The sequence below is a fragment of the Furipterus horrens genome, unplaced genomic scaffold, assembly GCF_987537825.1.
Source record: "Furipterus horrens unplaced genomic scaffold, mFurHor1.1.pri manual_scaffold_4, whole genome shotgun sequence".
Taxonomy (NCBI): domain Eukaryota; kingdom Metazoa; phylum Chordata; class Mammalia; order Chiroptera; family Furipteridae; genus Furipterus; species Furipterus horrens.
In genome coordinates this window covers 134,370,202-134,442,290 of record NW_028327174.1, presented here as the reverse complement: position 1 = coordinate 134,442,290, position 72,089 = coordinate 134,370,202, and the positions used below count along the sequence as shown (strand labels likewise).

Sequence of the window (72,089 nt, the reverse complement as noted above, 5' to 3'; positions counted from 1 at the left end):
TGGCAGCCAAGTTGATGGAAGCTGAGTCCTCTTTCTCTTGCCCTCAACGCGGATTCTCTGCTGGTCTTCAGACAAATAACCTGAACAATCAATGGATTCTTAGCTGATACGAAGTTTTGAACCAAGGAGTACAGAAGACACTTCACAATGGGTGGTAAGGACATTTTATAAATTGAAAGGGAAATACTCCATGTGTGGCACCTGTAGCAGCAGAGATTGGTCAGAAATTACAGCTTTGTGGCTCCCTCCTGTCCCAGGGCAGGGGGCCCAAGTCCTGAGCAGGCAGCCAACAGACCCAGGCCAGGAGTGACTTGGGAGAATGTGTGAGTTGGGGAAATCCAGGGTGCACTTACACAGTGAGCAGCATGTCCATAGCTGCAATTCCAAATGCCAGCCAGGCAAGTCCCAGAGAGAGAGAGAGGGGGACTCTATCTGTACCTGGAATGGGCAGAGGCAGGCTGCGGTCAGCCATGCCCATGAGAGATTTCAGGCTTTTTGGAGAGGTGGTGTGCATGGAAAGCTGGACAGCGACTTGGTGCTGCAGTGGGTGTAGCGCAGAGATTTTTTTAAAAGGGGAGGTGAAGTGTTCTCGGCAGGGACCTTGTGAGCAGCTGCCCTGTCAGCAAAGGGACAAGACTGAAAGCGCAGTTTGCTCCCACTGAATACAGCTGGACAGAGAGATTAGAAAATTGCACAGCAAAGGGACTTCTGGGCCCCAGCCCAGTGTGGATAACAAGCTGGAGGCTACACAAAATGTAGAGTTGGGGACTGTCTACTATGAGGGCAGTGGGCTGGGAATTAGATGGGCAAGAGTTGAGCACCTGAGATTATTTATAGCCAAGCAGAATCCCCTTCCCCAGCAGAATTCAAACCTCTGGGAAGGGATTACAAGTGGTGTATCCAATAGGGAAACTCAGTAGAACAGGCAGGACAGACTCCAGAACCCCCTGCTGGGTGCATATCCACAGGAGAAAGAGAGGAAGAAAATCTCCAAAGGGACCCTCTTTGAACTTCTCTCAGGGAGACAAAATACACTGGTTCCTAGGGCCCTATTCCACTGAGGCCAGCAAGGTAGGGAGGTCAGAAATCAGAGCAGCAAAAGGTATTCACCACCCTGCCCAGCCTCGGCTCACACATGCAGCTGCCAACAGCACCAAGCAGGAAAGAGCTGGCCCTCTTACACAGATTGGCCTCTCCCTTGAAAGGGACAGCTAATTCATCAGAAACTATACGTTATTGGAAATAAGCTGGGGCAGAACAAGATGGGTGGTGTAGGGGCAGGGGAATGCACCTACAATTTTCTCAGAAGACTGAACAGCGCCTCCCAAGGGAGATCCATGGGGGCCCACCTTCCAGGTCACAACAGAAACTCCCTCTAGAGACAGGTGAAGGTGGTAGGGGCGGTGCTGCTAGAATTTGGATGACCTACTCCTGGACCCTGAACTGATAAAGAGCCAGAGGAGGATCCAGAAGAAGCAGACAGGAGGCAAACACCGAACTCTGTTGAGATGAATTCCACCTCGTTCTTCTCCATTATTTTTTTTCTCTCACACAGTCCTTTAACATTTCTTCATTTTCTTCAATTGTATTGGAATGAATTCACTATTTTTTCTTTTATGTTTCATTCTTTTTATTTAGATTTTTATATACTTTTAAATTTTATTTCAAATGTCACATTGTACCCTTCCCTCATCTTGCTCCATTGTGCCTTCTCCCTGCCCTCTCTTATTTTTGTTGTAAATTTTACTTTCCTCTCTCTATGCCTTGTTCCTATTCCTTACTCTTTCTATTTCTCCTCCACATATCCTCTCAAAATCATCCTTCTTTCCTTTAGTCAGCTCACATTCTTTTTCTCTTCCTTACAATATTCTTATTTTCTTTCCACCTTTATTAATTGTGGCTTGTTTGGTGTGGATATTGTGGTTATTGCTGTTCTTCTTCAAATGTATTTCTACTCATTCACTATATTTTTTTATTTCAATTATCATAGGTTACTCTCCCCCTGTCTTACTCCATTTTGCCTTCTTCCTGCCTTTGCTTATTTGAATTTGGAATTATATATTTCCCGTTCTTGGCCTGGATTCTATTCCTTACTCTTATTATTTCTCCTCCCTCTAGCCTCTCAAAATCATTTTTTCTTTACTGTAGTCATCTCTTTTTTTCTTTCTTATAATATTTTTATTTTTTCTCCACCTTTATTAATCTTTGCCCATCTGCCATTGTTTTTGACCCTGTTGCAATTTTTCTTCAATTTTGTTCCTCTTAGTTCACTATTTATTTTACTTATTTTATCTAATTTTAAACCTCCTATTATACTCTTCCCAGTTATTATTCCATTTTGCCATTACCCTTCCCTTTTTAACTTATCTTTTAAATTTTATTTTCTCCATTTCTTTTCCTTGTTTCTATTCCCTACTCTTATTATTTCTCCTCCCTCTTCCCTCTCAAAATAATTTTTCTCTCCTTTAGTCATCTCTTATTCTTTTTTCCTGTCTTATAATATTCTTAATCCCTTTCCACCTTTATTAATCTTTGCTCATTTGCTGTTGATGTTGCTGCTGTGGTAGGGGGTTATTTTTGCTGGTGTGGGTTTGGTTTTCTGGGTAGTATTGCATTATTAACCAGTATCTATACAACAGCATACAAGACGTGGTGGTGGTTGTGAGTCCCAGTCAGCTGGCTGGATGGGAGAACCCATCAATGAATGAGCCATTAGTAATCAAAGCCCAAGTACAACAAGAGAGCCCACATAAACTGAATAAAGGGCATCACTAGAGCACCCATATCAAGAGCTCAAAGAGACTGCACCACTGATTCCAACAGAACTCCTACTATAGAAGTCTACCCCAAGGAGGCAGGCAGGCAAAGCAGAGCAACCTGAGATGCAGAAACAAACAAAAAGAGTCACATAAAATGGGAGACAAAGAAATAACTCCCAATTGAAAAGAGGAGCGGAATCCCCAGAAAAAAGATCTACATGAAATTGAGGCAAGCAATCTATCAGAAGTAGAATTCAAAATAAAGCTTATAAGGATGCTAAAGGAACTCATGAGAACTACAAGGAACTTTATTGGAGCTACAAGAAACTTAGTGGGAACTACAGCAGCATGAAAAAGCACATAGAATCCATGAATAAGAACCAGGAAAAAATGAAGAATACAATATCTGAAATGAAGAATACACTAGAAGGAATTAAAAGCAGGCTAGATGAAGGAGAGGACCAAATCAGCAAGCTGGAAGACAGTTAGAAAAAAATACCCAGTCAGAGGAACAAAAGAAAAAATGATGAAGAAACAATGGGGATAGTGTAAAGGAGCTTCAGTACAACATTAAACTTAACAACATTCACATCATAGGAATGTCAGAAGGAGAAGAAAAGGAGCAAGTGGTAGAAAACCCATTTGAAGAAATAATGACAGAAAACTTCCCTAATTTGCGGAGGGAAAAAGTCCCCCAAGTTCAGGAAGCACATAGAGGGTCCCAATGAAGATAAACCCAAAGACCCACTCCAAGCCACATCATAATTAAAATGGCAAAATTTAAAGACAAAGAGAGAATATTGAAGGCAGCAAGGGAGAAATAGCTAGTAATATACAAAGGATCTCCAATAAGGCTATCAGATGATTTCCCAACATAAACACTATGAGCCAGAAGGGATTGGCATGAAGTAGTCCAAGTAATGGAAAACAAGGACCTGCAACCAAGACTACTCTATTGAGCAAGGCTCTCATTTAAAATATAAGATGTAATAAAGAACTTCCCAGACAAAAGAAGGCAAAAAGAGTACATCTCCACCAAGCCAGCACTGCAAGAGATGTTAAAGGGACTGCTCTAAGAAGGAGAAAGAGAAGAGAAGAGAAGAGAAGAGAAGAGAAGAGAAGAGAAGAGGAGAGGAGAGAGAGAGAGAGAGAGAGAGAGAGAGAGAGAGACATAGGTATGGAAAAAATGACAATTAATAATATCCTTAAACTTAAATGGATTAAAAGACATAAAGTAGATGAGTAGATACAAAAATATGATCTGCATATATGCTGTTTACAAGAGACATACCTCAGAACAAAATATCCATGCAGATTGAAAGTGACAGGATGGAAAAAAATTATTGCAAGCAAACGGACATGAAAAAAAGAAAAAAAAAAAAAGCTGGGGTAGCAATACTTAAATCAGACAAAATAAACTTCAAAACAAAGGCCATAAAAAGGACAAGAAGGTCACAACATAATACTTAAGGGAGTAGTCCCACAAGAGGATATAACCCTTGTAAACATATATGCATCCAACACAGGAGTACCTAAATAAGTAAGGAAAAACTTGGAGGACTTCAAGAAAGATATAAATAGCAACACAGTCATCCTAGGGGATTTTAACACCTCACTGTCAACATTGGATAGATCTTCTAAAAAAAGAATCAATAAGGATAGATCAAATCAACTTAATTGATATATACAGAACCTTTTACCCCAAAGAAGCAAAATATACATTTTTTTCAAACACACATCGAACATTTTCAGATAGACCACATGGTAGCACACAAAACAAGCTTCAATAAATTCAAGAAAATTTAAATTGTATCAAGCATGTGTTTATATCACAATGGATTGAAACTAGAAACCAACCTCAAGGAAAACACTAAAAAATAATCATATAAGTAGAGACTGAATAACATGTTATTAAATAATGAATGGGTTGACAATGAGATAAAGGAAGAAATCAAAACATATCTGGAAAGAAATGAAAATGAACACTCAACAACCATAATCTATGGGACACAGTGGAGGCAGTCCTGAGAGGGAAGTTCATAGCAATACAGGCCTCCCAAAAGAAGATTGAAAACTCAAATAAATAACCCAAACCTACATCTACAAGAACTAGAGGAACAACAACAAAGACCAGAGCAAGTAGAATGAAGGAAATCAAGCCGCAGAGCAGAATTAAGTGACATAGAGAAAACAAGCAATTCAAAGGATCAACAAATCCAGAAGCTGGTTCTTTGAAAAAATAAACAAAACTGACAAACCTTTAACCATATTCATCAAGAAAAAAAGAGAGAGGATCCAAATAAATCAGAAATGAAAGAGGAGAAGTTATAACCAATACCACAGAAATACAAAGGATTATAAGAAATTACTATGAACAACTATATGCCAAGAACTTGGACAACCTGGGTGGAATGGACAAATTTCTAGAAACATACAACCTTCCAAAATGGAATCAAGAAAAAGTAGAAAGGCTGAATAGACTTATAACAACTAGTATAATTGAACCAGTAATCAAACTCCACGCACACAAAAGAACTGGCCTGAGTGCTTCACAGGTGAATTTCACCAAACATTTAAAGAAGAACTAACTTCTATCCTTTTCAAACTATTCCAGAAGAGTCAAGAGGGAAGATTCTCAAACTCTTTTTATGAGACCAGTATTATCCTGACTCTAAAATCAGGTAAAGATGCAACAAAGAAAGAAAACTACAGGCCAATATCTCTGATGAACATAGATGTTAAAATCCTCAACAAATTTGAATTCACCAATACATTAAAAAGATCATGCACCATGATCAAGTGGGATTCATCCCAGGGATGCAAGGATTGTACAATATCCACAAATCAATAAACATAATTCAGTATTCCCTCACTCATTGCAGGTATTATGTTCTAGGCCCCCCACCCCACAAAGTAGGAACCTTAAATTTATTTTACACTCTTAAACATAACTTTAACAACATACATATTCAGTACCGCAAAATCCCATGATATAGCAAAAAATCTGCAATAAATAATTAAATATAATATTTAAAAAAATCCCATGATACCGTGAGGCTGCAATAAGTGAACCACGATATAGAGAGGGACTACTGTACAGCAGATAAACAAAATGAAGGACAAAAATCACATGAATATATCAACAGATGCTAAGAAAGCATTTGATAAAATCCTGCACCCATTTATGATACAAACACTCAGTAAAGTGGGAAAAGAGCATACATCAACATAATAAGGAACATTTATGAAAAACCTACAGCCAAAATCATGTTCAATGGACAAAAACTAAAAGCTTTCCCCTTAAGATCAGGAACAAGACAAGGGTGTCTGCTTTCACCACTCCTATACAATATAGTACTGGAAGTTCTAGCCACAGTGACCAGACAAGAAAAAGAAACAAAAGACATTCAAAATGGAAAGAAGAAAGTAAAACTGTCATTATTTGCAGATGACATGAAAGTATACATAAAATTCCTATAGTATCCACCACAAAACTATTTGACTTAATAAGTGAATTTGGCAAAATAGTGGAATACAAGGTCAATATTCAGAAATCAAAGACATTTCTGAACACCAACAATGAAGTATCAGAAAGAGAAACTAGGAAAAAATCCCATTTACTATAACAACAAGAAAAATAAAGTACCTAGGAATAAATTTAACCTAGGAGGTAAATGACGTGTACACAGAAAACTATAGAATACTGAAAAAAGAAATTAAGGAAGATACAAATAAATGGAAACACATATTGTGTTCATGGATTGGAAAAATTAACATTATTAAAATGTCTATACTACCCAGAGCAATCTATAGATTCAATGCAATTCCTATTAAAATACATATGGCATATTTCACAGATCAGGAACAAATATTTCAAATATTTATATGGAACTAAAAATGACCCTGAATAACTTCAGCAATCTTGAGAAAGAACAACAAAGTAGGAGGGATCACGATACCTGATATCAAACTATACTACAATGTCACTGTAATCAAAAGAGTCTGGTACTGGCATAAGAACAGACATATAGACAAATGGAACAGGATAGAAAGCCCAGAAATCAACTCATGTCTCTATGGTCAATTAATATTTTACAAAAGAAGCATGAGCATACAATGCAGTAAAAATAGCCTCTTCAATAAATGGTGTTGGGAGAACTGGACTGGCACATGCCAAAAAGAAAGAAAGAAAAGAAGAAAGAGAAAGAAAGAAAAAAGAAAGAAAGAGACAAACAAACAAACTAGACCACCAATTACCACCATACACCAGAAGAAACTCAAAATGGATAGAAGACTTAAATATAAGCCATGACACCATAAAAGTCCTAGAGGAAAACATAGATATCCCACATAGCACTAATTTTGCTGATATATCTCTTAGAACAAAAGAAATAAAGAGAAAAAAAAATGAGACTACATCATATTAAAAAGCTTCTGCATGGCTAAAGAAACCATCATCAAAGTGAAAATGGAACTGACTGTATGGAGAACATATCTGCCAATGATAAATCAGACAATGGTTTGATCTCCGAAGTGTATAAAGAACTTATATGACTCAACGCCAGGAAGACAAACAATCCAATTAAAAAATGGGCAAAGGGCCTGAATAGACATTTCTCTAAGAATGACATACAGAGGGCTCCTAGACATGAAAAGATGGTCAACATCACTAGCTATCAGAGAGATGCAAATTAAAACCACAATGAGATACCACCTCACATCCATTAGAATGGCCATCATTAATAAATCAAGAAACAAGTATTGGTGAGGATGTGGAGAAAAGGGAACCTTAATGCATGCACTGGTGGTGGGAATGCAGACTGGTGCAGCCACTGTGGAAAACAGTATGGAATGTCCTCAAAAATCTAAATATGGAACTGCCTTCTGACCCAGCGATTTCATTGCTGGGAATATACCCTAAGTATTCTGAATCACCAGCTCAAAAGAACTTATGTCCTTCTATGTTCATAGCAGCAGATGAATGGATCAAAAAACTGTGATACATTTACACAATGGAGTACTATGCAGCAGAAAGAAAGAAGTCCTACCTTTTGTGACAGCATGAATGGAACTGGAGAACATTATACTAAGAGAAATAAGCCAGTGGTGAAAGACAAATACCATATGATCTCATCTATAAGAGGAAACTAATGAGAGAAATAAACTAATGAACAAAATAGAAGCACAGGCATGGAAACATGGATCAGATTGGAAGTGACTAGAGGGGAGGGAGGAGGGGGATAATGGTGGAAAGAAGTGGAAGGGACTACACAAAGAGCATGTATGAATGACCCGTGGACATAGACAACAGTGTCAGGATTGACTGTGGGAACAGGGTGGGTGAGGGGTGGGATGGGTGAGGAGGGCAAAGGGGGAAGATCGGGACAACTGCAATAGAGTAACAATAAAAAAAGAGAAAAAGAAAGTAACTGTGACTGCCTTTGGGCTTTCTTGCCTTTCTCTTCCTGTTAGGTGCTCTCCACTGCCTCCAGCAGCCTTCAGCCAATGGCTGAGGGGCATGGATAAATGATTTAACTTCCTAACCTTTGAGGTAATTCTATGATACAGTCTACTCTGTTTTTCACAGTTTCTTAGTGAGATTGAACCCCAGTTTCCTGCAGCAGTGACCTGCTGAATAATACTCCTATTGTCAGCTTCCTTCTCTTCTTTTGCTTATTTTGCTTTCACATTTCTCTGCAAGTAATATCTCAAAAAAACCCATAAACCTTGTGTCAAGGTCTTCTGGGGGCAACCCAACCTAAGATATCGACTATCTAAATCTGAATAAATAGTTCTTATGATGTCATTCAATTTATAAGTCTATTTCTATAGACTGAAAGTGAGAACTAAATGTCTTTTTTTTTAGACAATTCTTCATAGGCAGTGCTAAGTAACTCATGTTACATCCCATCAGGAATCAAATAATGCCTGGTTGTCTCACTTTTAGTGTATCGGGAAATTGAGATGGTGAAAGTGTATTATTCCTGCTCAGCCCTATGACTAATGGTTTTAATATTCGTTGATGACCATTACTTCAATAACTTATTTTATTAGGACTGTAAAATGGTGGTTTTATTAATTTTTTTTATTTGGGAAAGAAAGTTTTAGGCAGAGGGATCAGCATGTGCAAAGACAGAGAAGTGAGGCCAAATATAATATAATTAAGGAAATAAAGTATAATTATTTTGCAATGTGTGCTGGAGAAACAGTGAAAGATGAATTTGGAAAGGTGGGCAAGACTTTTTTATAATAATAAACTATTTTTTAACTATTTAGTGTTAAAGTTTTTCCCTAAAATTAAGAGGGAGACACTGAATGATTTTAAATGTGTCCATCATCATAACATATTTTGATTATCACTCTGTTAATATTGTGAAACATAGATTGGTAATTGCTGAGTGTAGTTAGATATTGACATGGTCAAAAATAGTAGGGAGGAGAAAGTTATATTATTGTAAGAATGAAATTTGAGTAAATATAAAATTTTGAAAAAGGATTTTCCTAAATGAAAGTATGTATTATTAGTTATTGCTACCACTGCTATAGCAGTCTGTCACTCTGAAGACAAACATTAAATTATAGAGCTACTTTTCCTTATATTTAATTTGAATATATACATATTAAAAGCATAGGTTTTAGTTATGATAATAATTTTCAGGTTCTATAAAGTTTCATGCACAGGTAAAGAAGGAAATGCTTTCAAAAGAGAGAGAAATATTTTTCCTAATCTAAAATGACTTTTTTCTCTGCAGCCCCAGAGAAGTTTATTTTAACTTTAGTTCACAAATGCTTTTACAGTGTTAAGCTAAAGCAATGGAGACAGCTTTATTAATTGGAATTTTTTATTACAGTCATGCTTTCTTTGCTAGGTAAGCAAAGAGCTTATATTTTAAAAAATTCATTAAAACGTCAGTTTGAATCAATCAGAGAAATCATTTAAAAATTCTTTTAATCCTAAAAATAGTGTGAAAAAAACCTTCACATTCATTTTTTTTGTGCCAACGAGTAAGAGCTTAGTCGAGCAATTTTATGAGTAAGAGCCCAGATTGTATACACTGGCCGAAAAACTACTGGCTGGTTCAGGTTAATGCAAATGTTTTCATCATCACTTGAAATTAAAGAGCCAAGCCAAATTAAAAAAAAAAAAAAAAAAAAAGCTTACATAAAAGAAGAGTGTCTTCTGCTGATTGTTTTTAAAACTTGTCCTTTATAGGATAAAAACATAAAAATGCAATTTTTACAGGAGCTTTCACAGACTTGAAATTCTCACTCTTGTTTAGCTTAAGTTAGTAGTTCTTAATTTTGGGGCTGTGGATTATCTCGAGGGGCTGGTGACAGATATAGATCCTCTCCCCAGAAAAATGCGCATATTTACAAATATTTTACACAATATTTTGGAGCATTCTTGACATACTTCCTCCTCTGAAGACCACAGATTTTAGGTAATGAACTGTTGCTTTTGGTGTTCAGTTACCAGAGACAGTCATGTGAAGGACAATTAAAAAAAATCCTCACCTGAGGTTATGTTTATTGATTTTCAGAGAGAGGGAAGGAGGGAGGGAGAGAAAGAGAGAGAGAAACATCGATAGGTTGCTTCCCTCACGTGCCCTGGCCAGGGATTGAACTGGCAACCTAGGTTATGTGCCCTGACCGGAAACTGAACCTGCAACATTTTGGTGTACAGTACGACACTTCTAACAACTGAACCATCCGGCCAGGGCAAGGACAATTCAGTTTTTAATCTTGAGTTTGAGCCTTGACAGCACATAAAAAACTATGTTACACTTCTGACTGAAAGTGGTCTGAATGTCAAGGGACGGTGTGGTCAGTACATTGGTTTTCAAACTGGGATAGATTCACTTACACTTAATTTCCTTAGTCATTTTGAGGAAACAAGCAGTCTTTTAATTCAAAATTAGTTTGACAAAATCTAATAAACGGGGGAAAAAAAAAACAGATTCTCTAGGGAGTTGGGTATTGACATTAGAATGATGCTCAAGAAGCATATAGCCATGGGGTATATTTCTGTGAATGTCCTTCTAACTCCCAGTTGGATAATAAGCACATGGAATCTCCACTTGAACAACACAAGGGATTTGGATCACAGAAGGGAGAACTATATTTACTCTTAGGTGTTCTTTTCTGTTTCTAAGGGCATGTTCTCTAATTCAGGAATTTGGTTTCTAGTTTTTGCCTTGAAATAGATTCAGACATTGAATTTCTTGATTTTACTCATTTTTCAAATTAAAAGCATTTCTTTTCTTCATCAGGCACAATCAGCAAGTTTCTTTTACTGAATCAGCAAGTTGAGGTCCCTCTAGCTGCCACCACCCTCTAGGCAGAATTCCAGAGGCAAAGGTTTGGTGATAAAGGAAAGGAGTCTTTATTCAAAAGCAGTCAGTTAAGTCTATCAACTCACAGCTTTAATTACTTAAACCTATCAATTAAGGCTAAACTCTAACACCTGGATTCTCCTATCTTTTCCCTTATTAGTTTCTACAGGGTTAGTTTACAAACCAAAACAACATAACATACACAAAGGCTATAGAATTCCAGAAGAATGGCAGGCTTCTGCCTCAAAGCCTGTTCCCTCTAGAACACCTGAAAAACAAACCTGCCACCCTCTGCCAAGCCTGGAGTTCCTTCCCATGCAACTGTCCGTTGGAAAACGCAGGCAGCTACAGCACAATCATCCAGACATCCTCAAGGAAGAAGAGCCTGAGAGCCAGCTTGACAGTGAGACTCAGAGCCAGAGCCTGAGCCTGAGAAAGAGCCAGCTCAGGAGATAGAAAAGCTGGTGAGCCAAAGAGTCAGCCCTCTTTGTTTCCATTGGCTCTGGTGGCATTCAGGTTCTCAGTCAGTCCCTTCCTAGACTGCTTTCCATTCCCTCCGGCAAACTCCTCCTATGGTCCCTCCTACTTCTCCCCAGTGATCTTAATCAGATCTCTCCCTATCAAGCAACATCTGAAGTTTGGTTCAGCACAATTTAGGGTGAGTACTTTCCTAAGATGACTTAGGTGTTTGGGAACTTTACACTATTTTAAAGTAAGCATATGTGGGGTTTGGTTTCACCCCATTGTTGGCTGAGGGTGTGCTTGTGGGTTGACAAGAGTGGGGATTCCAGATCCCAGTCACAAAATGAGGATCCTGGCATCATGAGGGGTGAAATGATGAGTTTTCCAAGGCACATAGCTAATAAAGTAGCAGAACTGAGATTAGAACTCAAGTTCCCTGCCTCCCAAATTTCTGATCAGGATTGTTAGAATGAGTCTATGGAAGCAAACTCCCAGTGACTTCTTAAAGCAAATCATTGGACTACTAGTTGTGGTAAAATTAAGATCTGGAGTGGGTTATCAAGGGGTCCTAGATTGCCTGCATGGCCACATGAATATACTCACAGTCTTGGAACAGAGGGAAGAATATGCAAATGGGCAACTGAAGAAAAAGGATGGGGATGCATTTATCTAAGAAAACAATGTGCTGCACGTAGCACATGGAAGAAAAGGATGTGAAGACACCAAGAGTACAATACTTTCCATACTTGGATATGCTTTTTATGAGACGTTTTGGTTCTTTTTTAATAATTTGTCATATTTTATAATAGTTGGTGATTTTTCACTGACATGTAAGATAAATGTATAAAGTGTGAATTTAATTATAAAAAATTATTTCATATTTAAGTTCCAGTCATTTTCTTTCACCTTTATATCAATGTGCAGAATGCAAAAAAAATTTACAAAAAGAAAATCTTTGTTCCTCCCTGAACAATTTTTAACTTAAGTTTCAAGCAATGTCATTTAGATTGATTGCTTACCTTCCTCTTCTGACTAAAATGATGCAAATGATGATAATTAAAACATTGTAGAGATGTCAAGAAAGCAAATATATGTGGTTTTCTAGGAAGGTACCCCTAATAGCAGCCAATTTACTTCCCCACATTGATATGGCATTTATAATTCATAAAGGGCTTTCATATTAATGATATGTATTTTGAATAAAGATCAAGCATTACTATGTCACACTCATGGGTGTGGAGAGAGAGGCTTACAAATTGTTGATATGTATAGCTAGTAAATGAGAGCTGAGATTCCATCTTGGGCCTCTTGGCCTTTATTTAAATGCTTAAGTTCTCAAATGTATTAAAATTTGTATTTTGCTTCTCTATATTTATATTGGTAAATTGTATGTTTTATGCACGTAACTATTTAACAGTACTTATAAATGTGATTTATTATCACCTTAGGTCCATTTCTGGCCATATTTTAGTCCTCTAAGTCTATAGTTAACCACCTAACCCTTGGATAGATTTGAAGCCAGAACTAGTTTGAATTCTTCCAAATCAGATTTCTCACACAAAAAAGCCATTCTTTGTTTTTTTATGATCATTATATAAATTACTGCTTCTGTTTGATATCACTTTCAGAAGAACAATTCATCATGAAGGGTCATTTCACATCAATCTTACAAAAGAATAACCTTAATTTCATATGACCTAGTTGTATAAAGGGTTGTAGTTATACACACACATGCACACATACACACCATTGCCAAGAACAATAGAGAGAATGCCTCTTGCTCATACGTGGTGTCATTTCTACGGTCCTGGTACCTCACAGAGTGCATGGCACTGGATATAATTGAATATTTCAAAACATCACAACATAGATATTATAGAAGTTAAATTTGAATCAAGAAACCATTTCCCACAGTTCCTTTTATAGAAATATTGGCCTCCATAAAGGAGAAAAGTCCTAAACTGGAAAAGTATTAAAACTATAGCACTCAAAAACATACTTAATCCTAGTATTATGCATGAAACAGGGCTAGAAAACAGTAAAAGAGAGTTCACTAAACACACAAATATGCTATGCACTCAACTAAACTTCTCAATACATATGGCTATCAAAGTGCGTCATTTCCAATTTGTATATTTTTGCTTCTAAATGTTGACTGACTGCCTTTAGATTAAGTATGTTTTTTCTGCTATATGTTAAAATACAAAAACAACAACAAAAAACCCTGCAATGCTGACAGTGGAAAATGCATGCCTCCATGGTCTTAATAATTCAAGCAATTTTCTTTTAATTTCATGTAGGATAGAGCTGCACCCTTCCTTTATATCATTAAGCACCAATTGCCCAATTACAGTGGTTTGGGATACTATTAAACTTGTGCCTGAGGCTTTTCTGCAAATCCAGCTTTAAAGCAAATGATCCCAGGAGTCAAAATTATTTACTAAACACAGTACAAAGATTCTTCTAGAAAGACTTAAGGCCTATTACACGTGCTAGATCCTTATATTACAAAATGCTTGAGTACTTAGTGAGGCTGTTGCTTGTTCTCATGAGTCCTTTTTTTAAAAAAAAATTATTTTATTGATTTAAGGGGGAGAGAGAGAGAGAGAGAGAGAGAGAGAGAGAGAGAGAGAGAGAGAGAGAGAATGAACATTGACTTGCTGTTACACTCATCCGTGCCTTCATTGATTGCTTCTTGTATGTGCCCTGACTGGGGATAGAACCTGCAACCTTGATTTATTGGGACAATGCTCCAACTGAGATACCTGGCCAGCATGAGTCCTTTCTTTCTTTCTCTTTCTTTCTTTCTTTCTCTCTCTCTCTCTCTCTCTCTCTCTCTCTCTCTCTCTCTCTCTTTCTTTCTTTCTTTCTTTCTTTCATTCTTACCAAAATATAAAAAGAATATTATGTATTTTGGGTAGAGCAGACTTATGCAGATATTCTTAATCTGAAAGCAGTTCCCTTTAATTTAGGTCATTTTGGAGAGGGATGAGTTGTTCTGTATTAGGGCATTACTTATAAATACAGAATGAGTATTATATATTATGTATTCTATATACATAGTCTGTATAGTGTGTACTCATATGTATATAAATATGTATACACATACAAAGTACGTATATACATATGGTCATCTAAAGATGGGGTCCATCTCCATCATTTGGAACTATATTCATATAACACTTGAAAAGTGGACAGTCCTTTACCGTGGGTAATTCATTCAGTTCATCACTCGTGGTCTTTATAGTTAATAGAAATTATGGTGTCCTTCCCTGTATTGACAATACATAATGATATTTACATCACATACCACCTTTATAGGTGTCCTATAAAGTCCTTTTATGCCTTTTTATGATCTATTTGAATTTTTATATTCAAGCTATACACATAATTATGTACTTCAAATGTAACATAAAAATATTATTGACTTTTGTTATATCAACAGTTTCTCTTTTGGGGTATTTTTAAAGCCTGTATATATATATATATATATATATATATATATATATATATATATATATACCAGAGAAGGAAAACTCTGATTCCAAAAAACCTCCGCTGCCTTGCGGCATACCTCTTCAGGGGAAAGGCTAAGGGAGTAAACCCCGACAGAAAATCCGGAGCTGGAGTCCCTAAGGCGGTTTGACGTTGTAGTCAACACCGGCAACTCCTGCGGCGCACCTGAAGCCAAGCTGTATTGACTCTGTCTTTCCCCTTGGATCCTTCAGCTGCGAAGAGAGGGGGGGTCTGCTGCATGGGCAACAGCTGGCCCTCCATATCACCCTGCCCAGGCTTTGTAGCTTCACTGGAGAGGACACTCCAGCGTCATCGCAAGATGTCGACTCAACACGGGAGGAGACAGATACCGGTTATAAGCTCATCCGATTGGCGAAGGAAACGAGCGCCAGGGGTCTCCTCTGACGGTGGGAGAGGTCATCGCACCTCACTGGACAGCTACCGCCCGCCTCAAGCTGGGCAGCCCCCAGCCAATTAGGTGCCGTCTCGCCATGGCTCACCTGCCCCACTGGGTGCGTGGGGATCAGAGAGGCGTCTCTCGAAAAGTGGGCCACAAAACACTCACACCAGGCAATTCCAAGCAAAGAACAAGAAAGAAGCCTCCAGCTCTTCGCCTCGCTAGCTGGAACATCAGGACCATGTGTCCTGGACTTACTGCAGACCTTCCGTGGATCAATGATGCCAGGAAAACCGCCATCATCGACAGGGAACTGGCACGACTAAACATCGACATTGCAGCTCTACAGGAGACCCGGTTGGCCGACAACGGAACTATCAGAGAAACCAACTACACCTTCTACTGGCAAGGGAAGTCTCCGGACCAACCAAGACAGCACGGTGTTGGGTTCGCTGTGAAGAACACGCTTGTTAACTCCATAGAGCTACCCACAGGAGGAACAGAGAGATTACTTACCCTCCGACTGTCAACAACTTTTGGCCCAGTCAGCATTCTTAGCGCGTACGCCCCAACCCTCTGCGCCACCACCGAAGAGAAAGAACAGTTCTACCATGCACTGGACGAAGCGTTATCCAAGATCCCCAGAAGTAACGCTCTCTATCTCCTTGGAGACTTCAACGCAAGAGTAGGAGCCGACCACATGGCCTGGCCCACCTGCCTCGGAAACTTTGGGAGAGGAAAGATCAATGAGAATGGTCAGCGGCTGCTTGAGCTTTCGTGTCACCATGGCCTGTGCATGACAAACACATTCTTCAAGTGCAAAGAGATCCACCAGGTGTCATGGAGGCACCCCTGCTCCCGCCACTGGCACCAGCTTGACCTCGTCATCACCAGAAGAACGGATATTGGCAGCACCCTCCTCACCCGCAGCTACCACAGTGCAGACTGCGACACGGACCATGCCCTGGTGGTAAGCAAGGTGCGCATAATGTCGAAGAGGTTACACCACTCCAAGATGAAGGGTCACCCACGCATCAACACCAGTTGTGCCAGCAACCCAGTTAAGACCCAGCAATTCATCAACAAGATGGAAGATGCACTCGGCGAGGGAATGGCAGCAGATGACATTATCGAATCCAATTGGCCACGTCTCCGCGACGCCATATACAACTCCGCCATTATTGCTTACGGGAAGAAAGAGCGGAAGAACGCTGACTGGTACGAGGCTCACTGGGAAGAAATGGAACCCGTGATCGAGGCTAAGAGGAAGGCCCTACTGGCTTACAAGGCCACGCCCACTCCCAGTACACTTCAAGCTCTACGGGCTGCCAGGAACAAAGTCCAGAAGACCGCCCGCCACTGTGCCAACACCTATTGGCTAAACCTGTGCAGAACCATCCAGGAAGCCGCCGATATAGGCAACGCACGAGGAATGTATGAGGGTATCAAGAAGGCAACAGGCCCAATCCCCTCCAAGATCGCCCCCCTTAAGTCCAAGACAGGTGAGGTCATCACTGACCAGGAACAGCAAATGCGGCGGTGGACCGAGCACTACCTCGAGCTGTACACAACAAAGAACACCGTAACAGACACTGCTCTTAATGCCATCCCAGGCCTACCAGTCATGGAGGAGCTAGACACCCCACCTACTGCGGCAGAGCTCGGCAAAGCCATCGACCGCCTTGCTTGTGGGAAAGCACCAGGAAGCGACGGAATCCCTCCAGAAATCCTAAAGAGCGGGAAACCAGTCAGTCCTGCTACAGCCGCTCCACCATCTACTCTGTCTCTGCTGGAAGGAGGGTTACATCCCCCAGGATATGAGAGATGCCAACATTATCACCATGTACAAGAACAAAGGAGACCGCAGCGACTGCAACAACTACCGGGGCATCTCTCTCCTCAGCGTCGTCGGCAAAGTATTTGCCCGGGTCGCTCTTGCCCGCCTGCAGACCCTTGCTTCCCGCGTCTACCCAGAGTCCCAGTGTGGCTTCAGAGCTGGCCGTTCAACAGTGGACATGATCTTCTCCCTACGCCAGCTGCAGAAGAAGTGTCACGAGCAGCATAAACCACTCTACCTCGCCTTTATCGACCTCACGAAGGCGTTTGATCTGGTCAGTCGAAGCGGACTCTTCAGCTTGCTACGGAAGATTGGCTGTCCACCACATCTGCTTGCTGTGGTCATGTCCTTTCACGACAACATGCACAGCACGGTGTCCTACAACGGCGCAACCTCTGAGGCCTTCCCAGTCAGCAGCGGAGTAAAGCAGGGCTGCGTCCTCGCGCCTACGCTGTTCGGAATCTTCTTCTCCATGCTCCTCCAATACGCCTTTAAGGACTGCAGCGAGGGTGTCTTCATTCACACCAGATCCGATGGCAAGCTCTACAACCTGGCCCGTCTACGAGCCAAGACCAAAGTCAAAGAGGTGCTCATCCGTGAGATGCTCTTCGCCGATGACGCAGCCTTGACATCACACTCCGAAGAGGGACTCCAGTAGCTAGTCACTTGCCTTTCCCACGCATGCAAGGAGTTCGGACTAGCCATCAGCCTGACGAAGACGAACGTTATGGCTCAAGGCACGGGGACTACCCCATGCATCACCATCGACGGATACACCCTGGAGGTTGTCAACGATTTCACTTACCTCGGGTCCACCATCTCGAGCTCTCTGTCAGTCGACTTGGAGGTCAACCGGAGAATCGCCAGGGCAGCCACAGTTATGGCCAGACTGAACCGGCGAGCGTGGAACAATTCCAGCCTCACTGAGAAAACCAGACTGCGCATCTACCAAGCCTGCGTACTCAGCACTCTCCTCTATGGCAGCGAGACGTGGACCACCTACGCAAGGCACGAAAGGAAACTCAACAGCTTCCACATGAGGTGCCTGCGACGCGTCCTGCATGTCGCCTGGCAGGATAAGGTCCCCAACACCGAGGTGCTGAAGCGAGCCAACATGAGCAGTTTGCATGCAGTTCTTAGTGAGAGACGCCTCAGGTGGCTCGGCCATGTCAAAATAATGGATGCAGGCCGTATTCCCAAAGACCTCCTCTATGGCGAGCTAGCAGAAGGCCAGAGGATGACAGGGCGCCCAAAACTGCGGTTCAAAGACATCTGCAAAAAGGACATGACACAATGCTCCGTCAATCTCAACACATGGGAAGTTCAAGCAGACGACCGCCTAGCCTGGAGGCTCGTGGTCAGGCAAGGTACGTCACGCGCAGAGGCTGCGCGCAACGAGGAGGCGGTCCAGAAAAGATCGAGGCGGAAGCAGCGTCAACAGCAGCAACAACAGCCATCTGCCTTCACCTGTAACAAGTGCGGCAGGGATTGTCACTCCCGAGTCGGACTGCACAGCCATTCTCGGCGGTGCAGATAGACTCTCAAGAAGCTACGCCATCGTCTCTCGAGACGGACAGCTGCCACCGCCGCCGACGATATATATATATATATATATATATATATATATATATATATATATATATATTTGGTTTAAACTATGAGAACATCTATAAAAAAGGGCAATTTACTTAGAAGAATCACGTTAGATATTAGTGTTTATGTATATTTGATTCACAAGACCAAACCAAACAACAATAAAAAACCTTTCAAGGGAAAATTTCAAGGAAAAACTTGCTTTGTCATAGTTTCAAACTTGTCTTGTACGAAACAGGCATACAAAAATATTCATTAAGCTGAATTAAATTGACTATTCCTTGGTTCAGTGTCATTTCTTTATAGTAATCCCAACACCGATGAGTGATTTGACATTACTGCAAGTTGGAGTCTCTGGTGAGCAGATTCAGTTAGCGATTAGTGTGTAGAAAGTTTACAGAGAGAGAACTAGGAGTGGGCAGAGGGAGAAGGTGGTCTGCAATGTGGTCTCAACCAAACCTTCAGTCAACCTCTTAGGGAGCTTTGAAGATGTGTTGGCCCTTTTGATTTGTGTCTTGTTCTGATAAGGTGGGCCAGGCCTTTATAATCTGGCATTGGCCAGTCATTGACTGTGGGCTGCTCCCCTTCCTTCCTGGGTGGATAACCTAACCTTGGACAAGGCAGCTGTCTTCAGCTGAGGGCAAATTCCAGAGAGGGTTGACTGCAGACATAGTAGTACCTCCAGTGGCTGGTGTAATAGGAATAAGTCGTGGTACTCTAAAGGAGAGGTACAGCACTGTATTTACTATGGATACTATGGTCAGTCAACTGAATGAAGTAAAAATGGCACAAAGCCATGTTTTGACTACAGCGTTGTGTCTCCACATCTCATCTTTCAATCTCTGATTCTGCTAAAGGACAGGCATTTTTTGTTTCTTAAAGGTAGACCTGGGAGGTCTGAATAGACTAATTATTCTGACAATTTCCTATATTTCCTATTCATTATCTCACATAGCAGGGAGCCTCTTTGGACCATCAAGCCTGTAAATTTAGGATTGCACATTAATCAGTGGTAAATAATTGCTAGCTGCTGCCTCTGGGCTTGGGGCAAACTTTATATGCCAGCATATATACAATTAGCCTCAAGGTTTTCTCAGGAGCACTTGCCCAGCCAACAAGAAAATGAGCATTACAGCAACTGAGAAAATGAACATCTTGGGTCATTTTCTTGTTGGCAATGGTTAGAAATTCTTACCATTGAATTGCCCTGCTTTGTTTCTCATTACCTCTCAAAGTGTTGCTAGATAAGAAGCTATTTGGCCCATATGACATTTTAGCTTGTTTGGGGTGAGGAAGATGAACTACAAGAGCAGGAAAGATTAATTTCTAATGCAGTACAGATTCAGTGCTCAGACTTTTCTTATTTTTATATCTTTTCACTAGGTGAGGTGAGGTGGGGTGGTGCAACTTGTGCTGGAGTTCTGAAAATCTAAAAGTATTCATATGATTTTAGTTGTATATGCATCTCTACATTTTTATTTCAGAGTGTGTTAAGCTGTCTTTAGATGCTCAAGGTGATCTATGGTACCAAGAAGTTTAGGAATCATTATACTAAAGATAATTTAAAACAGCAAAACCTCTCATTCATTCTCTGGTTTTAAGCTATTACCTCTGTATCATGCGTTTGGATACTCCACACAGTTTTGGACACTTCACAAGCACCTTCTTCAACTTTTCTACAACGAATTCACCACAAGCAAGCCCTGTCACTGTTTTCCCTATTTCTCTTAATAACATCACATTTATTTAACTATTCAATGTAAAGATCTAGTTGTAGTTTCTCCCTTCTTTTGTTCCCTACTTCTGAGAACCATGTCATAACATGGTGGCATCTGCTCAGAGTGCTCCACAAAACCCTTGTTCAATGGCAAATAGTTCTGAGCAAAGATAATTATAAGGGAGAAGTAGAAAATGTTTCTTTATGTCAGGACAGAAGGAAAAAGACAATGAGGTATGGTTTGTGGGAAAATGCCCAGATAGCCTTTTGCTTTGGGGTGAATGAATTAGGAGTGGGCCTTTCACAGACCAGTTTAAACCTTTCTACCTAAGCACAGTAATTGTATAGGGAATGGTGTGTTAGCTGGAATCAACCACATGTAGGCTGGGTTTAAGAGGCCAATGATCTTTGAGATGACTTGGTGGGAACACTGCTTGTAGAAATGCTTCATACCTAGAGGGGCAAAAGGACCCATTAAAATCCATAGTTTTGGGGGAAATACAAATGCAAATTAAGCAAAGAAAAAGCAGGTCCCAAAGGTTCTTGTCCCTAGCAAAGTTAGGCAGATTTCTCCAGTTTCTTATGAAGTCTATCACACATTCCTGAGCAGGACATTTTTCTTTTAAGACCTCCCTCTCTGTTTCCCATGTATCCTTACAATAAATTCAACATTATAAGCAATTTGTGTATTTTCTCTTCATTGGAACTCTTGAGAATCTCACCTACTGGATTAGTAAAGCATCTCTAGCTAAAAGGACACATTTCCCTCCCAGTTATCTCACAGGTATTTACTGATGTCTGGAATTCCAGTAGTAGGGCACAACGGCTTTCCTTCCACAAGGAGAGATGAGGAATAAGGGGGAAAAAAGGAACTCACTAATATTTATTGTGTGCCTATCACAGGACAAGCACTGTGCTAAGCCCTTTATTCAGATGGTCTATTTGTATACTTGATCCTACCTTCCAAGGTAGATGTAGTTATCCCAGAAGAGGAAACTGTCAGTGAGTTTCTGCAACTTGTCCAATGTCAGTCACCTTTACTTAGGGTAAATAGTCATGACTCTGACACCAGCATTGTGACCCAGTACAAGTCATTTGATGTTTGGTGCTTAGCGAAGGCTGGAATGATAATAACTTCTATTCTTTTGTGTATATTTGAACCAGGAGGGTGAAGAGTAGAGGCTGGAGCTAGCAATGGGGGAGAGACGGAGTTTTATGTAGGGATGGCTACTTACCTATTTTCTCTTAGCTCCAAGTCAACTCTCCTATGTGGTCTTCTGTGATATTGCCACAGGACTTGGCAAACTACATTTTCAAGACTCCTTTGCCAAGGCGGCTTTCTTTTAGGATCTTTCAATAGAGGCACTACAGAGAGACTGGAAAAAGGGAGGAGGAGAAGGGTCCTTCTCTTCCTATTAACCTGCTGCTTCAGCGTGAGGCAGTGGGGGGCTCCCTAGCAGTGAAAGTTGGTTCTAACCTCTAATTACTTTCAGTACTCTAAGAACCAGTGTGTTCAGACCCGATGAGAGATACCAGCCACAGCCAGTGGTGCAAACACTCATCCGAGGCCTGAGTACCAACTCCACAGGCTCCTGGTCCAAGCCTATAGGCTCTTGTAGCCCTGCCTCTTTCTCTTCTTCTAGCTTAGAGTGGTCACTGCTTTCTCTCTGGGCTACTTCAGACCTTCCCTTTTCTTCTTTTAATCATACTGCACCTGTTGCAACCAATTCCCTGTATTAAGTCTTTTGATTTCGAACTGTTCCTGACCAGATGTTGATTGTGTGTGTGTGTGTGTGTGTGTGTGTGTGTGTGTGTGTGTAAGCTGTGGAGTGGATAAACAGATGATTGGAAGTTCCAAGAGCTTGAAAAAATGGCCCAACAAACTGCACCAGGGGATTGTTAGAGGAGGCATTGTCTTGACTGAGAAGCTCTTGAAAGAAAATGTCTAAATTTCATGTTATCCACAGTAAGAACATTTTTTAATGTCTGGAAGTGTGAGGTTCAGAGAGAAGCTCTATATGATATGCCTTTTAAAAATAAATGCAAAAGACCACTCAGAGGAATGAGATTTTTATATTGTGGCTTCTTTTCACTAAGTCAGGTGTTAAAAGAAAATCATTTGCAATTTGATCCCTTTCACTACAAACCCAAAGCAGTCTGCCCTTGTGCATCCAATCCCTCTCTTATATTCAGGGAGCTTGAGATGAGATGGCATGTAAAATTTGCTCCTTCCCTCCCTCAGATTACCCAGTTTTGCTTTTTACTCACTGTCAGTGAATGCTTTCAACTGTTTTATAAAGGAACAAATTACCTATTTATTTAAATGAGTTAACTCTAGCTTGCTGACAAACAGTATTTCATTTTTAGAAGCAGCTGCCATACTTTTAAAACTTTAAAAAAACATCAGAAACATGCTAGGAAGTACAGCCTAAACCTTATAAGTGACTTCTAAAATTTCTTCTGTTCAGATGTATTCTATAAAATTAACTAACTGGTGTGATAGTTTCCATATTCTGAGAGAGTTTTTTTTTTTTTTTAAGTTAATGTGTTTTAGAAGTTTTTTTGTAGATATATTCATTCACCTTAAGTTCAAGAAATATATACCACACAAAGCAATGACAATAACAAAGTCCATATTGCATTGAAGACCTCAAAGGTGATGAACCCAGTCCCATGCTGGGGTGGTGGGACTACACATATGTATACCTTTTTTTTGGTTAGCATTCTCCTTCACCCTGTTCTCCAAACTTGTTCTTATTGGAGCCCTTCTGAGGCTTATCACGTGGAATGATCAAAAGGCTCAGAAGGGAAAGTCAAAAGAACACTCAATACTAATTAGTATGGAATAGAAAAAAAAGTCTGAATTCTAGCTGGATCCCTATTTTCTGAAATATATTTCATGTCATCTTATCCCATAATTACTCAATGCAAATAACATTTCCACAGCCAAACACATCGGGGGAGTTAGGCATATCATGACTCTCCCTTCAAGATTTAGTATATAAATCACATGTTAAAGACTCTGAGGAGTCCTGTAATAAAGAAACCAATTAAACTTGATTGAAATAAATAATTTCCACATTTTTGTGACCATGGAACATCTCTTTCCTTTTACATTTTTTATGACTCAACACCCCAAACCAATTTTTCTTGGAATCCACTTTTGGGATACTGTGTGTAAATGAAAGAAGGAAGCTGAAGACATTTAAAGGTTCTTCAACAAAAGAGTGAAGCCTGGAGAAAGACTAAGTTCATTCATATTCACTTTCTGAAAAATATAAGGCATTGTATTAGTTAGGATTCTCTATTGAAAGGGATAGAAAAACTGCTTTTAAAATGATTTGAATAAAAAAAGGGAAGTTGAAACTTTACAATACTAAAAATATACAGGGTAGACTTGACTTCAGACACTGCTAAGTTAAGGGATCAAGCAATGTCTTACTCTGCCTCTCGTGCTGCCATGATTTTTCTTTTCATGCAGCACAATTGATAGCCATGGACTCTCCAGCCATTCAGGTTTTCAGGATAGAATGTGATGGGAAAGAGACCCTTTCTTTAGTAGAACTAGTGAGTTAGGCCCTTGCAGGACAAATGCATTGAGAATGGAGGCAGTGTGGACCCTTAAAAGGAAACAGGATTTCTGCTGTAAGAAGGAGGAGTGGATGCTGGTGGAGGCACACCTTCAAAATGTCAAGAAAATAATCTCATGTATCTCCCTGGTCTATTTTTCTATTGTGCTAACAGGAAAAACAACAACACCCTCTTAGGACAAACTCTTTATATGTCTGCTTACTTGAGTGAAAGGAGAAGGGGGATAATCTTGGAGTGTTGACCGGGTTCTAAAACTGAAAAGAGATCTTGGTTAGAAACAATTACTGGAGAAAAAAGGAAAGCAGGAGCCTCTTAGAAGATAAGAATGTGTGACCATTGAACTCCACTAGATTGCAGGTGTGGCCCTGGCTCTCTGCACTAGCAGGAGTCCTCTGAGTCAAGGAAAGCAGCTGACAAGAAGGGAAAAGGGAAGCCCATCATTATTTCCCTTGTTGAATTGCATCCTTTGGTCCCCATCATTTTTCCTCATCCCAGTGTCTTTTCCTTACATTTTAAAATCACTTAGAGGGTTTCCCAAGTGCGTCACTTTGCCAGTCCTTCTTCCCCTTCCAGATCTCTAAGAATCTCTGTCTCTACAAATGATCACTCAGCCTCTGAGTTTTGTGGTTTGGATCTAGGAGTCTCCTTATTTCTGGTGCCAAATGAGAGGTGGGATGTAAACTATTACTTATTGTAAACAGAGAAGGGACTTTCCTTTCCAAGGTGGCAGTCTGAGTGATTTTCCTTTTCCTCATCCATGTCAGTATTTTCATATGTATTTAAGTTCAATCTGTGTGTGTGAGAGTGAGTGAATTTTGATACTTTTATAAATTGTTGCCCAAAGTATATCATAAATTGGCTTCTCCCACCCTTTCAGCTTCCCTTGTCACCATTCTGTGACTTACACTTTATGCTCCATTAATGCAGACCTCTCGCAACTCTCCATGCATTCTTATGCTGTATACCACAGTCTTGGGTTGGGTTCCTTAGAAACAGCCTGAGATGGGGGTTCTTGTGCCAGTGATTTACTGAGGGACTGATCTCACGAGAAATCTGGAATGGAGGGAGGGTAGCAAAATAGGGTAGGGCAAGAAGCCAGGCCAAGATGTGAGTTCAGCTCCTAACGGGAGCTATGGAGCATGAAGGTTTTCTCTTCTGAGGTAAGGGGACTGGTATGCTAAATCTTCATATCAGTTCATCACTGACTGCGGCCACTTTTGGAAAGGGCATAGGCCCCTCAGCATTCCCAGGTGAGCACCCCCTTTAGGCTGAGAATAATTCTCAGGGAAGAGTGCAGCTGTGAGTTGTTAACAACCAATACTCAAAGCAGCTGGGAGATCTACTACAACTACTCCAGGTGTTTGTTTACATAATTCATCCCATGAAAAATCATTTCTTCCCTCCTTCTGCTATGCTGGCTGAAAACTTGCCTTAATACAGGGGCTTTCAAGCCTCAGTGTGTTATCAGAATCATCTTGAGGGCTTGTTAAAACTGAGAATGCTGACTCCCTGCCTCAGAGGTTCTGAGGTGGTGTCTAATAATTTATATTTCAGACAAGTTACCAGGTCGAGTTGATGCTGCTGGTTTGAATCTCACAGTTCTCATGAATCAGTGGTTTAATAAATCCTTCATAATGCACCTGAGGTATCCTTCTTTTCCATTTATACCCCCACCACCCTCTCCATCTTGAATGAGTACTCTTTTTGCTTCACTAACACCCTATGCACTTAAAACACTACACTGAATTACATACAGCAGAGCTTTTGCTCCATGCAGTAGGTAGAGGGCTATGAGGAGCCCACTAGCAGAGTGAAGGGTGATACGTGTTTAGACTTCCAAGGTAAAGCTTTAAATGGATTTTCCATAAAAATAAATTCTGTCTTGTTACCTTGTAAATCATTGAGGACGGCACTCTGTCTTATTCATCTTACTACCCCTGGCTCTTAGAATTTCGCCTGATGTTTTGTCCAAAACACCCTTTTTGAACTAAACAATGTTAATCTTGTTCAGGATTAGTTTCATGAAAAAAAATATGTTTGACATATATTAAGTTAAATATTTACATAAATTAAAAAATGTTTAACTTACTATGGGAAACTCCGTCAATTTACAAATAAACTGTTGTAACATAATTTATTTTTAGTTGAGAGCTGCCTTCTCTAGTATACTATGTCTACCCCTACATGTCTGTAGAAAGGCATTAACCTGACATTTTACATACACATATAGGAGTCACTTCCAAAAAAAAAAAAAAAAAAAACCAACAAAAAACACCACTTCTGGTCCAACACTTACTTAATTCGCAAATCTGTAATTTGCTTTTGGAAAAATCATCTCATAAAATGATGATGACTTCAGGTTTAAGAAACCTGGCTCAGAACTAAAAAAAAGTAAACTTTGTGGCAATACTGCAAAGAACAAAATGTAAGCAGCATTTACTGTCAGTTGCTTTTAAATGTAAGCATTCACTGTACCAGACAGTCTTCCTTTAGAAAACACAGGCCAGTGACAGAAGCTAACAAATAAATTACCGTTCTTAGCAAAAGTAAGAGTGTTCTCCTTAGAAGAAAGATGATAATTGGGGGGAAATTAGCAAAAGGTGACTTTGAAAGGGTGGTTAGGGAGTATATAATGTAATGGCTGTTCAGGCATATATTTATCAAAGCTGTTGACATAGTTCCCTTTTTAGCTAATATTTAAAATGCTGTTTAAAGGAAATGGTGCATGTATAAAGTACCAGAGGCAAGAGGGTTTGGAATGGTAACCATTAAATTTCTTTGCTAATTGGACACACCAGCTACTGCTCCAACATTAGTCTAAAGCTTTACCTGACAGGCTAAACAGCCTGAGCTAACCCAGCATTTGGAATTAATATGTTTACTCTAAGAAACACAAAGTCTGATTCAATTAGCATCCAAAGTCATGAAGTCTACAGAATTTAATGTTGGAGGTTTTTCTTTCTCTTTTTTAAAAACTGAATTTATACTACAGTGTTTACAATACCTAAGATAATGATGAAGAGATGCATATTATTTCTTGGAGACTGAAAACATAAAAAATTGGATTGAAAGTATGAAGCTTCTCTGACATGTTATATTAAGAGCTCTGGCTGATGCCTAGGGATGTAGAAGAGGAGAAAACACTTGAGTAAGTAAACAGAGTTTATGAGACTTGTTTATGCCAGGAGAGGAGAATAAATATTTTTGACTAAAAGTTAATCAACTATTTTGCCTCACCAAGCCAATTTATCGTCTTAAACTTTGATTCATTAACTGCAAACTGAGAGGTTTGCTTGGATCTTGGTGTACTCATAGACTGATTTGTGTTAAATGGTGCTGTGAGATATTGTCTGTTCTTTCCCATTGAAAATAACCGAAAAGGCTCTTATACTGATATTAAGACTTTTTAAGTGGTGCTAAGTAGATGAGTACTCTTTCAGAGCAAATCCTAAGACCTATATGACATAATTGCAAAGCTAATCAACCCTAGATAAGTGAAACAAGGGTACACCCAGTATTTTTGAGTGTGCACATTTAATGGGGCATGGAAGTTGCCTAGTGGGCAATTCTGAAGTCGTAAAACTCACAAACTTACAAGTGATGCCTCTTCAGTTTTTGCCACTTGGAGACTGTAACTTAAAAAAACTCTTTTGTCATGAGAAAATGAATCTCCCTTTGTCAAGACATTGACTTTATTTCTGATTGTATGTTTTGTGAAAGCCTATTTGCTGAATATGGAGAATCTTTATGCTCATAAAGGGCACATGAAAATTACAGCACTTAGGGGAAAGGAATCCTAACCATGTTCCAGGATAATGACCTTTAAGATTTTAATCACAACCACAGAAGATATTTGAGGAGTCAGAATGTGTGTTTTTTAGAGGGTAAGTTTAGACAGAACCACACAGATGCATATGTGACTAACATATCATAGGACGTATTTGAGAATCTTTCTTGTCAAAATTTATGTAACGTAAGGAAGTTGGGTCTGTGAGCCTTGATCCAAATAGAAATAGGGGAAATGTTGTTCTTCACAAGCAGTGGTGGCTTTTTTCTATAGCATACTCTATGTCCTACAATGGCTCTCTGTCTCTAGTGTGAAAGAGAACACTCTGCTTCTCTCTGTGAGAAGCCATGTGTGCAGACACTAAGGTCCCTTGAATATGGACTAGACTATGAGTTCCATGAGAGTAGGGACTTAGTGTGTACAAAGCTGTATACCTAATATCTGGAACAAGGCTTATTGAATGAATGAAGGAATGAATGAGTGAATGAAGAAATGAGTGAATGCATGGTAGCACTTTAAAATACACTGAGGAGGTGATAGTGTTGTTTTGGTGAGATAAATAATGAGTTAAGCTGGGTTTTCTGCAAGGTTTTGGGTATCAGGTTTGTGGGCAGTAAAACTGATTAAGCATGGGGTGTGTGGTCAGATGAGTTAAAATCTTTGTTCTTCTTACTGGGTAATCTCAGGCAAGTCATTTAATCTCTCTAAAGCTTAATTTTATCTCTCATAAATCAGGATTAATAATAATAATACCTTTCTCAAAGGCTTACAATGAGAAATGAAAAAGTAATATTTTAAAAATGCTTTGCAGAGTATCTGCTACTTAGATCTAAAAATTTATGAGGCTGCCATATGCTATGAGGTTATTAATCCAAAATGGAATTTGTCTCAAAAGAGAGTTGAAAGTGATCAGTATATATAGTTGAGACTTTTTAGAAACAGAAAATTCAATTAGTACAAATTTACCAAATGACCTTTGCCTTTCCAAATATTTCAACTTGTGATATGTACTGATGATGACTTACATTCATGCTTGCCTTCTTGACTCAAGAAGAGACACAGAAGTTGAGCAAATTGGATGTGTCTCATTACTTCAAATGAATATAGGTGCACCTGAAATGAGAATGAATAGCATGGACATCAACAAAAATGGACAGAGACATCATTTCCCAAAGTCATAGTTATCAGCAATGTAATCACAATGGTAAAATGGAGTTTTTTCAAGATTCTTGAGATGTTAACATTTAGGATAGGATAGTGTGTGTGTGTGTGTGTGTGAGAGACAGAGAGAGAGAGAGAGAGAGAGAGAGAGAGAGAGAGAGAGAGAGAGAGAGAGAGAGAGAGAGAGAGAGAAACAGAGAAAGAGAAACAGAGAGAGAGAAACAGAGACAAAGACAGGCTTTTGGGAAATGGATGCTTAAAACTTTCCATTGGGCGTATTGAAAAAAATGATGCTTGAAGCCTGATGGAGTATGCAGTACACAATGAGAGCAGTTTCACATGTTATCATAAGTAGCAAGGGCTGCAACCTTATACAGTTTATAGGACATGCTTTTAATCCTTGTAACTTGACACCAGGCACTCTGTCTTCAATTTACAGTGAGTAACTGTAAGTTCTTCTCTATGGGTAGACTCCCTTGCCACTTCAACACCTACAATGAAGGAGTCATGGGATAGTTGTGGTGGCTGAGCACTACGATTTACTCTTCTACCCAGCAAAATAACACACACACACACATACACACACGCACACACACAGAGAATGCTGAAGAAGGTTCATACAGATGTTTTAAAAAATGTGGTAAAAAGACATAATAAAATTTACCATCTTAACCATCTTTATTTTTATTTTTGAATATATTTATATTTAACTTTTCATCTGCTAAAGTTTACTTGTTTTAATTTGGCTGTCTATTCTTCTGTCTCAAGTGTCATACATTCAAACTTCAGCAGCATTATATTATAAACCATGTAGAATAAGTCTGACAGTTTTGGAGGGAAAAAAGTGTAGAATTATTTCTTCAATTTTTTGTAGTACTTTAATAGTCTTTTACTTACCATTTTTTAAATAGTTAAGAACTTTAAGACAGTTTGGTCATGTTAAATATATTCACATTGTTATGCAACAGATCTGCAGAACTTGTTTTTCTTTAAAACTCAAACTCAAACCCAATTAACAACAATTCCCTATTTCCGCCTTGTCACCAGCCCTTGGAAACCACCATTCGACATTCTGTTTTTATGAGTTTGGCTACTTAAGATAACTCATATAAGTGGAATTATACAATGCTAGTCTTTTGTGACTTAGCATAAAGTCCTCAAGGTTAACCTATGTTGTAGCATGTGACAAGATTTCTCTCTTTTTAAAGGCTAACTAAAATTCCATTATATGTATGTACCACATTTTCTTTTCTTTATCGCATTAATTCAACAGTTGTCATTTGAGTTGCTTCTATCTCTTGGTCATTGTGAATAGTGATGCAAGGCAAGTGAGTGTAGAAATATATCTGTGATCCTGCCAAAGAGCTGCTTATTCAAGGTTCTTGGTGATTCAACTAAACCAGAATGCAGTGGAGGTAATAGTATGAGAAAGTAGCCATTGCTTGCTTTTATCTAGTGAATTCCTTCCTGTTCATTAAAAAGTCTGTGGCCTCACTCCCCAAATCTCTGTGTGATCCCTAAAATGGATGTTAATTGTGCAGAAATGCCCCTTTTTTGTTTCTCACAGGTCTACCCCCTATTTTCTTGTACCTTAGCTCTTATTAGTTCCTGCTTAATATCTGGGGTTTGATCTTTCCATCCATATCAGGTAGGTCCACAGCATGCTCTTTTATCTTTGAAAGTTTCCCTTTTTTCAAGTTTATTCTAAGTCCTAGGCACTCACTCTTCTACTTGCTTGTACTACTTTGAGCCACAGGTGTGGTGATAAGGAGGAAGGAAGTAGGGGTGATCACTCTAGTTGCAGTAGGCTCTTTCATCTTCAGTTGTGCCTAAATAGACAAATAATGAAGAAATAAATAACTGAGAGACTAAATTACACCTTGTGTTGTTGGGTTTCTGTTGAACTGGTTGAAAATTGGTTGGCCGATATTTGAAAAGTAGGAAAACAAGCTGTTTATCAAGCAGAGGCTCAGGAGAGACTCAAGAGTCCGTGCCCACATTCTTGCTCCAATTTTATATAGGACCTAGGAGCAGCAGCATAAGGTATTTATGTGCAGTCAGGATGAGGAATACCAGAGATTAGCTAAACCAGAGAGGCTCGGCAGGGCACTGTTCATCATCACTATTGAAGGTAAAAGTAAGTGATTAAAAAACAACAGTGATCAAAATAAAGAGCCAGACACTCAGGAAATTGGGTGTGTCCAAAGAGAGATCAAAACTAGACAAGATATTGCCCTGGCCAAGTGGCTCAGTTGGTTGGAGCATCGTCTCCTACACCAAAATGCTGTGGGTTTGATTCCCAGTCAAGGCACATATCTAGGTTGTGGCTGATCCCTGGTCAGGACATGTGCAGGATGGAACCGATAGCTGTTTCTCTCTCACACCAATGTTTCTCTCTCTCTTACTCCCTTCCTCTCTGTCTAAAATCCATAAAACATATCTTTAGGTGGGGATTAAAAAATTAGACAAGATGTTTAGTGATCAGGAATGGGACAAAAGCAGCAAGAGCTGAGGCATTTATAGAGCTCATGGATTAATAATATTAATAGTACTTTAAAAAATTACAAGTGACTTCCTACTCTGTGCTAGATACTGTTAAGTACTTTTTGTGCAGCGTGTCATTTAATCTTTACTGCTATCCTATGAGGTAAAATTTATTATTACCTTAATTTTACAAATGATGAAACTAAATCTCAGAGAGGTTAAATCACTTACCCAAGGACACGAACTAAAAGAGTTGGTTTTCAGACTCAGTATTGCTTTCTGGTTGTAGCTGATATGAACTGAAGTAGGGGCATATGGGGATAAGGAAAATTTCACTTATCTCTCTGTAACAAGTCTTCTAATGCATTTCCTTGTGTATAACAGGTATCACTGAGATTTAGTCAATGACCTTGTTTGTATAAATGAGATTCCAAACTAATTTTCCACAAATTCACTAGTTTTTTTCTGCATAATGAAACAACAACAAAAGAATATAGGAGTGGAAACCTGAAGTTTTGGATTTTTGAGAGACTTTAAACCATTTTGTCCCCAAATGCAGTCCCATACTTACCAAAAATACTGCTTCTGTGGAAAGAGGTATTAACTGTTGCATATTTTAAGAGTTAGAAACATCTGGCTTTCAAGCCAGATTTTTTCATTTTCATTTTGCAATTATGTATTTGGCATGAGTGTCTTGAAGAAAGAAATATTGGGACAGTCATCTGAGACTTTGAAACGTTAGAAAGAATCTTACCTTGGGAGGAGGAAATGCAAGAGTGCAAATGTGGACGGGCAAGGGTGGGGTGAGAGGAAATGAACCTTGAATTTGGTGCCAGAAGATTCAGGTTTATGTTTATCCCCTGCTGACTCCAAACCTGGAACTGAGAATGATAATACCACATTTTCAGAGTTATTGTGTCAAATGAAATAATATTGGGGGTATGTACTTTGTAAAATGCAAACTAGTAGCACAAACAGCAGGCATGTATTGTCTCAACTAAGTTTATAAAACTTATTTCGTATGCACAGTAATTGTTCTAGGATTGATTCGAGGAGTCAAAAGAGGCCCCTGGAACAACTAAGCATTGTTTCAAATGCAGATTGTTCCATTGGTGAGGGTGGGACAAGGAAGGCCCCATACCTTCTCTTAAAGACAATACAAATTCACCAAAATGTGGACTTTTAGGGGCGGGATCTTCAAGTTTCAGAAGTGACTCCCAAGACCCACAAGAGGGAGCTCATGCACTTCTTAGGCACTGCTGGTTAGCTTTCCAGTATCTCATCCAGAACAGGCTACAGTAGTTTGGGAGATGAAGTGTGATGTGGAAAATAATCACGAGAAGTAAACTCAAAGAAAAATTATTGGGAGATGAAGACTTAAGTTCTTTAGTGTGTTTTAAAGTTCTTGAGAAAATTCTGGTTAGAATCCTTTTAACTAGCTTCCTTAAAGGAAAAATAACTGCTGTAATAATTTTAGATTAATCTTTCTGGCTTAAAATTCATCCCAAATATTCCCTTCCTGGAAAAGAGCATCAAGAGATGATCCAGTAGAAATAAATGTCCAACTCCACTTAGCCCAGGAAGCTTTGTGAAACAACCAGAAATATCACAATTTTGGTGTTTGTAACCACATCTTCTTTCAGTTAAACATTCAAGGAGCAAGAAGTGTATATCTATAATTTAAAAACCTGCCTATTTCCTGATGTGATTTTGTAAAGATTGTCAGAGACTGGGAAAGGATGTGTGTGTGTGTGTGTGTGTGTGTGTGTGTGTGATGGAGGACTAGAATGGGTAGAAGGCAGCATGGAATAATAGCAGTGGAGAAGTCCTCAGTTTTGATGTGACTTATTTTATGACATGGCATACTTCTATGGGCTACAAAACATAATCAAAGGAGGAATGTCTAATGAGAACTAACTTTTCTACTTGTGAAGAAACACAGCTAATGAAATAAATAAGCTTTTGGCTACTAGTACTATATCTTATTATAAATATATTATAATGGAAACATAGGTACAATTATAAAATCAGTAAACATATTATAAAAACTAATCACTTTATAGAATGCTTATTTTCCAGAACAGATTTGTATAAATTGAATTGGTATATATGAAATGGAATTTTATTCTTAAATCTTATAATAAAATTGGAAACATATTTCACTGTACACATTTTTGACTCAATACATAATAAAACTACTAAGGCAGCAAATCTTTTAAAAGCAAACAATTAAAGAAAATATTAATTGTTTCTGACCAACCATATTTCACTATCCATTAGTAAATAAGTAATAAAACCAACCACAAAATGCTAATTTACAGGGTTGAAGTTTAAATTGAATGAGATGCTGTGAGGTCAAGTTAATACCGGCAGAGGCCTATTGGTTGCTCCCCAAAGGCTTTCTTCAGGGGGATATTCACTGTCTGTAAAATCAGAAACTTGGTTAGATAATTGTTTCAAAATAAATCCATCTTGCAGGGATTAATTAATATGTGAATTAAGGGAAACAATGAGAAATGTAACTAGCATTTTCAAATCAACATTACCAAAGAACTGTTTTCTAATTAGAAAAAACTTCAAGGAAAGTCATGTAATCAGAAGATTGTTTGATTTGCATGAAGCCAGAATAAAATAGCTGACTAGATAGTTTGAGGAGCTGTTTTTCAGGTAAGCTGTATGAGTAACTCTTCCCTATAGAAGGGATAGTTTTTCCAGTGGGATAGAAATATTAAATACTTGGGGGCCCACATCCTCCTCTTTGGACTCTGTTTGGGTGGTAAATAAGACACAGCCCTTGCTTTCATAAGACTTCCGGTTTAGTGGAGGAACAGAAAGTAACCAGACAATGAGTTAAATATTATGATGGGGATTCCAGGGGATCACAGGAGGAAGGGCATCTCACCCTGCCAGGAAATGGGGGAAGGGTCAAGGAATACTTTAGAAGGAAACAATATGAGTTGAACTCTTACTTTATCCAGACAACTGCACTGAGTTAATAGATATCATTCTTCAAGGACGTCTCAAACTCAGTTGGCAACAGCTTCTACCTTCCATGTAACTTAGGATGTGAGCCGTTTTTCAGGAAGTCAGAGCAGGGTCAGTTTTTTGAGTCTATGGGATCTTCTCTGAACAGTTTTCAGAAATGCACCTCAGTGGCATTGGTTGGGGCATAGCCTCCTGAAAATTGGCTGTGTTCAAATTTCTATCTGAACTTTGGGCTTTTGTTGATGTAGTGGTCAGCTGACTGCATGATCACTGGTATTTTCCATTGGTTAGCCTGGTGTTGATAGGCATTTAATAGTTTGATTAATGGTTCACAAAGGGAACCCATGAGGAGATTAAGGCTTGTTAAGGAACATATGACCAATAATCTAAAATGAAATGTCAGATTATAAAGAAAACTTTTCTTCAAGGGCCATGTCAAACATATGCCACCCAAACTGAATCATTAATATACAGGGGTGGGCAAAGTACATTTACAGTTGTTCATATGGTAAATAATACAATAATTAATAAATAATAAAACAAGAATAAACTGTGTTTTGTGTATTCACAACTGTGAAACTACTCTAGCCCTACTCTGTATTTGCCTGCAAATATACTCCACCAAGGGTATCATCATTAGTCACTCAATTACTCAGGTCAAAATCCTAGAAATTATTCATGATTCTTTTTTTCCATATAATCTATACCTACACTCTCAGAAAATCCTATTAGCTGTACCTCCAAAGTAGACCCCCAAATTCGGCCACTTCTTATGATCTCTTCTGCTAAACCTCTAGTCCAAGCTACCATCATTCTCACCTGGACATTTGTAATCAGTTGATTTTATTTCCTCCCATTTCCCCTCACTCCACCTCCCTTGTCCAAATCTGTCTTGTGTATGCTAGTCAGGAAGATCTTTCTAAATGTAAACTGGGGAATGTCATCCCAATCCACTTAGAATAAAATTTATTCCTAAAAAAAAAAGAAAAAAAAAAAGAATTTAATCCTAACCATGGCCTAAAACACCTTACCCAGATCTGGGCCTTGCTGTCTCCAAGACCTCACTTCCACCATTTACAGCAACCACAGTAATCTTTCTTTTTCATTTTTTTAATTGAATTTATTGGGTGACATAGGTTAATAAAATCATATAGGTTTCAGGTATACAATTTTACAATATATCATCTGTGTATTGAATTATGTGTTCATCACCCTTCTGACTTGAGAATTCTCCAATCTTGTCTTTATCTTAGAGTTTTTACACCAGCTTCTCCTGGTGTTTGGAACATTTTTTTCCCCAGATCTTCACTTAGATGCCTTTTTCTCAACATTTTATTCACACTAGATTTCCAATATGGGTCTTCTTGGCCTATTCTAGCTGAATTAGGCATTCTCCTCCTCCCGAGTAAATTAACATGTAACCTTTTTTCATCTACTTTTACAGCCAAGTATGGTATTGACTGACAAAGTACAAAAATATAAATGAATTATTGTAAAATATCTTACTAATATCACTTAAATTAGAAACTTTCCATCATTCAGAAACACCTTACGATACCTGCAATCACTAGCACTTTCCTTTCCCCAGAGACATCAAATGTCATCAAAGATAACTTTTGCTAGTTTCTTGTTGGAGGAGGCCATCAAGAAGTTATGTCTGCCTGTTAACCAGTGAGTTGGACTGGCCAAGTCAAAGGCCCCTAATCCTCACCCCTTTCCCTGGAATGCATATTCTGCCCATTCCCACAGTGGGTGCCATTTTTAAGGAGGCAGTCTTGAGAGAATAATTGTTTTTGAGACGATCTGGATGTTATAACATGACTGAACCCAGTTAAGGCCTCTACATAAACTTTTAAGATTTTGAGAGGTGGATGTGGAGATCTACTCATCTTTTGGGGCCCAAGACAAGCCTCCTATGTTTATATCTTGCTTATTAAACCTGCCACATATAAATTTGGAGTGGTCTGTCTTCAGTCTCTCCTTGCCCTCTGTGTATAAGGGCTAATTTTAGACTTCACCCAGGAAGCTCCCGAGTTTTCAAAACAACACTTCCGAAATTTACATAAATGGAAACATGGAGTATAAATTATTTGCTTCTGTCTTCTTTAATGTTAGAAAAGACAGAAGCAAATAATGTATTAATATAGGCAAAGGTTTATCAATATTGTTGCATGTTTTCATTGCTGTATGAATATACTCCCAAAATGTTTGTTGGTATACTGTAGATCTGAAGTCACTAGACTTTATCTGTAACTGTCTAGATAGTAAGTACTCTAGGTGTTGTGGGCCATATGACTTTTGTTACAAGCAGCTATAGACAATGTGTAAATGAATAGGTATGACTATGCTCCAATAATTTACCCGATAGGTGACAGGCTTGTGGGCTGCCCTTGACTACATATTTGGATTGTTTTCAGTTTTGTGTTATCATGAATAAAGCTGTGTAATTGCTTGTACACATACTTTTTGTATTCCTATATATGTGATTCTGTTACTCAGTAAGGAAGGAATTACTTTGTTCAGCTTTAGCAGACAATACCTTTTTTTCCAAAGTGATTTTCACAGTGCAGGTGTTCCATGGTTTTGTCAGCACTTAAAATTTTCAGTTGTTGAAATTTTAGCCTTCTTGGTGGGTATGTGGTAGTATTTTTCTAACTTAAGCTTTTTCTGATATGTCACCTGGGAAAACCCATGGGTGAATTCTGTCATTTGAACATATAAGTTGTACCAATTGTCCTATAAGTTTGTTTTATTTTTATGCAAAATATTGTCTGAAGTGAAATAAAAATCAGAAAATTTAATGTTTTGAATTTTAAAAATAAACAAAAATAACATGAATTTGGCTTGACATTGGGAATCATGGGGTTTACAATTCAATGGAAGTGAAAAAAAGACTATGGACACAGACACAGTATGGTGTTTACCAGAGGGAATTGGAAGATGGAGAGGTAGAAGAGGGTAAAGAAGGGATAAATGGTGATGGAAGGAGACTTGACTTGGGGTAGTAAACACTATATGATATTCAGATGATGTATTGTAGAATTGTCATCGCAAGATGTCGATTCAACACGGGAGGAGACAGATACCATGTCACTCCCGGGTCGGACTGCACAACCATTCTCGGCGGTGCAGATAGACTCTTAAGAAGCTACACCATCGTCTCTCGAGACGGACGGCTGCCGACGACGATATTGTAGAATTGTACACATAAAACTTACATAATATTATTAACCAATGTCACCTCAATGAATTCAATAAAAAATAAAAATATAAAAAATGATTTGCCCTGGCTGGTGTGTCTCAGTGGATTGAGCGCCGGCCTGAGAACCAAAGTGTTGCTGGTTTGATTCCCAGTCAGGGCACATGTCTGGGTTGTGCGCCAGGTTCCCAGTAGGGGGCGTGTGAGAGGCAACCACACATTGATGTTTCTCTTCCTCTCTTTCTCCCTCCTTTCCCCTTTTTCTAAAAACAACCAACATATTAAAAAATGATTTTATCTTAAAAATAAAATAAAATAAAATGGATGAGTGAAGAGCTTTTAAATTGCTTTTACCTGCGAAAGTCTTAGGCTTTCACTGTATCATTGACCAGAACAAAGAGTTTTAGATTTAGAACTACTTCTAGATTTGAGGCAGTTAATATATAATTAATATAATATAGAATATATGTAATCATATAATGTACAACAGTTGCTATATATATGATATATATAAAATATATGATGTTTATAAACCATATGAGCTTAAATAAGTCACTTTAATAGCATTGTTATAAAGCAGAATTAATAATATCTGCCCCTTTAATTTCACATGAATTTTGTGAATATCAAATGTGATTATATTTGTGGTAATTTAAAATATTCGGAGAGAATGAAACTTTGTTAAGGATGCATTATCCATTCAGGACACCAAATCTTAACTATTAAGAATCTCCCAAGGTCCATCCAATTCACATTCATCTCTACAAATAGTTGAGGGAATTCTTTAAGTCAAAACCCTCTGAAGATAATAAAAGGGTCAATTGAGTCTAAGGAAAACTATACTGCATAATGGGAACTACATATATGACACAGCTAGCCTATATGTAGATACATTATCTTACTATGAAGTAGAGTTTTGACATTTTCTAGTTCTATTTCACAAAGAAAGTAATATAGTTGGTGAGAAAAGTCAGTGATTGAAACTAAGGGACTGCTTCTTTTTTGGTTTGGGTTCATCTTTTCACAGGTGCTAATAATTTTTTTCTGTTTTCTAATTTCAATGGAATTTGATGCCTCCTTGCTTCACTGGATCATAATACTCCTTGCAGATGATTTTCACACTCTGCTAATGTTATTGTCCAAAGTTCAAATCTTTATCATTTAATTTTGATGAAGGTGTGGTTTTTCCACTAAGTTCTGCATAGTAACTGATTATGTTTTTAACAAGGAATGATATTCTTCCTCCTAATTTTCTTGTTTATGTTGGCTGTTCCACTTCAGTAATTGGAGTCTACATATCTTACTCCTTTTAAGCAAAATAATAACTTTTTGTCTAGGAACCAACCTGACAACTAATTATCTCTCATCAGGGGAAAATTGACATCATAATACTTTCTACAATAAATCATTAAACATTCCTCAGAGTATGTTTGTTTTTAACCATTTCATCCCTGATATTGCCCAGCCTTCAAAAATTGTTTCTAAAAAGTAAAATGCCATACAAATATTAATTTACAATGTTGTCAATCTCATTGAAACTTGAAAGACATATTTCTTTTTCTCTTAGTCTTTGTAATTCTTTTATCGTTCTGCAAAACCAAGGGAGAAAGTCATGGTGATAGATCCTAGACATTTTTCATGTTTATTTCTATTATTTCCATATTCTCCAAAATGAGTAGCATAAAATAAATTCATCTTCCAAAGTTTCCATTTCTTAAACAGCTTTATTGAGATATATTTGATATACAAACAAATGACATTTTATGTATACAATTTGATGAATTTAGAGATATGTAAACAAGTGTGAAACCATGACCACAATCTACTTTTTTTGCATCTACTAATTCTCTGTTCTAACTTTTTTTTTTGGTGGAAAACAATTTATTTTGTATAATGGGATTTGTGTTGTCTGGTCATCAGCCCTGGTCAATGGTTATCTGATCATTCAAACAAAGGAGGTAAACAGGAAAGCTTGCAATGTGATAAAAAAAATTCCCAGGCATCTGTGTACTCTGTCCAGTGTTTCTATCTGGATTATACCAGGTTTCAATTGATCCAGGTACATACGTTTTGGTTTTACAATAATAAATGTAGTGATTGTAGATAGTGGTTGAATAGAGAATCATTAGTATCTTAATACCCAGTGCTGGATCTCTCATTAGATGTTATTATTGCTCAGAATCACTAAAGTTGTATGTGTGCCCCTGGAAATCTACAATTCTCTAATACACAGCTTAATAATTTGTATCTGATTTAATACACAGAACTCAGTGATAAATGTTAAACAATACAATCTATAACACCTTTGGTATGTTATAATTTTTTCAGTCGTTGATTTTTAACTTTAACTTAAAACAAATTGCCTTGATGCTCTGTGATATGTGAGGACAGTTTCTCCTTTCCTCAATCTTTTCTACTCCCAGCTCTGTAGCTTGTAAGAAGAGATTCATAGAAGATGCATTCTTATAGGTTACAAAGCTGGGCCTCTAAAAGAAATTTAGTTCAGTATGATAAGGGGAGCACAGTGCTAGTATTCAGTTACTAAAGAGCATCATCTATGGGTATACTAGGTGAACACATTCTTTCTTTTTATTTCGTTCTTGGTGAAGTATTCTAAATTTGTACGGTCAGACTATAGGCTCCAAGAACTCTGGATATAAAGTCTAATTTGTCAATATTTAAAATTTTCTTTTTCCCCTTATACCTAGTAAAATTCACACTCAGGGTGTGCTTTAATTAGTTTCATTTTTAAGAGTCTAACATGGGATCATCAAAGTAACAAGTCTCAACTGCACAACTTGACATCTCATTAACACTTGTGTTACAACATATGGTGGTTGGATGATTTGAGTTAATGTGGATGTTAGCAAGGTGGTGGAGGTGGGGTATAGAGAGTCAACTTTTCCTGGCTTTTGACATGTTACTTTAAGGAAAAAATTAGTTACATTTTCAGAGCACAGTAGATGATCATGAATGTAATAGAATCTCTAGGTATGGCAGTATAAATGAATTACTTTGTAAATGCTTCTGAAATTTAAATTAAAACATACCTGACACCAATATAATGGAGCACAATATAATTTGATGCAGAGTTGCCATGTTTTGGCATATTTATTACAAAGGTAATTGGGTAACTGTGATTTAATCAAGTTAATGACCTGAAGATATAGTATTTATAGTTACAATTATTTTTTCTGTAGTCTCTGCAAAAATCTCAGGTACTTTCTTCATGCCTTAGATTTTAATACTTTGAAAATTGCCAGCCACAATTTAAACACATTTATTGAATAAACTGTATGTTTATTTAATTTGAAATATACTTTATTTTGTGGAAAAAGAAAAGAATGGGAAATCCGGTATTGGTGGTTTTAAAAGTTAGGCTTATATTAGTTTAAATCTAGGTGTTAAAATGCTTTTACTTAAGCTATTCATAAATACTTTTCAATTAGTCTAGATGGTAAATACTTCACTGAACTCTATAGCCTGCGGTGGCCAGATGGTAGAATTATAGGATTTGGAGCTCAGAAGGACTCAGAGGTCATTTAATCCAACTTCTTAACTTTACAGAGGTGAAAACTAAGCTCAGAGCTATGGCTTATATTTTTTAAACAGCAGTTTCTCCTTTAGAAAATAAAAGAGCTTAGACAGACAAATGAGTCTGTGATGAATAGATGGAGACAACCGATTTGCTTATGACATTGTATTTAACATTCTGAACAAATGAAAACAGAACCCATGGAAAGGGTTATGATACAGAGTGCATTAAGGCCTGGATGCTGCAAGTTATGCAGTGACATTGCTGTAGGTAGTGATTCTCAGATCCCAGAGCTAAAGCGTCATCTCCTAAGGAACTATAATTGGTTTTCAAACTGAGAACTAGCATCTCAAGGTGTATGTTCCATACAGTAGTATAAATCACCATGGATGGTTTAACTGTTAAATGTTAAACTCTGCCCTGTATTTTCTCATTCTGCCTTACCTGTTTAAAGCTATATAACCTCTTACACTCTTAAGTGCTTATAAGTTTGCTTATTAGTATCTTTTTTTTTTTTTTGACATAGCATTGTTTCCACGAAATACATAATGGACTTTCTTTTTTTTAAAGTATATTTTATTGATTGTGTTGTTACAATAGTTTCAAATTTTCCCCCTTTGCTCAACTCTGCCCAGAACCCCCCTTCCCTCCAGCAATCCCACCCCCCTTAGTTCATGTCCATGGGTCATGCATATAAATTATTTGGCTTCACCCTTTCCTATATTATTTTTAACTTCCCCCTATTTTGTACCAACTGATTATGCTTCTTAATCCCTGCACCATTTCCCCATTTCTCTTCCTTCCCTCTCCCAGATGATAACCCTCCAAATGATCCCCATACCTATGATTCTATTCCTATTCTGATTTGCTTAGTTGGATTGTTTTTTATTTTTTAGATTCAGTTGTTGATAGTTGTGTTTGTTGTCATTTTAGTGTTCATAGTTTTGATCTTCTTTTTCTTGAATAAGTTCCTTTAACATTTCATATAATAATTGCTTGGAGATGATGAACTCCTTTAGCTTCACCTTGTCTGGGAAGCACTTCATATGTCTTTCCATTCTAAGTGATAGCTTTGCTTGATAGAGTAATCTTGGTTGTAGGTCCTTGCTTTTCATCACATGGAATACTTCTCGGCAGTCCAATCTTGCCTGCAAATTTTCTTTTGAGAAATCAGCTGATAGCCTTATAGGAACTCCTTTGTAGACAACTCTGCCTTTTCCTTGCTGCTTTTAGGATTCTTCTCTTTATCTTTCACCTTTGGCATTTTAATGATGATGTGTCTTGGTGTGGTCCTCTTTGGATATAGCTTGTTTGGGACTCTCTGTGCTTCCTGGACTTGTATGTGTATTTCCTTCACCAAATTTGGGAAGTTTTTCTTCATTATTTTTTCACATAAGTTTTCAATTTCTTGCTCTTTCTCTTCTCTTTCTGGCACCCCTATGATTCAGATGTTGGCACGTTTAAAGTTGTCCCAGAGGTTCCTAAGCCTCTCCTCATTTTTTTCAATTCTTGTTTTCTTATTCTGTACTGATTGACTGGTTTTTTTTCCTTATGTTCCAAATCATTGATCTGAACCTCAGTTTTCTTCCCTTCACCATTGGTTTTGTGTGGGTTTCCCTTGATTTCACTTAGCATAGCCTTCACTTCTTCCCTTATGTTTTTGCCATACTCAAGCATATCTGTCAAGCCTGTGAACATCTTTATCACCAGTGTTTTGAACTCTGCATCTGTTAGATTGGCTATCTCCTCATATGTGAGGTTGGCTATCTCCTTGCTGCTTAGTTCTCTCACTGGAACTTTGATCTGTTCACTCTTTTGGGCCATACTTTTCTGTCTCCTCATCTTGACAGGCTCCTGTGTTTGTTTGCCTTTGTGTCTCAGGTAGAGCTGTCACTCCTGTTATATTGTGAGGAGTGGAGCCTTAGGGATTCATCAGTACAGGGTGACCCATTTCACCATGTTGTGGCTCTGTACATGGGGGAGGGGTCTGAGAGGGAACAATGATGATTGCCCAGCACTCACCTCTTTTCCAGGCACTTCTCCCACTTCTGTATGGGACTGGCACCCCTCTAGCTGTTGCCCTGGCTGTCGTTCCCAGAGTGGTTGGTTCTGTGGATGTTTTAGAACTGTGGGGGCCCTTTAAACAAGAGGACTCTGCTGAGAGACTGGCAGTTTCTGCCCCTGCCTCAACCCCCACTGGTTTGCATAGTCAGAAGCAATAAAGGTTGATTTTCCCCAGTGCTGGGACCATGAGCTGCGCAGTCTGTTGAGGAGCTCAGAGCACTCCCCAGGTGTCCCTCCTAACTTTTTAAAATGTGTAACTGCTTTCTGTTGGCCTGCCACTGCTGCCGCTGTTGCCACCACCACATTCCATGCTCTCCACCCAGGTTCTTCCCCTCCTACCTGTCAGGATAAGTATTTCTTCTTTATATCTTTGTTTGTTGGACTTCCATGCAGCTTTATTTTCTAGAACTTTTGGTTGGTTCTAGTTTTGAGGTAGTTGTATTCCTTCTTAGTTGTGGAGGGAGATGCAGTGTGTCTGTCTAGGCTTCCATCTTGGTTGGAAGTCCCCTAATAGATTTTTAAATTTGATCAACATATTTTATTTATTTATTTTTGTATAGAAATTACTCTTTTGAATAGGGTATGACAGAGGGAGAAAGAAAAACAGACAAATACCACATGATGTTCTGAATTCTTTAAGTTTTATCCATGTAGTCTTTGATAACATGTAAGCAAAGAGGAAAATCTGAGGACATACAAAAGTTCTAATAGATTGTTATCACTTGGCTAAAGTAAAAAGTATAAGAGTGATTGTTTGCTTAAAATTTTAAAAAATTTATTGAGGTGACATTGGTTAATAACAATATATGTTTCAAGTGTACATTTCTGTGATATATGATCAGTATGATGCACTGTATGCCCACTGCCCAAAGTTAAATCATCTTCCTTCGTCATATATCTGATCCCCTTTACTCTTTACTGCCGCCCCCACCTTCACCCCTTTTCCTCTGGTAACCACTATCCTGATGTCTGTGTTGATAAGTTCTAGTTTTATATCCCCCATATGAGTAAAATCATATGGTTCTTAGCTTTCCCTGACTGCTGATGAAAAGCCACTATGGAAAACAGTGTGTCAGTTCCTCAACAAATAAGAGTAGAGTGCATATTTGCAAAGACATATATACCCTTGTGCTCATAGCAGTATTTTCACAATGGCCAAGACATAGACACAGCTAAAGTGTCCTTTGATAGAGGATTGGATAAAGAAGATGTACACATACATTATGGAATACTACACAGCCCTAAGAAAAGATGAAATACTGCCATTTGCCGCAATATGGATAGACCTTGAAAATATTATGCTAAATGAAATAAGCCAGTTTTTCAATTTCTTTAAATTTCTAGGCATTGTTTTATTTTCCTAATGTTGTAAACATCATATTTTTATTGTGAGAAAAATTTGAAAGTATAAAACATATAATTGAATATATTTTTAATTATAAATATCAAGAATAAAATATTACTTAATGATGTGTCTTGAATATGATGAAAATTTTGACATGTAGTAATTTTATTCCTTCCTCATCTACCCTCTTAATTTATTTCTATGTTAGCTGAGATTTAAGTCCAGGTTAACGTTATTTCTTTGAAGACTAATTTTTAGATATTATTTTGATATTTACTTTGAAGTTTATGAATTTTTAATAATTATTACAATTATAAAATTAATTCTACTTATAAACAGAGTATTTGATTGGATTATTTTATCACTATCAATTTTTTAATTCTGAAATTTTCACAGTTGACACTATTACAGATGTCTCTATTTCCCCCTTTGCCCACCTTCATCCATTAGGTTCACTTTTTAGTTAATTTGATTATGTTTTTAAGCAATTTCTCAGGAAGAGAATATGTGTCACACTCTCTTCCTTGTCTAAAATAACTTTAATTACTTTTGAACATTGAAAAAACAATTGCCTGAATGAGAAGTTCTCCTTTCAGAATAATTTCCTCCCCAAACCATTGATTCCTGGTGTTTAGTGCTGTAGAAGTAAAGTCTGACTCCAAACTGATTCTCTCTTTTACCCCTTCTAAGATAATGTTTTCTTTCTTTTCTTTGCTGTGGTAATTGTAAACCTCTTAAAGTACAAGGCTTTAAAAAATACAAGTTTAAAAAATTTGTTCCCATTCAGTGTACATCTAAAATTTGACCTTCTGCTTTGTATAAAGTACTACTAGTAAACCCTTTTTAAAAATCTCAAGTCATATTTTGGTTAAATTTTAGAAAATTTCCATTATTCTTTAACTATTTTTCAGTATCTGTGAGCTCTGTTTTTTCCAGTACACATATATATCTAAATCTCTTCTTTTACAGTGTTTATTTACCTATTATTATTATTATTATTATTATTATTTTGTTCAGAAAAATTTAACAGCTTTATTTACATTGTTATGAAGTTGAACTGCTGAAACTTGTTCACTGAAATATTTTGACTTGGATTAATGTTTTATGTCCCCACATTTATATTAAAAATAAAAATGGAAAAGCTGCCAATACCTTTTTCTGTCCTCTATTTTCGACTTGTAATAACATACTTAGGTAGCTTTTGACACCATGGGGCGGGGGGGGGGGAATCTATCTTTCAATAACAGAAAGAAGATAATATTTTTAAAAGAATGAAATGTTTCCAATTTTAATGTATTTTTAAGCATGTTTTCTACATATACAGCATGCTAGCTGGAATTTGTTTGTCATAATTGTTACACATTTGTTTACAATTGAGTTTTCAGTTTTCATGCCTTCTTCTCTAATCTCAGAAAGCAATCTGTTTTTCTAACTGCTTTTGTATAAGAAGCTGGAATGTTTTCTTGGGTATTACTGAGAAGATACCAACTCTTCTTGCATTTCTTAATTCTGTTTCTTGATGCTCATAGATTTTCTCTGATTCTTAATGTCATTCTTCTCTCTGGAAATACAGTTCTTCATACACTTCTTGACCTTTTTCCTCTTCTTGTTTTTCTATCTTGGTAGATGGAGACACCTGCCATTCTAGACTTCTTCTGGCCTCTTGGCTACTGACTCTGAAGAAAGCTTCACCCTACTTGTGTTGGCCTGATGTCTTCTAACTCCTTGTAGTACAGGGTTATAAAGTGAGATTCAGTTAGTGTTTTTTCTCCTTTCTTGCCATTGACTTCTATATCTTATTCTGTCCTGTTTGATCTGCTGTGTACATAGCAGGAATTTTTTATATTCTGACAGAAAGAATTCCAATTTCCATAGCAGTTAAAAGTTATTGAATTTTAAAAAGATTCTATGGCCTCCATGTTTATCTATGATATTCAGGCAAGATGCTTTTGTTATTCCAACATGTTGCCTAAAGTACCCGGTATATTCTATAGATGAATTACTATTTGCCTTTAACATTTGAGTAAATTAAATAGCCACCTGGCTTATGACTCTGACCTGTCAGCTTTTAATATCCTATAATCTTTGTATGTACTTTACTTTCCAACCATATTGGAACCACATGTTGTTCCCTTCAAAAAACTACATTATCATATCTCTTCCTAAAATGCCTGGCGTACTCTTAAAAATGCATCTATCCATTTTCAGATCAAAGAATTTGTCTTCTAGACAGATCTATTCTCCATTAAAACAATTATTCTGTTGCTTAGTTGTTATTAGTAGAGAGACATGTCTTCCCACTAGGATATGGGCTTTTTGAAAGTAGGTAATATGATTTGTTCAATCCTGCATTCCTAGCTCCTAGCAAAATGCCTGGTACATAGAAGGTATCTAAATAATTGGATGGATGGATGATTGAATGGAACAAACCCATCACAAGCACTTAGAACAAGCAAGTCAATAGATCATGTTTAACTGTTGAGTATGGAATGATGTACTTTGGTCATCAGGTCACATGGGAAAACATTTCAAAAAAAATCCAAGTATTGTAACCAATTATTTATTTAAACTTTAATGGACTAAAGGTGGAGATGTGAAGACTTAGCAGACTTTACAGCCTCTCCTCTCCTCTGCATCTTTCAGAGGTCACAGAACTTGTGTGGAACACATTTATATAGAATTTTAATTGCAGTGAGTAGTAATTTTTAATATATATACATATGAAATCTTAAATTCATACCTTATTTTAGAGAGGCACATTGAATTGAGTCTGGTAGACCTCTCATTCAAATTGGTGGCCCCCATATTTATCTATGATGTTCTAGCAACAGCTAATATTAACTGCTTGCATGGCAATGTTTGAAGTTCTCAACATTAGCTGTTTCATTTTGTTTTTAAATATCTAAATGGGAGTAAATATGATTGACATATGGGGCTGATGAACTTTTTCTTCTCCTTAAACCTATGTAAAATTATAGGGAAATATAATGTTTTTTAATACTAATTATGTGAGGAATTTACATTAAAAATAAATCGGTGACATTAATATCACAATTAATATTTATATTTTTATAACTTAGAAAAATAGCTCAGTAAAAACTTAAATTTGACTTGTGCTTTTATGATTAGTGAGAGCAATAATCTGCATATCCCTTTAGTTATGATGTACATAGTACTCAAAGTTTATCAATCACTAAATATTTATTGGTGAGGTTTCAAACAACCTGCCCACTTGATACATCATTTGATACTAATAATGAACATAACAGCTATCTTGTTTCATAACTTTATAGTTTTCAAAGCTCTTTCACACACATTTAATCCTTTGATGCCTGCTAGTAATGAAATGTTTTCTAATTACTATGCATCATTGGGCAGGGTGAGCCTGAAGGCCAAAAGCTGTTAATAGGTATTCATTATAGCCATTTACTTTCCTTTAAACTTTAATTGACCTTCCCATAGGTTAAAATCCTTAAATATTCTATACATTTGCTTCCTTCCACTTTGCTTTATTCAATTACCTCTATTTATTTGTCATTTAAATATACCACATATTGTCCAACTGATAAATTTTTGTGACTCAATGTAGTGTTCCTCCTACTGCAAGTGATTTAATGCAAGCTGATAAAAGTTTTTTTGTTTTCTATTAAGCATATTAATAACTTGTGTTGGAAGCATACTAAATAAATTCCAAAAATGACTATTAAAACTGAAAACAGATATAACCAGTGTGACTAGGGAGTGATAATAAAAAAGAGAGCCTGTGATGAGGTTGGACACAAGGCAGGGGACATATCATGTAGGGTCTGATGGTTCATTTAAAAATTTGGGGATTTACTCTAAATTCAATGAGAAACTATTGAAAGATTTTAAACAATAGAATTATATTCAGATTTGCATTTGCAAAGATCATTCTGAATGCAGTGTGACAGAAAACAGGAGAGATAAATGGACATAGGGAGACCAGCTGCAAAGCGGTGGCAGTAGTTCAGGTGTGAGACTACGGCGGCTTTGATTAGGATGGTAAGAGAATGTCGGAAGTAAAGTTCAGATTTTTATGGTAGATTGGGTATTGGAATTGCTCAGATTAACATTGCTAAGTAACCCAAAATCTCAACGGCATACGATGACATCACTGATTTAGCTTACACATCTGGAGGTTGGCTGTCTGTTCTGGGTTGTTAGGCAGCTGTGCCATGTACCTGTCCAATTCTGGATCTTTACACACTCTTACTTAATCCTGTGCTAGCTGCTTTTATTTGTTTCTGTTTCATAATATTACCCTAGTCTTCTCACTTGACTAATTGTAGCTTCTTGAAAATATGAACCATTGGTCACACTTTAAAAATATTCTCCAATATGTAGTTAAGCATATGACCAAAGAAATAGTAGGCCCTGAATACCTTAGTAAGTATTGGTTTACTTACCAATTTGTATAAAGCTAGAATAGTTGTTCAGCATTTAGAAGGGATATATTGAATCACTTTCTAATTTATTAATTGACAGATTTATATATTAATTTAATTTACCCAACTCTTAATTTAGCAGTTACTCCAGTAGTCACTGTACTAGTTTCTGAGGATTCAAAAAATTCTAGAACTTTATCCCCTTCCTCATGGAACTCAGTCTAGTAGGGGAGGGAGATCTATAAAGGAAAACAATATGAGTAATACGGAGTCTAAGTTATCACTAAATACCATTACTTAACCATTATAAAAGTCACATTTAAAATATACTCTTGCAAAGTAACTGTTAAAACTTCAGACTGATAAGTCTGAATTATATAGTCCCAATGTTGTGAGTTTTATCCATATCTTTTCAAAGATCAGTTAGTCTCATCCCAAACTCCTGGGCTATATGGCCTTCTGCACACAAACCTGTTCTTACTTCTGGTCCATTCATTGTAGCTTCCAAGTTCCAACCTTCAGTGAGTAGTGTTGAAATAAATTTTATCCTTTACCAGGAGCTCAAAAATTTAAATGCAAAAGAAATAATTTGACAAATTCTATTTAAGCTATCACATATCTTCCAATTCCAGGTATTATGTCAGCATTGGGAAGATTTTTAAAGCTAATACACACAAATAAAAGACAATTTTGTGGCTTCTGATTAAAATCAAAAAAGAAAAATATTCAAGAGATTTTATAATGCAAGAGAATGATGTTCTCTTTTGTTTTTCTTCCAGTTACTACTAAAAATTGAGGACTGGCATGAAATCATACATGGACTTATTTTCAATTATTTTTAGTTCTGAAGACTTACAATTTAAAGAGATAACTTCATCTTTAATTTGTAAAGAAAACTATAAGACTACCTCCATTTTATTTTACAACACTGGTGAATAAATTGCCTATGGAAAAATGCCAAATGCATCAGTTAGCTGTATGCTAGATTATGTTGAGAAATCTTGCCAAAATATGGTTTTCCTAGCCAAAATAGAAAAGTTTACAGTAATTATTTTTGTTATTCATACTTCAAATTCGTTTAGTCTCAAATATCTAAGTAACTGAAGTGAAATTATAATTTTATCAAAATGATTTAAGGTCTACTAGAAAGCTGTGGTAAAAATGAAAAAGAAGCACTTATGTGGCTATGCTTTTACACTTATTTTCCCCTCCAAACCAACATTTTATTTTTTATTTCATTATTTTGCTCTCTTGGTTTGCAAGTTAAAAAGTGATTCCAGTTATTTGAATTACTGGTTGAACTACAAATATGTTTCAAGCAAAATTATTGCTCACCAAATGAAATCATAAAAAGGTTGTAATTTCTTTTGTTGTTTTTGAATTTCAATGAAGGAGAGAGAAAAATTTTTTTTGATAGAGGCGGCCTATACAACTGGAGAGTTTTTATTATCTGGTGTTCAAAAGCTTACTTTATGCTTGTAGGATGGAGTTTATGTACCTTATTTTGTAATTGCACACAGGGAGATGATACTTGAAATTTTTGTGTATTTCATGTTAAAAATATTTCCTTTCTCAAATTTAGCCACTTCTCTACCACCACAAACTTATTTCAAAATAATCCACTGTCTCTTGCATTTGCACACACACACTTTTTTTTACACACACACTCACTCACATACACGAATTAGAAAAATATAAAGATCTTACCACACACATTATAAAATGGATTATTGTTTTAAGAATTTATCTTGGTGGCTCTTTAGTGTTAGTCTATATAGATATACATCATTATTTACTAAATGCAATATATGCCATAGAACTGACATACCATGATTTATTTAGTTATTCTTTGACAAAAAATAGATTAACCTGATTTATTTGCTTTTAAAAATTTAGCAATGAACTTTTTTCATCCATGAATTTTATGGGAAATGTACATTTCTATATGCTAAATAGAAGAAAGTAAAATTCATGATGTGCTTACAGAAATGTTAATTTTGAAAGATACTGACAAAAATACTTTCTAAAAATGGGTTATGACTTCAAAATTCCACCAATGGGTTATGAAAGTACCTGTTTCTCCATACCTTCCCTAAATGGATATTATCAAATTTTTAAAGTTTATTTAACTTGAGGAGTAAAAACTATATAGTGATATAATTTTAGTGCTAAGTACTGTTAATATTTGGCATAATTTTATATACATTTAATATACAGTTTTTCCTTCAGTAAATTCCTTCCTTGTATTTTTAAATCCAATTCCTTAAAAGATAATTGTCTCTTTTGTTAATAATGTGGAATATTTTTATGTACAATGGTAATTACTATTTGTCTCTTCAACTTTTAGCAAATAATTTTTCTCAGTATTGTTTATTATTGTTGTTGTTGATGGTAATCTTTGCCCAAGTTTTAAGATTTTTATATAGTTTATATGTTAATTATTATTATTTTTAGTTTGTGAGAGGCCCTTTCCCATTTTCCAAGATAAGAAGACATTATTGTATTTTGCAATATTTTAATATTTTGTTGTTTACATTACCACTTTAATCATTTTGTAATATAGTTTATGTATGGGGTTCAGTAGGGTGCCAATTTAATCTTAATTTAGAAAGCTAATTGCACTTTTTAAATTCCAATCTTTCTAGGCTAATTTAAATTTTGATTTTTTTCCCTCAGGTATTAATGAGCATGTGCATGCACACACACACACACACACACACACACACACACACACACACACACACCTCTTTCTTTAACTCTCCAGTTTGTTCAATTGATTTAGTTGTCTATTTCTATGCTACTATATTGCTTGCATCTTCTTATCTTTATAATGTATTTTTATATTTCTTATGATAAGTCATCCCAATTTTCCCTCCTAAATAGCTTTGTATAGTTCCATAAACATTCTAGTCCTATGAATTTGGCTGGGATCATGTTAAATTTATAATGATTTTGCGGAGAATGATTGTCTCTTTAATGTGGAGCTTGGTGATTCTTAGTTATGCAATCACCTTTATATTTAAAATTTCCCTTTCACCTGCCTATGCATGATGTTTATAGTTAGGTTACCTCCAGACCATGGGAAAGGTGTGAAACATGTTGCTGCTTTAGCCCCAGGCGGCTGGTGAGTTGGGGCTAAGATCCTGGTTTCTACCTGAGTGCAAATGCCACTGCCCTCTGTATATCTCTAAAGACTTGTCTGTTGCTCTTTCCTTGGTCGAATGTGATATTCTGCATCTATTGATTCTGGTTCCGGAGGGCTGTCAGTCACTGGGAGTTCCACAGCAGTTTTCACCTGATGTGTTTTTAATTGTGCTTTCCTCTGGTTTTGATGTTCTGAGACATAATCCCATAAACTTTCTATCATGCAGGAATCTCTCCCATGTCTTGTTTCTCAGCATTTTGGATTAAAAATATTCAGTCACAGTAATGTTCAATAGAATGATGGTTACTCTTGTCACATTATCAGTAAGTTTTAAAAAATATTTTATGGAAGAAAGCAATTAACAAGGTCCCTGTGAGATTTAGTTTTGGTATTAGTAAAGCAAGGATGATGATAACCTCTATTAGAGTCCTATCATGTAGTTTAAATGAGATACACATGTCCCTTAAACTCTTACCATAAAATACATTCCATAAATATTGAAGAACCTCCTTTTCCTTTAATCTTATCAAAAATTTAATGGCATAAAAACATTATGACCCAAGGGTTGTAAAATTGTTACTGATGCAGAATAGGTCATGCTTTGAGAGCAACTGCAGCGTCTGAGATTCTCAGGGAAAATCTGTTACTGGAAACACTGCAGGCAGAATGATAGAAAGCTGAGATTTGGTAAGATGTGTTTGGCCCCATGGCTATAATCTAATAGCAGCAAGAAAACTGCATGGGAAAAATGATATTAGGGTATTCCCAAGAAATGATAGTGACACTATTTGTACCGTCAAGCTTCTTTTTATTGTGTAGCTGCTGCAGTAACAATTCATTACGTCAGTGATATCTCAGTGAAAGGTGGGGGCCAGCACAGCAGTCAAGGCATCATCACAGAAAAGCCCAAGAAACATTATAGTCACCTCAATGGGATGTCAAAGTAGCCACTTTTAAAGTGCTCACTGTGGATTGTTCTAATTATTTTTATTTATTTATTTTTAGAGAAGGAGAAAGAGAGGGAACAAAGCATTGACATGAGAGAGAAACGTCTATCGGTTGCATCTTGTATGTGCCCCATCCATCCGGGGACTGAACCCACAACCCAGAAATATGCCTTGACTGGGAATCGAACCAGCAACTTTTCACTTTGCAGGACAGTGCCCAACCAACTGAGCCACACTGGTCAGGGCTAGGGTCTAGTTTTTTAAAGAGGTTATTCTATGTACAATCATAAACAGTTGTTACAGGAATTCTGTCAAAATTCAAAATGCAAATATTACAAATACATGTAGCCTTTGCTTATTTCTCACTTTTTAAAACTCAAATCTGAATGCACATAAAAAGTAGAGGCTTTTAGCAGGCATTAATATGTGCATTACCAATGAGAAATAGAAGAGGTGAGTGATGGACACTGAATAACAGTGTGGAAAGTCAGGGTGAAGCATGGATCTGTGATGAATTCTTCTGGCATTTAGATGAGCATTTTCCTCTCAGGTCTGCAATGCTTTTCTTTTTCCTTTTGATGTACACGGAGGGCATTTGTTCTGATGCTAAATTTTGTGCATTCTTTCATGTCAGAGTTGGCATCCAAATCAAAACATAAATAAATAAAACAAACAAACAAAAAAGAAGTACTGTACATGTCTGGAAGCGTCTAGAGTGAATTTGAAATTTCAAGGACAACTTGAAGGTACCAGTGATTCATGAAACAGGAATGTTAGCCAATCCTGATGTAATATTTTATATGAAGGGCTTTTCACTTACAAAGGTCTCAGTATTTAACAAATTTAAATATCCAAAGGCATCCATTTCAATCTGCACAGACTAATGATGTGCAAATCGGATTGGATAGATCCAAGAAGTCATTTAACATACAGCGAGTGTTTATAGCAACTGAGCTAAGAGGATAAAAAAGACCCTGTTCTTTTGAAACTATAGGGAAAGGCTCTAAGCAGGCAGCCAAGGCGTTTAGGCATCCCACTAAGCTGACTCTGTCCAGGACTCCAGGCTGTGGGTCCATGACCATGGGCCAGCTATATTTGCTAACCACACATTAAAAGTTATGAAATGTTTATTTTTGGCTTCTCTGGCTAGGGAAAGTTAAAGACCATATCTGTAACCAAATAAGCTTATAAGCCCTCTATACTTCAGGCTTTCTCTGTAACCTTAGTCTGTGCAAACAAACTCAGATTTATCCCTTTTATAAGGGAGAAGAGATTATCATTCCTTATTGGTGAGCCACCACAGGCACTGAATTATATACAGCTTGCTAACATCAGAATTATCTGAACCTCATGCTTTCGTGAGATGAATGTGAAGACCAACACTACCATCTGTCTGCCTCTTGAAAACCATGATCTTACTTATTGCTGTTGGAACTGTTGTTTGTCTTTGGAAAAAGAGCATGTTAGTGCTATACAAGAAACTACTATTGTCAAGTTTTTAAACTGTTAGGGAACCCACTCTGTTAGAACCCATCCCATGTCCCTATAACAGGGAACACAGGTGAGCTATGCAGATGTACAACTTTATTCACATGGTCCATCTGGTCCTTAAAAGAGATTTGTACATTTTGAATTAACACTTTCTTCCTAGAAATATTTAGCATGTTAGCTTTTTAGAGTTCTTAGTTCTGTTCTAAACTATACTCCTAAAGCCAGATTGAGTTGGAAAATACATTTGGTAGAAGTCTCATTGGCCTAAATTTATGGGAAGGGAGGGAAAAAATGTCACTGGGAAGTACAGATTATTTTAAGTGAAATTGACTTTTATTGCATTCAAGTACATTTGGCTACAGGAGTCAGGCTAACAGTGTTTGTCTATGTGTGTTTTAATGAATAAATAAGAATGCACTTTAATTTCCTCATAATTCTTTGCTTTTGATAATCTAGCAAAACTTACGGTGGAGCACAAAATTTAGTCTAGATTTTCCTGACAGCTAAGGCAAAAAGTGAAAACTGTTGGCAAAGCTGGTGCTATCTGTCAAATAAGAGGAAAGACAATTTTCTGAGCAGGGACAGCATTTTTCCTGACATTGAACTGAAGGTAAAGGTATTGTTCCTTATAAATTTACTAGTCCAAAGTAGTTAATTAATTGCTTTTCTTTGTTTGTTGAGCAGCTACTATATGATCAGGCATTGTGCTAGTTATTGAGGTTTATAGAAAAATAAGACGAAGTCCCTTACTCAAGGAGCTAATGGTCTATATAAACAAAATGGTTATTAATGAATTTTATAAAAGTATAACTTCATTTAAATGATTATATTTTTCTTTTCTTTTATAAACATGGGGGCATAATATTGAATCTTAATTGATGTATGTTATCCCCTTGATATTTGAGACAGTATATTTAGGACCACACATTTAACTCAGAGTATATAGAATTTAGAGCAACAAAAGCTTAGCATGTCCATTACACTCTCTTTCTCAAATATCAGATGTGTGAAACAGCCATTGGCAAATTTTGGGTCATAGGCTATTTATGGCTTATTTCTGAGATAAGAGCCTTAGGTCTTGAATATTGCATGTTGTTAATTGAAGGCTTTAGATACTAGTTATTTAGGAAGCAGACTTTTAATTTTCTTGTAAAACTTTTAAGAGTCCAATGGGAGTTTTGTTATTGTTTTTGTTTTTTGCCAAGGTGTTTGGCCAGTCACCATCTGCTCTTCTTGGAAATCACGGGGGCCAGCAAAAAGGACCAATATTTCTCTCCAGTAAATTCTATGAATTTATTTGAGCCCTTAGGCATGCACTTGGTTGATGTCCCAGAAATCTGTGCTGTATAGCAGAGAAGAGGGGGTTGGGGATAACTGAGAGAGATGCCTGCTTATTGAGGGCAAGAACCTACAGCTTATTCACAAGGCATCTCTATCACACAATATACTGCCTGGCACACAGTGCTTAGTAAATATTTTCTGAACTAAACTAAAATTAAAATTAGAGATCTGCACAGTATAGAAATTACCACATTGAATGTTCAAGGAACTCAATTGTTTTAGTCACCAGGATACAAAGTTTAATACAAATTCTGCTCACAAGGAATTTGTAATACTTTTGGGAGGTGGACTTTAATTGCTACAGTATTGCATGTACTAAGAGCTAGAGAAGCACAGAAGAAAGTAATTGATTTCACCTCAGTATATTGGGGAAGGCTTTATACTTTTAAATGAGGTAGCATTTGACTTGTACCTTTAAGAATGACAAGAAATTAGTCAGAGAAAGATGAAACAGTGTTTAACTCTGTTTGAGGCATCTATTGCTGCATAATGAAACATCCCAAAACTTAGCCTTAAGCAACAACAATCATTTATTTTGCACATAAATCTTCAATATGAGCAAGGCTTGACAGGGATAGCTTATATCTACTCAGTGTGGCTTCAGCTGGCTGGCTTGGCAATTTGTTGGCTGGTCATTGGTTGGAAGATCAATGAGACCTGCCAGTGGGAGTCCCTTCTATCAGATGGCTAGGGATTTCTCCCAGCATGGAAATCCAAAGTTTGGAAAAGAATAACATTACTTAAGTTGGTTAAGGGCTCTCTCTAAACTGTGCCATAACTTTTGGATCATAAACTGTTTGAAATGTGAATATTTACTTTGAATATTAATAATAAAGGCATCTCAAGATCTTTCAGTTTTTCTTTGCATATCTCTTCTTGGAGCCATTTGGAAGACATAATTTACACTTGGTCTCCTATAAGCCACAGAAAGAAAAGTCTGATGATAAGCTCCTAGGAAAATGTGAACAATTTTTGAAAGAACATTTTGGTCCTATTCCACAATGTGTGGGAGCTACCTTTACTGTACAAAGCTCATTTGAGAGTCAGTGGACTTATGCTGAACAATGAGGAATGCCTGGAAGTGGTGGGCGTCAGGTCTGATTCTCAAAAGAGAATCAATGAGTCTCATAGACTCATTGCCTTGGCCCAACTTTAGGAAGCTACGTAGCAACAACTAGAAGAATAAGCAGGAGTATTGCTGCAAGCACCCCTTTAAGGATGGAAGAAAAGGAGATGTATTTGAAATGTTGCTTGGATGACATGAGTGGTTAAAGGAGGTAAGGTATACTGTGTCATGAGGCCAAGGCTGCTGTTGGCTTGGGCCAGCAGTATTGGCAGCAGGAAAGAGAATGTCAGACTAAGGTTTCCATCTTTTTATAGCTCCACCGCAGAAAGTGCATTATCAACTCCTAAAATAAGTATAATCATTTAACATTATACCTTATATTTTAGTAGGTGCTCATCAATATATTACTTCTTTTTATCTTACCATTTTTATAAATGATGGTCATTTTCTTCTCATTTTGTCTATGGGGAATCTAAGACTCACTGAAGTTAATTAAATTGCCTAAGACTACCAAATTGAGATAAAATTTAAGCCAGATCTATTTCACTCCAAAGTCTATGTTTTTCCACTATGCAGCAATCTCTTTTATCCTATATTTATAAGAGAAGGGATAACACTAACTGAAATATAATTTATATACCATAAAAGTTACCCATTTTGAATATGCAATTCAAGGCTTTTTAAAAGTATATTTACAGAGTTGTGTAACTATCACTATAATCTACTTGGGGTACTTAGGCAAGAAAATATTTAGGGCTATTTATGCTTTGCACATGGTGCATACTTTATATTTAATTTTGAAAATTTAAGTAAAAAATAGAATAGGAGGCAGACTCCAAGTGGCACCAACTTTAGATATTTTGACTTGATTCAGGACCTCAGATTTTTTGAAAGAGAGTTATCTGGGACAGTTACACTGGTATATATGCAAAATCATAATCTTCTGCTTTATTTGAGCTAAGTTTTTTATTGTATTCTGAAGCATATAGTTAATCATTTTTGGACATGTATAAAGTTAAAATAGTTCTCATATTTTATTTCTCCGTTTCCTTGAATTATTATTTTCTAACAGCCTGAAGAGTTGTATGTGACAGTTAACATTGAAGAATATGAATTTAACAACTGATCAGAAACTTGAGAGTGATAATGCCCCCATTCCCACCAGATCTTTAAAATACCTGTTTAAAGAAATCCATTTATTTTCTCTGAGCTACACTTTTTTTCTTATCCAGGAAGTTTGGACTAAACTCCCAAAGTTGGAAATTGCTGTGTCAAAAATAAAAATGATGTTGAAATACAAATATTTAACCTGATTGGAAATAATGACCAGATTAAAATCAGTGGTGCATGATTTGAGGATCCTATTAGAATTTGTTAAGTTAGGGCTGGAAATTATGAGTTGTGGTCATGTTATTTTTTTAAATTTTGACTTATTTATTGTTTTTCTATTACAATTGTCCCACTTTCCCCCCCATTGCTCTCCCCACCCCACCCACCCCTTCTCCCACAGTCAACACCCACCCCGTTGTCCATGTCCATGGGTCATTTATACTAGTTCTTTGACTAGACTCTTCCCCTTCTTTCCTCTCTTCTCCCCTTCCACCCTCCCCTTTGGTCACTGTCAGTCTGCTCCTTGTTTACATGCCTCTGGTTCAAATTTGCTCATTTGTTTGTGTTGTTCATTAGTTTCCTGTATTAGGTGATATCACATAGTATTTTTCTTTTATTGCCTTGCTTCTTTTGCTAGGCATAATTCTCTCTAGTTCCATCCATGTCACAAATGGTAGAAGTTCTTTCTCTCTGCTGCATAATATTCCATCGTATAAATGTCTCACAGTTTTTTGATCCACTCATCTACAGATGGGCACTTAGGCTATTTCCAACACTTGGCTATTGTAAATAATGCTGCTATGAACATAGGGGTGCTCAGGTTCTTTTGAATTGGTGTTTTGGGGTTCTTCAAGTATAATCCTAGCAATGGAATTGCTGGATTAAAAGGCAGTTCCATTTTTAGTTTTTTGAGGAGATTCCATACTGTTTTCCACAGTGACTGCACCAGTCTGCATTCCCACCAGCAATGCAGTAAGGTTCCTGTTTCTCCACATCCTCACCGACACTTGTTGCTTGTTGATTTGTTAGTGATGACCATTCTGGAGGGTGTGAAGTGACATCTCATTGTGGTTTTTATTTGCATCTCTCTGATGGCTAGTGATGTTGAGCATTTTTTCATATACCTATGGACCCTCTGTGTGTCCTCTTTGGAGAAGTATTTGTTCAGGTCCTTTGCCCATTTTTAAATTGGGTTGTCCATCTTCTTGGTGTTGAGTTGTATACGTTCTTTATATATTTTGGAGATCAATCTCTTGTCTGAGGTATCATTGGTAAATGTGTTTTCTCATATGGTTGGTTGCCTTTCATCTTGCTGATGTTTTCTCTTGCTGAGCAGAAACTCTTTAGTTTGATGTAGTCCCATTTGTTTATTCCTTCCTTTATTTCCCTTGCCTTAGGAGATGTATTGGTGAAAACATTGCTACATAGGATATCTGAGGTGTTTCTGCCTATGTGTTCCTCTAGGACTTTTACGGTGTCATGTCTTACATATAAGTCTTTGATCCATCTTGAGTTTATTCTGGTGTATGATGTAAGTTGGTGGTCTAGTTTCATTTTTTTTTTTTTGCATGTCCCTGTCCAGTTCTCCCAGCACCATTTGTTGAAGAGGCTCTTTTCACTCCATTTTATGTTTCTTCCCCCTTTGTCAAATATTAGTTGACCGTATAGACCTGGGTTTATTTCTGGGATCTCTATTCTGTTCCATTGATCTATGTGTCTATTCTTATGCCAGTACCAGACTGTTTTGATCACAGTGGCCTTGTAGTATAGTTTGGTATCAGGTATTGTGATTCTTCCTACTGTGCTCTTCTTCCTCAAGATTGCTGTGGCTATTTGGGGGTCTTTTATGGTTCCATATAAATTTTTGAAGTATTTGTTCTAGGTCTGTGAAATATGCCATTGGTATTTTAATAGGGATTATATTGAACCTGTAAATTTCTTTGGGTAGTATGGACATTTTAATGATGTTGACTCTTGAGTTGTTATTTTTGACATTGTGTTGAAGACAGATAAAAGCAACCAACGCTTAGGTGTTTATTTAAGTTTTTCTCCATTCTTCATGTTCAACAATATTATTCTTTAATTTTGTTTTATTGTTCATTTATTTTTAAGAGCTTTATTGTGATATAACTACTATATAAAGAACCACACATATTTAATGTATACAATTTGATGAGTTTGGACGTATGTTATACCATCACCACAATCAAGGTAATAGACATATTCAACTTCACCTAAAGTTTCTTGTGTTCCGTTGTTTTTGTTTTTGTGGAAAGAACATTTAACATGAGACCTACTCTTTTAGAAAAAGTTGAAGTGCACTACTGTATTCTTAACTATGGGTACCATGCTGTACAGCAGATCATAGAACTTATTCAAATTGTGTAACAAACTTTATACCCATTAAACAAAAACTCCCAATTTTCTCTACCTCTTAGCTTCTGGCAACCACTATTGTAGTCTCTGCTTCTGTGAGTTTGACTATTTTGAGTACCTTATATAAATGGAATCATGTCGTATTTGTCTGACTGTGACTGATTGATTTCACTTAGCACAATGTCCACCAGGTTTATCCATGTTGTCATCCATGTTCATCCTTCTTTTTAAAGACTAAACAATATACTATTGTATGCAGATACTACATTTTAATTATCTATTCATCTGTTGATGGACATTTGGGTTGTTTCCATATACTGGCTGTTGTGAATAATGCTGTTATGAACATGAGAGTGAAGAGATCTCTTTAAAATTCAGATTTCAATTAGTTTGGATATAAACCCCCAAATGGGATTACTGAATCAGATGGTAGTTCTATTTTTAATTTTATGAGGTACCTCCATACTGTTTTCCTTAGTGCCTGCACCATTTTACATTCCAGTTAAAGTATATGAGGATTCAAATTTGTTCACATTCTTGCCAACACTTGTTGTCTTTTATTTCTTGAAAATAGCCCCTTTCTAAGAGCTGTCAGGTTATATCTCATTGGAGTTTTTATTTGCATTTCCCTGATAATTAATGTGTTGTACATCTTTTCATATATTGTTGGCCATTTGTACATCTTCTTTGGAGAAACATCTATTCAAATCCTTTGCCTGTTAAAAATTGTTTTACTTATTTATTTTTAGAGAGAGGCAGAGAGAAAGAGAGGGAGAGAAACAATAATGTGAGAGAGAAACATCAATCAACTGCCTCTTGTATGCACTCCAACCAGGGACCAAACTTACAACCTAGGCATGTGCTGAACCATAACACTCAGGGACCCTTTGCCCATTTTAAATTATGTTATTGTTTGTATTTATTTATTTATTTATTGCTATTGAGTTGCATGAGTTCCTTATATATTTTGGAACCTCATATCACATATATGGTTTGCAAATATTTTCTGATTCTGTAGATCATATTTTCATTTGGATGATTTTTTTTTTTCTGTAAGGAGGCCTTTTGTTATTGTTCATTTATTGAGGGGGTCATTTAGTTCCTGAACCAAAAACGTTTGCCCACTGTCATGGCACGTTACCTTTGCATAATTTTAAGTGGCAATGTTCAGAGTTAGCATGTTCTCTAAAGTTGTGTTCTCTAACACAATATCGACTTTATAATAAAATCATGAGAGTACTGAAATGATGGGCAGTCCAAAGCAATGATGATTACAAATCCATGCTCCATGGGAAAAGGCTTTGTTTTTATAAAGGGTCGGGTAAAATTCTACAAAATACAGGGAGATGCACTCTTTCCCCAGAGTATTTCCTGGTAGAAAACATCCCAGCAAATGAGCACTCTGAAGTCCAGGTTGTCAAGAAGCCTGTGCCTCATAAAGTGGGAAGAAACCACTCCACAATTCTGCTATTCTCTAAGCTTAATGAAATGCTAGCAGGCTGCCCTGCTGTTCCCTGTATCTTATATTTCTAGGCCTTGCCACCTGTGCAACAAAAGCAAGCAATCTATTTAGAAGAGTGTTTTTCATTCTCTTAACTCTGAAGGTCTTTATTCTCAGCATGAGATTATTGCAACAACTTAACAAGCCATGTTTTCTCTCCCTATTTTCTTTTCTTTTCTTTTTGCACCTATGTCCTTTTAAGTCCATTCAGGCCTTAGGGAAACATTTAGTACTTAAGCTTTAGTTTTTCAAGCTCAATCGGGTAGAAAATCTAACACAGAATGTGTGCACAAACGATAGCTCTGCACAATAGAGACGAACAAATAGCACAAAGAGAAAAGAAGAATATGAGTGTTCAGGGAGCAGGACTGCACTTGAATTCAATTTCCCAACAACAGACCTGATGCTTTCTCCCAAGATTCCCAGGTTTCAAATTGGTCATATATTGAGGGCCTGTTACCTGGACAATGGGGGGAAATGGCAGTCGGTAATTATGATCACGATTGCTAGGTTGTTAGGAGACTAATATTAATCCTGAAAGTGTATGAGGAATGTGTTCATCTGGCTATAATTGTATAGTTCTTGAAAGCATTTATCAGCAATGCTAATTTAAAGGAAATCACCCCAGGGGAGTATTTCTGAGTTAGTGGGATTGCCAATTTATTAGTTAACTCAGGACAGTTTCTCCAGAACAGAAATAGCAACAGGAAACTTACAAAAAGATACAGGTATATGTTTTCTTATTCTGTCAGGTGAACAATTAGGTATGAAGATGATCAGAGCACATACTGTTCTTTGAGAAACAAAATGCCTGTGTTGGCTGGCTGGCAACTGATCATGCATACTCCTGAGTTACAGGCAAGTAAAAACATCTTGAGATGTTAATACTAGGAGATAATAACACTGTTTTCAGAAAACACTTTTAATTTGAACAAACACATCAAAATGTCTTTCACAATGAAATATCTATGTAAAAAAATTATTCATACTATTCTCTCAATCTCCCTCAAAATTAAAGCATAGATGATGGGTTTCTGGTTTGTTTCTATTTTGTGAGAGCAGAGAAAATTGAAAATCCCAAGAAGATTCTAAGAATGTTACATCTTTAGAAACAAGATAAAAGAAACATAAGCATTTGATGAAGGTTGCTTCTTAGGATTATTTTTATGATTCAAAATAAAGATTATTTCATTATTGCTTTTGTTCTTTAGGTGTTTACTTACTACATCATAGTTGTTTAATAGAAAAAGACAAGTTTCTGAATTTCTGGAAATAAAGTTCCTAATTTTATTTTAGAGACAATGTATTTTTAAGCTTTATGGATAGTAGTATGAAATTAGGCAATTTCACTGATTCATGGAGCCAACTTGGTTCTACACATGATGGGTTAAGGGAATAATATTCCCACAAATTTTATAGCTACTGGGTTGAAAAGAAGCATAAAAATATCCTCCAAAAAGAGATTGCTTTATCTATTCACGTCATTAAGATGTTCAATTTGTCTGTACTACTGAACAATAGTGATTTGGCATCTTAACATTAAGCAAACACCGGGAATAATGGGGAGAGAATATTCATATAATCACTAAAATAAATAATGTAAAAATAGAAAATTTTCAAAAAAGCTTTTCCTCCAGTGAGTAGTTTTAAATGTTAAAATAGAGCTTAAAGTTGTCAAATAGTATGTATATGTAGATAGCAGAAGGTTTGTATAGCAGGTTTGTTTGAAGAGAGTTGGGTAAGATTCCACGTCAGTTGTCCTTGTTAGGGAGCAGGTATGCATAAATACTTGGGAAGATAGAATTGGCCCAGACTCTCAGATGTGGGTTCATTCATGCCATAGTTGAATCCTACTCTGAGCAATTTGTTTCTAGAAGGCTAGGTGAGGAGTAGTTATAATCCATGTGCCTTTGCTATTAAATAATTCAACATAATTCTTATGAACAATACTCCAAATTCCAATTATTCCAATCATAAGAAGCAGTTATGCAGATATATATTTATATGGCTATTGAGTTGTATGAATTTATTATGTATTTTGGAGATTAACCCCTTATCAGATATGTGATTTGCAAATATTTTCTCCTATTCCTTAAAATTGCCAAGTTGCTTTTTCATTTTGTCAATTGTTTCTTTTGCTGTGCGGGAAGCTTTTTAGTTGATATAGTTGCACTTGTTTATTTTTGCTTTTGTTGCCTTTTTTGCTTTTGGTTCATATCCAAAAAATTATTGCTGAGAGTAATGTCAGGGAGCTTTTCCTCTTACATTTCTTCTAGGAGGTTTAAAGTTTCAGAACTTACATTTAAATATTTCAGTTAATTTTTGTGATTGGTGTAAGATAGAGGTTCATTTTCATTTTTTTGCATGTGTTTATCTATCTATCCCAGCATCATTTATTAAAGAGACTATATCTTTTTCTCATTCAGCATTCTTGGCTCACTTGTCAAATATTAGTTGACCATATATGCATGGATTTATTTTTGGATTCTCAGTTCTGTTCCAGTGGTCTGTGTGTCTATTTTTATGTTATCTTTAATTACTATAGCTTTGTAATTTAGTCTGAAATCAGAAAGTGTGATGCTTCCAGATTTGCTTCATTTTCTCAGGATCGCTTTGGCCCTTTGGGGTCTTCTGTGGTTTCAAATAAATTTTAGAATTTTTCTTTATTTCTATGAAAAATGCCACTTGAATTTAGATAGGAATTGTATTGAATATATAGCTGGCTTTGGATAGTATGGGCATTTTAATAACAGTAATTCTGATTGATGAACGTGGAATATCTTTATTTGTATCTTCAATTTCTTTCATTAGTGTCTTATAGTTTTCTGTGAACTGATCTTTCTCCTACTTGTTAGATTTATAAGTATTTTATTGTATTGATGTTATTGTGAATGGCATTATTTTCTTTATTTCTTTTTCAGATAGTTTGCTGTTGGTGTATAGAAACACAACTGATTTTTGAATATTGATTTTATATTCTGCAACTTCACTGGATTCATTTATTAGTTTTAACAGTTTTTTGGTGGATTTTTCAGGGTTTTCTATACACAAGATCATATCAATTGCAAACAGAGACTATTTACTTTTTCCTTTCTGATTTGGAGGTCTTTTATTTCTTTTTCTTGCCTAACTGTTTTGCCTAGGACTTCCAGTACTATTGTGAAGAAAGTGGTGAAAGTGGGCACCCTTGTTCTGATCATGATCTTAGAGGAAAAAGATTTCAACTTTCATTATTGAATGTTAGCTGTGTGTTTGTCATATATAGCCTTTACTATGTTGAGGTACATTTCCTTCATACTCAGTTTGTTGAGAGTTTTTAATCACTAATGTATTTTGTCAAATGCTTTTTCTGCAATTATGGAGATAATCATATGGTTTTTGTCATTCTGTTAATGTGGTGTATCACATTTATTGATTTGTGTGTGTTAAACATCTTTGCATTCAGGATTGAATCCCACTTGGTCATGGTGTGTTATATTTTTAATATGGTGTTGAAATAAATTTGCTAGTATTTTACTGAAAACTTTTGCATCTGTATTTATAAGGGATATTGGCATGTAATTTTCCTTTCCTGTGGTGTTCTTATCTGCCTTTGGTATTAGGATAATGCTGGCCTTCTATAATGAATTTGGAATGTCTCCCTAAGAGTTCATCGTAAGTGTTTTTACCATATATAAAAGACATTCATAAGTAAGTGAAGTATGGATATGTTAATTAGATTGCTAGAATTATTTGACAGTGTATAAGTATAGTAAAACATCACATTGTGTATCTTTCATATATACAATTTATACTTGTCAAGTATTCCTCAATAAATCTGGAGAAAATAAATGAATGAATAAGTAATTGCTAAATAAAAAATTATACAATATTAAACATAAATCATTATCATGTTTATAAAATAAAGATCCATTACCTTGACATTGCCAGATTTGGTAGACCTAAAATTAATGTGCTTTTTATTTAAAAAAGATGGATATAACAGTTTGAATCTATATCTTGAATAACATATACAGCTATTATAACAATGTGGTGCAATTATAATTCATCTTCCTCTTCCAAACTTGCTTGAATTGTGGGTCACATGTCAGTGTATGCCATTATCACTCACTTGGTCCTAAATGCTAGAAGTCTAAGATTTATATAAAAGTGGGAAAAGCTAAGTTTACAGTTGTGGGTATGCAAACACAGAGTTTACTCTTGTATTATTATTAATTATTGTATTATTTGTCTAACAACTGTAAACCTACTTTTGCCCACCCTTGTATTTGATAACTTTCTATCCAAAGACCCCACTCCCAGTCTGCCATTCAATTATCTTAATTTTAACTCAAAAAGTTTGTCAATTCAGCTCTTGGACTTTTCAGTTCCCATCCTCACTGACTTGGTTCAGTGTCCTGTGTCAGTGCAAATGGCCTTTTAACCAGCCTCCCTGTCTCGACTCCATTAAACCTTATCCGATGCTCCATACTGCTCTAGAACAGCCTTTCTAAAATACAAAATTTATTTCCTTGATCATAAACTTTGATGACTCCTCATTTTGCATAGAATAATAACATAATTTGGACATCAAGCTTCTGAATCAGGACCAACCTTGCCTTCCCATGATTATCAACCACCGTGCCATTCTATGGACTTTACACTTTAGTTGTATTTCTCTGAACATAATTTGTAATTTTTATTTTTAACTCTTGTATTTACCTTTTATTTTTCTTGGATTGACTTTTCTCTTCTTCACTCAGAGAATTTAGTTTCATTCATCGAAGTCCTCTAAAACATCACTCCCACATAGATTGGCCTTCATGATTTCTGTACACAGAAGAACCAATCAACTGGTCTCCTGAATACCTATATTTTAAGCTTTAACATTTTTTAAAAGTGTGTGCTACATCATAAAAATGATATTATTGAAGAGGGACTAAAGTTTATTCAATTTTATGTCTAATTATCTAACACAGAGCCTGGCATATAGTGAATGCTCTATAAGCATTTATTGGTTAGATTAATGGGTGAATAAAAATCAAGCAGAATTGTTCATCACTAGGTAATCGGTCGGCAGCCGTCCGTCTCGAGAGACGATGGTGTAGCTTCTTAAGAGTCTATCTGCACCGCCGAGAATGGCTGTGCAGTCCGACTCGGGAGTGACATGGTATCTGTCTCCTCCCGTGTTGAATCGACATCTTGTGATGACGCTGAAGCTACAGAGCCTGGGCAGGGTGATATGGAGGGTCTTCTGTTGCCCATGCAGCAGACCCCCCCTCTCTTCGCAGCTGAAGGGTCCAAGGGAAAGACGGAGTCGATACAGCTTGGGTTCAGGTGCGCCGCAGGAGTTGCCGGTGTTGACTACAACGTCAAACCGCCTTAGGGACTCCGGCTCCGGATTTTCTGTCAGGGTTTACTCCCTTAGCCTTTCCCCTGAAGAGGTATGCCGCAAGGCAGCGGAGGTTTTTTGGAGTCAGAGTTTTCCTTCTCTGATGTACCCTGACTGGAAGATCGAACCAGCGACACTTAGCTCGCAGGCCGACGCTCAATCCACTGAGCTAAACCAGCCAGGGCAGTCACTAGGTAATATTATAAAGCAAAGAGTAGAACTTGCACTCCTGGCTATCCACATGAGGATTTTATGCTGCCTTCTAACCACTGTTGGTATTACCCAAGTCTCTCTTTGGTGGAGAACTTGAGCCCAAGACTTCAATATATCTTTTTTTCTCCAAAACTTAGTGATATGCAATAACTAAAAGCATGGGTTTTAGCATCGGACTGCTCACAATTAAATCTGGTCCCCTTATTTATAAACTGTGTAAATCTGTAAAAGTTAATGTCCTTGTGCCTTAGTTTACTCACCTATAAAATGTTTAATAATAGAAACCACATCATAGCATTATGGTGAAGATTAAATGAGTCAAAGCATATGAAGCAACAAGGATTGCTCCTGGCATTCACCCAGATGCACTTTACTAGTTCTTAGCTACTGCTTCTTGGTTTAAGTCAATTAGGGCTTTTTGATCAGTGACTAGAGAGTCTTACAAATACACCCCTTATGAAGCTTTAACAATTGATAATAACACAGGGTTCTCTACTTTTTCAAGAAAATCTTTGATTTTAAATGACTTACATGAGACACACCAAAGAAATGATAACATGTGGGAATTTTGAATACTATTAAGTTTTTCAGGTGCAGTTACTAAATGAGACTTTTTTCATCAAATTGTAATTTCTGCCTTTATGTATGCATTGAAGATTCTTTTCACTCAATATGATGCTACCTACTTGCTGAGGGTTACAAGGAAAGAATAAAAAAAAGTAAGACTTTATTAAACATAATGCAAATAATTTTTAATCTAAAAAGCATAATTTTTGTGGAAGATTGTACTCTACCTATTACAGAAGTTCAGAGAGGGCATATAGTGAGTGGGTTTGGGATAATCATTAAAACGTTCTTGGAGGTTAAGAAAAGCCTTTTGAAGGTTAAAAGAAAACTACAATTGGGAGGACAAGAAATACAGAGAAAAGAAAAGGAATAGTATTGATTTAAGGGGAAACTTGCCTGTCTATTAAATATATGGGTATTGCTGCCAGTAGAGTGCATTTGAGTTCCTATTTTTTATTCAAAAGTCTCAGGATGAAATACCAGTTTTTTCTTACCTACCTATTGCCTTCAAGTATCAAATGTTGGTTATTGTAGTGAGACTAGAGAAGGTGAAAGACTTCATGTAAAGAAGACTATAGAGAAAATCAATTCATGTTTTATTGGTGATGGACAGAGTGGGTAGGAAGAAAAAAATGATGATTTGATCATTTGTTTTTAGAGGCACCTTCAAACTGAAATGGTAAGTATCTGGTAATAATGGTTAATTTGTAGTCCCACACATTGATTTTTCTGGACATGCATTACATTTTGCCTACCACTTAAAAAAAAATCTTCATGTGTTCTTTGTGAGAACTTTTATCCTCTGTCCCCTAAGCATAATCTATCAGTGCAAAATAAGTCTGGTAATGAACATTTATTTCTAAAGGGTTGCTGAGCAGCTGGGGTGAATGGTCCTTTGTATGTCTGTAGTCCCTGGAAGGCCTTTGAGCATCAAGAAATACTCTGCATCTCCATAATTATTTCTGAAAAAGTTTAGATTTTTAGGATATATTAGTGGATGACAAAATCAAATAGACCTCCCTTAATTTTAACCACATGTATAATTCTGTATATAGTAGGCAGTTTCTGTCATCAATGTAGAGAATGTCTTTGATGGTATAATGGAAAAACACACTGCATCATATTCTTCCTTTAAAATTACCTTCTAATTTTCTTTTGAATATTTTTGTTAGTTTGGGGATTAGCATAAAGTGGTAGCTTCATATGAGGCATCTGAAAAATCAGTTACAGTGTGAGTATTGCCAGTGATATCAAGCAGAACATAGCATATGGTGTAACATCAAAAAGAGACCTATCATTTAGTAGAATCATTAAAAGAAAGAAATATAAAAATAATGCTTCTCCCCCTAGCAGGGTGGCTCATTTGGTTGGAACATCATCCTGTATGCCAAAAGACTGTGCATCTGATCCCTGGCCCTGGCACGTATGGGAGGCAATGGATCAATGTTTCCCTCTCACATCAATGTCTCTCTCTATCTTACTCCCTCCTTCCCTCTCTCTCTTCCTTTCTCTCCGAAATCAGTGAACATATCCTCAGGTAAGGATTTAAAACAGTATTAAAAATAATGCTTCTCAGTTTTCCATACTTGAACACAAGCTCTAGGCTGTTTTATATATCCAGTAGAAAACTGGAGGTCGTCGTTGGCAGCCGTCCGTCTCGAGAGACGATGGTGTAGCTTCTTAAGTGTCTATCTGCACCGCCGAGAATGGTTGTGCAGTCTGACTCGGGAGTGACACGGTATCTGTCTCCTCCCGTGTTGAATCGACATCTTGCGATGACGCTGGAGTGTCCTCTCCAGTGAAGCTGAAGCTACAGAGCCTGGGCAGGGTGATATGGAGGGTCTGCTGTTGCCCATGCAGCAGACCCCCCCTCTCTTCGCAGCTGAAGGATCCAAGGGGAAAGACGGAGTCAATACAGCTTGGCTTCAGGTGCGCCGCAGGAGTTGCCGGTGCTGACTACAACGTCAAACCGCCTTAGGGACTCCGGCTCCGGATTTTCTGTCGGGGTTTACTCCCTTAGCCTTTCCCCAGAAGAGGTATGCCGCAAGGCAGCGGAGGTTTTTTGGAGTCAGAGTTTTCCTTCTCTGATGTGCCCTGACTGGAAGATCGAACCAGCGACACTTAGCTCGCAGGCCGACGCTCAATCCACTGAGCCAAACCAGCCAGGGCTGGTTTGGAGGTACAGGGTAACAAACTCAAAGCCTTGAATTTGAGTCCTATTTCTACTTAAACTGAGCTATAGTCTCTTAGCTTCCTTATCTATAAAAATTGTTTTAAATAAGTCAATTGTATAAAGTGCTTAATAAATAGCATTAATCAGAGGAGGGGAACTAACATATAGTGGCCCCTGTCTACATATTTAAAGTTAATTTTGTTAGTAACCACTTACAGGTTACTTTTCTAAAAACTGTTATATTCATTTTATACTCAGGGCTGAACTCAATGAAGAAAGTGGAAATGCAGTTAGCAAAACTCTAATACAAAGGCCTAATTCAGGACCTTACTGAGGTGTTCCCACTTGGGGCTTCCTCACCAACAGGACAGAGATTCTTCCATTGTTTAACATACCCCTTTTATTCCTGTGTGTTGTGTGCTCAAAAGGCTCATGGAGATGGATTTCTAGTTATTAGAATTCAATACCTCTGGAACATGATTAATCTCTTCTCTATGTCCCTGTCAATAAAAATAGAAACACTTACATTTATACCACCTATTGCAATATGTACATAAAGTCAAGATAAAATTATATTAGTAATAGTACACAGTTGGAGTACTTACTCTGTATCAGTTACTTTTATGAGCATTCTACATGTATCAACTCATCTATTCTTCTATAAACCTTTTAAGATGAGCACTACTATTTATCTCACCAGGGCAGTTGTAACATCTTCCATTTCTTATTCATTTTATATGCTCTAACTAAACGTACACTTAGTTAGCCATGTATGCACAAAAATCATACAACTAAATGATAAACCTGGGGTATGTATTGAGGTGGTCTGGCCCTACTCAATGCTGACATCTCAGACATTTTGATAGCAATTTGCAAACAGTAAATACAAAGGAACTGGAATAATTATGTGCACTTTGGTTTTCTACCTGTGGGTAAGGGGAGCCCAAGTAAATTGGGATCACCACTTGGAACCCAGTGAGGAAAGAAATCCAAGGCTGGTTTTATTTTATAATGGCATTGGAGGAATTCTATGAAATGCAGTCATTCAGAGGATAAAATGCAAGGAATGTGGAATTGAGAACCAATATTTTTAATGCAGCAGAACTGGAAACATGTATCCACTTATTCATTCATTCATCTACTCACTATCAGGCATTATGTTCACAGTTGGTAATACAGAGATGAAAAATATGTACTTTTGTCTTAAAGTACCCATTTGTCTAGCGGGGAAGAGAGTGCTGGTTGTCACTCTGCCGTCTATTATTGGCATAAAGTTGAGTGCTCAATTGCTCTGACCCTCTATGCCCTCACTTCTAAATTAGGATAAAATCTCTTCCATTCCAAGGTTTCTGTGAATACTAGAGATGGGCTATTTAAACTGCCTGAAATAAGTCACTGAATGAACAGCTGTTAATTCTATGAAGGTGGAGCAAGGAGGGAGTTGAAGTTGGAGAACCAAATTGACACTCTAGGAAGAATCACAGAGAACCATCAAAGGATATTTAGTAGGAACATGTGATGGTCAGGTTTTCATATTAGAAAGTTAACCTTGGTAACAGGATAAAGGTTGAGCTGAACAGGCACTAAGCTTAAGGACAGGAATTTTATTAGAAAAGT

General features: G+C 37.0%; 1 pseudogene; it reads left to right on the top strand.

Moving 5' to 3' along the window:
* Positions 1-12,023: 12,023 nt before the first annotated feature.
* Positions 12,024-53,263, top strand: LOC150012882 (U6 snRNA-associated Sm-like protein LSm6 pseudogene; annotated as a pseudogene).
* Positions 53,264-72,089: the final 18,826 nt, after the last annotated feature.